The 72,089-nt window shown below is 32.8% G+C and overlaps 1 long non-coding RNA gene across 1 annotated transcript; it reads left to right on the top strand.

Annotated features, from left to right (window-relative positions):
- The first annotated feature begins 15,895 nt into the window (after positions 1–15,895).
- On the top strand, positions 15,896–39,617 carry LOC125616659. The gene is made up of 4 exons (XR_007347454.1): positions 15,896–15,906; positions 17,943–17,948; positions 33,523–33,530; positions 39,500–39,617. It is a non-coding gene; the product is annotated as an uncharacterized LOC125616659 (long non-coding RNA).
- The last annotated feature ends 32,472 nt before the right edge of the window (positions 39,618–72,089 follow it).

Genomic DNA, 72,089 nt, shown 5'->3' with positions numbered 1-72,089 from the left:
ACTTTTTTTTCACATTGTAGTCACGTAGAAGCCTTATGAATTTTTATAGATAATTGTCCTCTAGTATCAGAGCAGCCACTTCAGAGTAGAAAAATGAAATTAGATAAAATTGTAAGTGTTTTACATGTGCCAATATACAAAAGTGGTTCACTATTAGTACTGTGATTTCTTTGGAGTTCACAACTATATATCTCAAAACCTATATTGGTTAATTTTATGTGCAAACTCAAATGATCTAAGTGATGTCCTGATCCCTGCAAAGCATGAGTAAGCATGTGATGATTGGTGTCTTAAATGTCCCCTAAATCTCATGTGTTGAAATCTTCCTGGGTCCAGCAGTGTTCAGAAATGGGGACTTTGGAGGTGCATGGATCACAAGGGCTGTAACCTCGTCAATGGATAAATGCATTGATGGATTCATAGCTTAAAGAACTATTGGGAGATAGTGGAAACTAGTAGGAGGGAGTATATCACTGACTTCAAAGGGTTTATTTTGTTCCTGCCCATTTCCTTTCTCTCTCTTTCTGCTTCCCAGTCTCCATGAGGTAAGCAGATTTGATCCACTGTATGCTTCCCACCACTACATTCTATCTCACCACAGTCAGCTCAGAAACAATGGGGCCAAGTGACTATGGACTGAAATCATGAGCCAAAATAAACCTTTCCTCCCTTCAGTGGATTTTCTCAGATATTTTGCCACAGCAGTGGAAAGGTTATTAACACATGGAGTTTTTCCAGAATAAATTAGTATTTGAGTCAGTGGATCAAATAAAGAAAATGACTCTTACCAAAGAGGGTGGGCATCAAACCATTTTTATTTATTTATTTGAACCCAAATAGAACAAAACACCTCAGAAAGGGTAAATTGGCTTTCTCTGCTTGAGCTAGGCTATTCATCTTTTCCTCCTCTGAGACCTCACTCCTTCTAGTTCTTGAGCCTTTAGACTTAGGCTGAAACAACTTTCCTGGCAGCCAGAAAACAGCATGTTCTCTGACTTCTCAGCTCCATAAAAATGTTAAACAATCTCCCATGTTAATTCTCCTTCATATGTCTCTGATATGCCCCATGGGTTCTGTTATTCTGGGAAACTCTTACTAATGCATAACAAACAGGAAATTTGGTCCAAAAGAAGGCTTTTTTTTTACTCAATTATTTTACCAGCAATGATTGGCACACCTTACAACAAGAAAAATAATGACATGAACTTATCATGTATAGTTGCTTTAGTAAGCAGTTACTTCTTTAAATACATTGTGTATTAATTCTTAACTTAAATATATATTCTTTCTACTTTTCCATTTTCTTTACTTTGTATAAAACATCCCCTTACTTTTCCCAGCTCACATCACTCCAACACACACACACACACACACACACACACTTCACTGAAAAGGAAGGCAATAAATGTCTTCCTCTAAAATTTTAACTAAGCCCTAGAAAGTGACAATCAAATGTGTGTACATAAGAGGTAGGTAGCAAGTAAGAGGTACATGACTCAAAATACACTGAGTGATTTTTAGTTTGCTGTACATTTCCAGTAAAATCTAATACCACTATACCACTATATGTTACGATATCACAATAGGAAACAAAAACCAAGATCATAAAAAGATAATGACCCAGATTTCAGTATCACTACTGTTTTTCACTGAAGTCCTGAAGATGGTAAAGTCTCACCAAGGTGGGGTTATAACTCACCACCAATCCTTCATAAATGTGAGTAGGATGGAGAGGAACATCCTTTATGTTAGGTAGGAAAATCACACAATTTGAAGGGGAGAGCTTCAGGTGAAAAGTGAAAAACAAACAAAAACTAAAAAACTCACTGCAAGATACTCCCCACACCAATTGGAGGAGGGGGAGAGCAGAGCCGCCGCCCGCGCCTGCAAGGTAGGCAGACCGCCGCCCGACCCTGCAAGGGAGACTTTGCAACTATACAANAAACAAAAAAAAAAAAAAAAGAGAATGTACTGTGTCATCCAGGCTCAGAAATGATGGAATCAGATAACCAAGGAATGAGTCTTAATAAATATTTCTTCCTTTAAGTTGTTTTTCTTAGGGATTTTGTCCTAAATGGAAAGCTGACTAACAGTCTTCCAACTACAGCTATTTTGAGTACTCATATCTCAGGATTTGGAAAATGTTGGTGAATCAAATTTTAAAAACCTATCAATGCCTATACAAAGCCTATACAGAAAGAATTAAACAAAAGAAACAAGAAAAATCTATTGATCACTGTGTAAAATTTCTTTGAACCTGAAGCAGAATCATGTCATCAGAAGTCAACAATTCCCTAGGCCCTCTGAAATGAAATAATGACTTTTAAAAAGAGTGAAAACATTATTTCCAGAGAAGAGCCTTCCCTGGGAAACATGAACCAAAGGGAAAGGGTCTCATGGATAGTGTTGTCACTGTTCCCTATTTCCACAATAGTCCTGGCTGTTACCAGTTTTCCAATTCCAATAGCAGCAGTGCCATATATATTCTCACTAGTCTTGGTTCCCATGAAAAAATATATGGACACTCTAATATAACTCTGTAACTGCTATGTCAGCTAAAACATCTCAATATCCAGGACAATATTTAGGTTCAATGACTTGACTGGGGATTTGGCCACAGCTTCAAATAAAGGTGGGGCCTCCTTTGGCTGAAAAGACAACCAAATTCTAATAAAGTCAGCAGTCTGTTTCTTCCAACATGTGCATCTGCCTGAAGCCCAGCACTGGTGCTTGACTTTGCCCTGTAGAACAGGAAAACTGTTTTCCTCAAGATACATATGAGCTTTGATAGGCATAAAAGTTCTGGATTAGAATGTTATTTTGGCAGTAATGAGTAGGTCACAATGACTCAATCATAAGAAGAAGGAGATCTTAAATTTAAAATAGTTTCTGATGGTCAGGTTCTGCAAAATAGAACATTCTCATTTGAGAATAATAGGGCCCAAGTTAAAGTTGGAACCGTACTTATTCTTTTACTTATTTAATTTTTCATGGAACAGATTTAGGTGAAGCATTAGCTCATACGGGGCTATACTTGCCCTCAGATATGTAGCAGAGCAAGCAAAAAGCTTATGACCTTATCATGATTCTGATTCCAGTCTGGGAAATTGTAAGATTTTTGTTGTGGACCAGGAGTTCAAAGAGTTATGCAGTTTGCAATTTAAACAATAAATATTATGGTCTGGTTTCTCAAATTTTTGAGGTCTGGGTTATACAAAGTCTATATATTCAGATAGAGTAGGACTAAGGTGGGGGAAGCATTAGATGGATTTTGCTTAAGTGTTTCTGGTGAAATTGCAAAGCAGGTAAGATATATTTTGTTACCATATCAAGTACTGATTTCTTGAAAATTCAAAATGTAAAGGGTCACCAGACTTCTGCTTCTTATTATTCATCTTGTAAATATTACTTCAATTTCGTTACTGATGAAACAGAATCGACCTTTATACTGGAGAACATTTTATTAGAAAATGCTTTGAATGTGCACTTGGTGAATGGTTTATACAAAGACAATAAACAAAACCTGGCATTCACAGAAGCAGGTGGGATTCTGAAAACCTCTCTTCTGAGCATATCTTCCTAATAGTGCCCATTATCTACAGGATGTTTGACTTCACACCCATCAGCATGTTCACTTACAGCCCCCTTTGTAAACACACAAGCTCCACTCTGCAAACTTTCAACTCACATATTTATTTGTGCATCAAAAACATCAGAGAACAAAAGTTCTGTGGGAAAATTATGTAGCACCTTTCAACTCCTTTTGTCAGAGCAAAGAGCCTGAAGAAATCTCCTCAGTCTTTTATCCAAACTTTGCTGCTAAAATGGGAACAATTCCACCTGGTCCTCATTTTCTGTTATTGCTTAATTTGTGGTTCGTATCATGATTTGCTCTTTTCTAAATTCTAGAACATAAGGAAATTGCAAAAAGAAATGGATATCTGTTAAAAATTGAGAAAATACTATCATGACACAACATACATAATAAAAAAAGTAATAATGAAAAATATTTTTATTGCTGCTTTCTGATTTATATGGTTCACCAGTCAACACAACTAAAACCTCCTAAAGTGCAGTCAATCTATTCACACATGAAATAAGGACCAAATTTGGCTAGAAAATAAAGTAATATGAAAAAAAAAATATAAGCTTAAAGCAATCAGTACTGATGGAGAGGACTAATGGGAAAATTGATCTGTTTTCATGGTAGAGAAAGTGAAAATAATTTCTTTCACATTACACAAATCAAGCCTTCATAATTAGATTTGACACAAATATAGGTATAACATCATTGCATGGGACATTAGGTTGTACTACAAAGTAATTTAAGTTGAAAATGTAAGTTCAGTTAAGAAATAAATTCATTAACCTAATAAGACTGGGAACGTTTTCATGATAAAAAAGAGAAAATCAATACCACACTTTCTAATTTAAATATACAGTGAATCCTGGGTGAACAAAATGGAGAAAATAACCCCAAAATTTAATTGTATTGCTCAAATTGTGTGAAATGTGAATAGTAAACAAGAAAAATACAGAATAAAAATTAAGTAATATTTTAAAACATATTCTTCAAATCAGTTGTGTTATTATGTACTTACCAAATATTACTTTACTCTAGACAATGTAAAGTGTGAATACCAATATTAGAAATGCAACTACTTGTGTATCTATTACCTTGCAGTTTTATTTGCCATTTTAAAAATGAGTAATTCAAAGCCATACTTGGAAAAAGTTAATTTAAAAGGTGTTCAGTGAGGTCTTAACCTGGACCTAAGAGAAATTGCAATTCATTCTATTTTGTATTTATTTGGAAGGAATAGACATTTCATGGTATGATTTAGTTTGATTTACATCATGGCAATTAAAAAGGCCAAAAGAGGAGTTTATTTAGAGGTCCCATAGATTTTTTTCCTATCTGTTCCAGCCAGTTATCAATTCATTGCTTTTCAGAATCCAATTGCTTTACAGAATCTCAATTCAGTATTTGAATTGAGATCATCAGTTGGATTCTTGAAGCATTTTCTCATATGATTTTAAACTTTGTCAGTAGAGGGTGCTGGAGAGGCACTGCAGGACTTTGGGGAGTTCATTTTCCTGCATACAAAGTGCTACTTTTGTTCTGCTTTATTTCTGCTGCACAGAATGTCAGTAATTTGTGTGGTGGGGTCATTTTTCTCAACTGCTGGTCCAAGATGGCAGCCCCTCAGTGACCTTGTATTCATAGCTCTGTCCTTGATACCACCTTGCCAAAGACTTCCTATGGTGAACACTTCTGGGTCCTGGACTCTTGTCTGCACCACACAGACTCCATCTGTCTGGCCACACGCCAGCCACCTTTTAACTAAAAGCCTCAGAGGGTTTATTTCCTTCTGTTTTCCCAATGCAGAAGGAGAGCTCCAAACTTCCTATGAGTAGGGGCTCACTTAGTCTTTAAGTGTGTCTGCTGTCAACTTTGTCTTGTCTGTGCCCTGGAAGATTGTTTCCTGCTTCTTCAGTGACTTTGTAACAGATTTAGTTTGTACTACCTAGAAAATACTCCTAGCCACCACTGTATCTTCTTCAAGTGAGGTTGGGATTGACCATGATGATGGGGCCTTCTGTCCATGTTTGTTCTTTCTGAGATACTTTCTCTCCAAACCAGAGTATTCTCAGAGTTCTCTACATTTTTATGGTAGTCTAGTATGTCAGGGGTCTCCAAGATCATCCCCAGTTTTCTTGATTCATTAGAAGTCCTCACAGGACTCAGCATATGGTCATACTTATGAGTATATTTTGTTATAAGAAAAGGATACAAACAAAAAAAGAGCAAAAGAAAAGGTGGAATGAACTAGCTTCAAAGCAACAAGAGTCCTCTCTGAGTTCTACAGAACTCAGGCTTTCAGCATCAAATAACAACAACATGTGTGAAGAATATTGGGGAAGGCATTTGAAACCCAGTGGTTAGGGCTTTTATTAGAGTTTGGTCACAGAGGCACCCTCTGCCTGTCATGTATCAAAATTCCAGACTCCCAGAAGAAAGGCAGGTGTTCTGCATTAAGCATATTATTTGCATAAACAGTTTAGTCACAGTGAGCCATTCTTATCAGGGAATGATGAAAAAAACTTCTGAAATCTAAATTCCCAGAAGCCAGCCAAGTACCAGCCTTGAAAACAGACCTTTCCAAGGAAAGCAGTCTCAAGGCTGCCATGTGAAATCCTGTGCATACCTAGCATAGTTTAATAATTCTTTATATTAAACTTTCTGTGTTAAAATCATTGTGTTCTTTCTCTCCCTTAATTGTACTTAGACCAGTATGATATGTTAATTACTATTTGGGACATATTAGACATTTTCAATGGTACACTAACTTCTCATCTCTTGAGAAAATATATAGAAAACTATTGCTGTAAAATATTAAATATTAACAGAAGTTAGCCTCATGACACCAAATAACAATTCAATTTAGACAATTTAGGAAAAGAAATCTGGACAGCTGGTAGTTAGGTTTATGTCTATCCCAAAAGTCATTTTAGACTAGAGCAAGTAAAAAAAGGAACAAGTGTGAAGTCTGCAAAACATGTTCTTGTTTTTTATGTGAAAAACTTTTCTTTTAACTATTTTGCTATATTTTGAATATTCAAATTATTTTAAAATATTCATTAAGGAAAAGGATTGGCTACTTTAAAATTCTATGAGCTTAAAAATGGGAAATGGGAAAATGCTAAAACTGGAGATAGCAGAAGCAAAATATATTTTACACATGTCCTAAGAAGCAGGTGGGGAATTGAAAACTCAAAGCGATCATGCACGAAACTCATTCTGGGTGCTTTCTGATAAGGCAAAACTGCCATCAGCCAGGGGAGGACTCAGGCTGCTGTGCTAGCCTTTGAGTTTCATTTATTTGGCTCCAGCAAATGCTAAAAGCAAAACTGAGTTGAAAAGGGCCATTTTTGTCTGCGGATTTCAGATTCCTTGAATTCTTGGAAAGCAAAACAGAAGAATCCCTGACTAAAGGCTTTCTGGTGAGTACCTCTGAAAAGCTATGATTCCCATACATAACAGGATGGAGAGGGACTAGCATAAGCTTCTCTGGTGTTGCAGAGCAGATAAAAGGTGGAGGCCATCTGTTCATCAAAACTCCCCTGAGAAAGTGGGTTCTGTTTTGACTTTGCAGGTGAGGAATCAAATAATTTCAAAGGGTAAGTACATTAAAAAGCCATCCAGCCTACACCTATAATTTTACAGATAGGAAATTAAAGACAAGAGAAATTAAGTTAAAACCCCAGGAAGCACAGCTAGTGAGAGATATTTGTTAGAAGTAGGCTGTAGAAACAGAGTTACTAGCTATAGTACACATGTGTTCCATGCTGTATTCACAGGCCACTTGATCACACCAGAGAGAACACACATTGGAGATGCATGACTTATAGTGTATAAAAGCTGAATTAAAAATAAAATGCGTAGGCACCATGACAGGCTGTGTGAAAACCACAGACTACCTGGAGTATCAAGGAAGGTTCGTTTGGATGTTAGACCTTAAACCCTTTCTTTACCTGCTATGTATTTTATATAAGTTTTTAGAGATCATTTAAATTATTATTCTTCATGGCGATTCACAGATTCTACCTTTTGTGAGAAAACAATACCAAAGGCTGAAGAGGTTTTTTTTCTTGACTATTTAAACTTGCTCCATAACTTGTAATGTACTAAAAGCTAAGCATCAGGGCTTCAGACCAAAGTTCCACAAGAGTTGGCAATCTTTATTTACTCTACTTCATTTTACACTCTCTACAATCTCTATTAGCCTTGTTACTTTATACCTAAAGGCTTAAAGGTTTAATTTGTCTGCCAAAATAATGACTTAATTTATATGATCTTGAGGTATTAGGGTTTTATCTTTCTGGGTTGCTTTTGTACCTTTATTTAGTAATTAGTGACACATTTCATCCAAGGAAGGGTGTCTTCTCCAACATCCTTGCTTACCTGAACATCATCATAAATGGGAATTGACATGTGTTTCTTATTGTTAGCCTATTCTGTATGTGAGAGTGCTTACTCTTATCATTAGACACCTATATTTTCATGCAACTGTCTCACATTTTGTGTAGCATTTACACATGGATTCAGAACAAAACAACCAACAAGGAAATGCTTTAAAATGATCCTAAAAATATATTATTGTATTGACAGGTAATATGATGATTATAAAGCTTATCTTCACTGGACAAAATTTTCTCATTTCATGAACCTTTCTTGCTATAGAATGATTTGCACAATGTCCTCCTTCTGGAATTTCTGTTTAGAGTAGTCTCATACATTTTCAGTATTTACCCAATATGAAAACCCAAAATCTAAGCTCACTGCATCTTATCAATATAGAATACAGCAGTTTGTTCCTTACTCTCTGAATATAGTACTATTAATGAAATAATAAATTACTTTAGTGTTTTAATCAGTTTTCACAATTATTGAAACTCCTGTAGAATATTTCACACAAATAGCTATAGGAGGAGAACTCTCTCTTACTATTCTTGTGCAGTTAGTATTTTTAGCATTTATGCATGTCTTAATTTTCTTTCAATACATTGTATAAGTGTTGATGCATTTAAAATTTCAAGTTTTATACATTAACTCTTTTGATCTATTTTTTTATATTTATATATTTAATAACAAAACTCTCTGTGTTCAAAAATATTAAAGGTTAAAGAGTCCATGCCCTTTGAAATGAAAGGACACCACTCACCTTTTGGATAACATATCCATTTTTGTGATAAATAGGCAGTTAGGGAATGAGCCTAAAAAATAGACTGCCATTACACACACACATACAAATAATTCCACCAATTTTCTGAATTGGCTTGTTTGTTTAACGAACTACAAACTCTTCATTAAATTTAGCATGCATTTGGGTTTTATACAGAAACATTTTGGAAAACTTTGAAAGACCCTAGATAAAGAAACTAAAACTCTAGGTGTGGTTTACATAGTTGTTATTTTACATAAATCTCTTAAAAAAAGGAAACGAAGTTAGTTCAGAATATTTTTATAAAGATCCAGTATAGGTCTTATATAACCTTCCCAAGGAATGCATCAGACAAATTAGAACACCTAGTGTATCTCATTGGAATTCCACATTAGAAATACTAGGGGGATATCACATGGGGATGATGGGATTTATTTGAATTTTATAGCTGATGTACATTACTGAAAATAAAAGTACAGCTTCAAACAATTCAGAATTATTCAATCGGGGATGAGATTTGGATATTATTCTAAGAAATCCTGAGACAAGGAGATAGTTTATTCACAAAACCCCAGCAACTAGGATGAAATATTTCCTATGGTGGCAGAGAAGCACGTTTTATTTTCCGTAACAGCAAAAAGCAATGACAACATAGTTAATTAGGAGTGGCAGAGTAAGAGTGGACTGTGGATCCTATTGTTGAGCTAGGAGGCCTCAGTCCTAGTGGAGGACTCTGGACTTTGGGCCCCAGAATCTCTGCTCTTACTCATTTTGCCTCACTGCTGTCCTGTAGCTGGTATTTCCATGTGAAAACAGGAGGTGGTGATCTGTTTGGAAGACAGATGTGTGAGGAAATCAGGGATTAGGGATAGTAAAAGTACATTTAAATAATGGTTTATGTCATTACATAATTAAGACTCATTATCAATCATTATCATGTAATTATTATTAAATATTTATTATTACTACCAAGACTAGTAAAAATAGATTCTACCAACTATTTCTGAAAAGGCAACAAGGGAACCCAATAACTGGTGAGAAAAAGTCATCATTGATGCTGTATATACCATATAAATTTTCATATATGTGGCTCTATTTTGTATATTATGAATGCATTGAGAACTGAGATTATGCCTATTAAGGATTTATATTCCTAGGAGTCTTTTTTTGACAACTTGATTGGATAATGCAAAAACCAATAGCAGAGAATATTAGGTCCTAGATATCTGGGTGTTTCAAATAATTTGGTAGATTTTGACAGTCCTTTTGCATTTAACTATTAAATAAATGTACATATTGTCTTTCTTAGCACTACCTTAGTTGTTCTCAAGTAATCCATTTATTTGTGCAGCAAGCATCAAGCTAATCTATCACAATTCTCTTAAGCATAACCATAAGTGCTAGGAGAAACCATTCAACATGATAACAACCTGGAGAAATATTAATTGGAAAATGATAAAAACTGGATTATTAAAATTGAATAAACACTGGATGCAGTGGCACATGCTTATAATCCCAACAACTTGGGAGGCTGAGGCAAGAAGATCTGGAGTTCCAATTTAGCCTAAGCAAAAGTGAGGTGCTAAGCAACTCAATTAGAACCTGTTTTTAAATAAAATGCCAAATAAGACTGGGGATGTGGCTCAGTGGTCAAGTGTTCCTGACTTCAATCCCTGGTACTCAAAAAAAAAAAAATGAATAAACATTGAAAATGTGTCAGGGCTATACTAAACTCATACATGTGTTGTCTCATTTCATCCTCAGAAACAACTCTGTGAGGTTAGAACAGTTACTACATACACAATTTTAGGAAGAGACACCAAAATACAGATTCATTAAGTAATTTGGTTGGGTTTGTATAGTTAGTATTTAACTAACTTAAACATTCTACTTCATGTTTCTCACTTTCCACCAGTCTGTTATTCCTTCATCTCCCCACTCCTTCATATGCATGCACAAGTTTAAAAATATCATAGAATTTGCCTGCAGCAGGTTTCTTAATACAAGTCAAATAAAGATTTGCAATATGAATGGCAAATGACAATTATATACATTTAAGGTATACAGCATGATATTTTGATGTATATATATATACTGTGAAAGGGTTACCACGGTCAAGCTAATCAATACATTCATCATCTCATAGTTACCATATTTTATGTGTGTGCGTGTGTGTGCCTGTGTGTATGTGTATGTGTGTGTGTGTGTGTGTGTGTGTGGTGAGAACACCAGAAGTCTATTTCCTTAACAAATTTCAAATATTCAATGCATTATTATGAACTGTGGTCACTATGCTTTACGTTAAGTTTCCAGAACTTATCCATCTTACAAATGAGTTTGTAACTCTGACCAATATTTCCCCATTTCCCCTATTTCCAAGCTCCTGGTAACCCCATAATAATACTCACCACAATGGAACAAAAAAATGAGCATATTAGTACTATTCTTTGTTGAGGAAGATGCTAGGCATTGAACATAGCACTTGAGAATGCTCAGCATGCATTCTGCTACTGAGCTATACCCCCAGCTTCTAATATTTCTATTTTTTATGTAGACTAATTTGATCATCTAACCCTGGAATTTAAGATTTATTTTCCCTAATCAAAACTGATATTTTAAAGGAATATATTATGCAGAACTTCAATATATAAATAAGAAAGAGTCAGGCTGACCTAATCATTGTGACAAGGGAAGAGAATTACAGAGTTTAGAGCATAAGTGAAGAACAAATCTGACATCTCCTCTCCCATTTGAACCTACCCCAAGAAAACTCTGAGGAACCCATAAGACACTGAGGACCATCATTTGAAAGAAATTGATAAATAGTATTTCAGTGCTCCTTGCAAACTTCTTGATATTCTAAAGTTTTATAAAATTAATTTGATCATAGATTTATTAAAAATATTAATCAAGAGATTATTATTATGCTGTTTGCAATGGTACTAAGAATAGCAAACATAAATCTTGCTCTCTGGTATGTAACTTATGATTTAGTCAAACAATTAAAAAAATCTAACATTGCCAATTCCATGTGTTGAATGCTATAAATATGTACTGAGTGCAGGGTTGGAGGGGCAAAAGAAGGAGACTGAATGCTTCACAGAAGACAGAATGTACAGGTTGCTTCTTGAAAGAGCAGCATGAATCAGGAGGACATGGTGTAGAGGTGGGGGAGGACATTCTAAAAATACAAGTTCTGGTACCCTTAGGAGTAATTATTTGAAGATATGAAACTATTTACATCCTAGCAGGGCCAGATGAAATTTTGTCTTTTCTTATTCGTTGAACTTAATTCTTTTTCATAATAATTTCTTCACTTTCCAATGAAATGATAAATATGTCTGAAAAAAGAATAAGAAACCAAATAGAATCTGAATGCTTTTGCCTACTCCATTATTTAGATTCTTTAAGATGCATTTTTCAAATTTGAAAAAAAGATCAAGTTTTTGTCCCTGATTCTCAATAGATGGAGCCATTCAGAAGACAGAGACATATTACACTGTGAATATCATGAAATTTTATGTGACATTAAATATCTTTGACTATTGGGGGCTAAAAATACCCCATAATCATAAGAATAATTGATATGTATGGGAATTTATAGTTTTTTAATGAATTTCACATTTTTATATAATCATTCTGAAGTTACAATGGGCCAGCTGGGTGTGATGGGACATGTCCCTTATCTTAGTGACCCAGGAGGCTGAGGCAGGATTATCACAAGTTTAAGATCATCCTCAGCAATTTAGCTATAGCCTAAGTAACTTGGCAAGACCCTGTATAAATATAAAAAAGAACTGGGGATATAGCTTAGTGGCAAAATCCCCTTCAATTTTATAACTACTACTAAAAAGAAGTTATAATGGGCCAATATTTATTAATGGCCAAATAATTATTGCCTGTATTCTAGGAAATCTTCTGAAAAAACATGCAAGCCTAATTATTAAAGAAATCTTAGAGTTTTAGAGATTTTTTATTGCCAATTACAAGAAGCAGACAATCTCAGAAAGAATAAAGACAAAGAAAAATAAAAGAGATAATCTTATCAAACAAAGACTAATTTCTAAGTTATTTATTGTTTTATTTCTTAAATATTTGAACTTGATGAAAGAGTGATGAATCATAAGAAAGGAGGATTGAAAAAACACATAAAGAGCAAATGAGCATTAAGACAGTGAATAGTTTTTAAATAAGAAAATATCAAGAACCAAGTATAGCTAGTTCAAAAACCAAAAGGATTCACATTAATGCAATGAAAGACTTTTTGTAACAATGTTTAGATTCACATTCTAAAAAAAAAAAAACCTTTAAAACAAATGTCATAAGAAAAAAATATATGTACATTTATAAATAGAGAAGTTGAGAATTGCATACTCAGAGAAAAGAGTATATAAACATTGATAAGTATTTTGGTAGTAAATTATCTCTTTTAAAAATCAACATCTGCTGAAATTCCCATATGATAACCATAGTTATCGTAGTCTTTTCTCAAATACTGTTGTACTAATGTTGACTTATTGTCTATAAATTTTCCTCCAAGTTGACACAAATATATGGATTATAGGCTGTAGGGAACTCAGGGAGTGTTATTTCTTGATGTTCATTGGTGTCTAGCTGATTTATTTTTGAACACACTGCTCTGTCTACCCTGATGGCATGTGCTGTAATGATCAATGTGAATGAGATGTATTTCCTGACCAAGCCAATATAAAAAGCATGAAAGTGAAACATTGCAGAAGGGTAAAGTCATTTTTACTTCTGTTTGGAAAAAAACAGAGTTTTCTGCCTTTGACCTTTTAGTGTTTTCTTGTGGTTAGCCATCACATCATCCAATTCTATAAAAAACAATCACTTCCAAAGTGGCATAAAATAAACCAAGATATCGAGTACAGGATGAAAGTATTCAGCAACACCCAGTGTATACCAGAAAGGGAAAAATTGAAGACCATTGACGACAATATATTTTTGGTTAAAGTTTTCATTATGTCAAGATTTCAAGATTTTAAATAGGGTTTAAAGTGCTTTCCTATAATTCTTATCCTAATGTCTAATGTTCTATTATTGTCATGTATCCTTTTAAATTTTCTTTCAGGACCAAATATCTAGCTAAATAAAAGTAATGAAATACAGCATGAGTTCACTTTAATTTAGACAATTATGAAATTGTGGAATTTAAAACACACCAATGTTCATTTGGTTCCTAATTATTTTTCATGGTTTTAGCTGTGTTATCGGATGTAGGTCTCACATGACACTGTTTCACAAAGGGGGAGATCATGATGTTTGCTCAAGGTCAAACACTAATAATGAATGGCTTACTAAGGTCGTTCTGTTTTCTGAATTAGTCACTGTCTTGAAGCTCTGTGATCTTAAGTGATACATTACTCCATCCTGCTGCATCTCTTCTTTGGGGAATAACATTTTAGGTAGAAGAAATCTTGATATTATGCTTATTCCCATATTAAAGAAACAACTTGGGGGTAGTTAAATGACTTTTTCTAGTCACAAAACTAGTAAGTGACAGACCTGATATCCCACTCCAGATTCACATTTTTTTTTTTGTTTTTGTTTTCCTCAAGCTACATTATCTCTCAGTCATAGCAATTTGGCTTTTCTCTAATTAGGATAATAAATGTCAGAAGTGTATTATTCAAAATTCTCTAAGTGGCAGAAACAATGTTGGTTTTATATCACAAAAAGAGTTGATTGAAATGCTTATAGAATTGTTAGGCAGCTCAAGGCTCAAATTCCAGGGACAGGGGCCCCAATTACTCTAGGAACTTGCCTGTGGAAAGGCCAGCTAGTGTTGCTGTTGCCTCTATTTAGCTGCCAAGAACTCTGTTTGAATGCAGCCCAAACTGCCAGTGCTGCCATCAGTTCTAAGACCAGAAGTCACTGCAATCACTTCCACTCCAGGAAACCAAGTGTGAATTTGATCACCTTGTCATTGCAATGAAGCTTACACAGTGCCCTCACCTGAATAGATTGCTGATAAAAAAAAAAAAAAAAAAAAAAAAAAAAACCTTCACTGGGGCAAGTGCAATTGTGGAAACCCTGAAACCTGGTACTGTGACACAGCTGTAAAACTGAGTGAAAACAGCCTTTCTGGCTTCTTCAGAGGTTCAGAGGCCAGGATTGTTCCTAAAGCAAGCAATTGTCAGAATATGGCAAGTTTATGCCAAAGGTTCTGGGAAGCCAGAAAAAAAGCAGAATCAGAAAGTGATTAGGCACAGATGACTTTCATACAGAGAGACATTGGAAATCCAAGCTCTTGGATTGTTCATTGGATCCAGGATACACAATTAGAAGGATTCCTCAAAGATAAAATTTAACTGTACAATCAAAAAAAAAAAGTTGAAGTTTTATTTTCCAATTGTGTGCCTTGCACTAAAATACTCGATAGGTATTTACGGTACAATGTAAAAATTGTAGAATCTTAAAGAAAGATCTGGATTTCAAAACTACTTCCATTTACTACTAGCAAATTAGTCTTAGGTAGGCTATTGTTTCTGAGATGGGGTAATGTTATGTTGCCTATGCTGGCCTCAAACTCACTATCCTCCTGCTTTTTCTTCTCAAATAGCTGTGACTACAAATGCATACAAATGCCAACTTTTGTTACCATTTTCCAAACCTTGATTTTATCAGGAAAGTTGAAATAACACTTGCTTCATAAGGTTTTATGAGGATTAAATCAGATAGTACAAGTAAAATGCCTGACACCAAAATATTATTCTACTTTCTCTAAGCCTCTTGGTGAATTTTGCACAATATGAAACATTTTAAAACTAGTACTATCAATAAACAAGTATATAGAATTGACACAATTTATTACCTTCCAAGGTGATTTGACTACTAACCCCTTAAGACCTACAATGCTAAAGAAAAGACCATTCTCTATAACTCCTGTAGCTTTCATTGCCTTTCTTTTTTATTCTTCTGTTAATCTTTTTTTCAATATCAGAATATCCTTGCAGGCAGTGAGAGATTAAGACCAAGAAGGCTGCCTGCCTACAATCATAAAACAAGCATTTTTTTTCTTCCCTATTTGTTAATAGAACCCTTATTTTATTCATTGAGACAATGAACTCCACCTGAAATCTATAAAGTGCATACTCTTTAATAGCTAGTATGACCATGTGATTAAGTTCTGAAAAGTGTTATATGGCATTTTGAAAACGTGTATTAAAAGGATAGGGTGCCTTCTAAGTTTTCTTTCTACCTCTGTTATCTTGCTCTGTGAAGCTCCATCACCTTGTTCATATTAATCCATGAAATGAGAAGAAAAACTACATGGGACAAAGAAGACAAAAAGTAATATCCAGGATATAAGATGACTATGTGTAGTTGCAGGGTTTGCACTAGAATATAATATGTTCTTTGCACATCGTATATATGAAAGCATAGACACTTGTGCATGTTAAATACTATGTCTCATACCTATATTAATAGCCATACTAAATATATAACTGTTCCATATTGTCTGTTATTTATTTTGTGTTTTCAGTACCCGTCATAGTCCTGATTGTAGTAAATATTTGTAAAGGTTGAATTAACTAATTCACTCATGTGTGCTTTAAGATAATGTAAGTGACTTTTGATTTCTCTACTATTTTGTACTTTTGAAAAAACTCTCTCCAGGTGTGGTGGCATACAACTGTTATCCCAGAGGCTTATAAGGCAGGAGGATCATGAGTTCAGAGCCAATCTCAGCAACTTAGCAAGGCCCTAAGCAATTCGGTGAGACCCTATCTGTAAATTATTTTATTAAAAAAGTGCTGGAAATGTGGCACAGTGACTAAACACCCCTGAGTTCAATCCCTTGCACAAAAAAAGAAAGAAGGAAAGAAAGAGAGGAAAAGAAAAGAAAAAAGAAACTATCTTGCATCATTCAATTGTTTTTTAGAATCTTGTTTTATAGCAGGTTGTATTATAGAGAATTCCTAAGGTTAGGAATTAGATGTATAAAAATTTGAGGGATTCTTTGAATAGTTGCAATAATAGAACTTTTCCTATTAAAAGAAAGAAAAATAGAAAAGTTACCTGAAGATGAGACAACTATGAGGGTTTTTTTAACATTTTCTAAACAGAATATTATTCAAAAGTTAAGGTAAATGAATTAAAACAGATTTGTTTATATCTGCTTACTTTTGTAGAGCTCTTCTTGAAAGCACATGCAATGCTATTTTAAGATAACTCTTCTGCTAATGGGCAATAGACTAGAAACAATTTCAGAAAAGAAACTCAATATCATACATTCACCCTTTTGGATGGAGAATTTTGTTTCAATTGAGCATTGTTTTAGAAAAAAGTAACTAAAAGGAATATGAACAATGATTATAGAATATGAATACATGCACTCTAATTATCTTTCCCATTCTTTAAAACAAAGGAAACCTGACTTTGTCTTTTAAAGAATTCCCTTATGTTATTGAAAAAAAGTGTGGGAAGGAAATAGCATACAATGTGAAGTTGTTGAATTGGGTATAGATAAAATATGAGGCAAAGGAGGGCAGAGTTTGACTCTCAGTGGAGAAGGGTAAGAGACTTCTGATCTGTCATCTGTTTTCCATGAGAACATAGGTATCACCCTACCAATGTGTGGTTTTGCATTTTTCAAATCTTAAATCTTTCTTGAAACTTTTCTTCACCTTCTGTATTACTGATAGAAGTTTACTAAAATCTTCTATGGTGCATTTATAAATTTTCTTCATAGCCTGTCAATCCTTGAGTTATATATTTTGAAGCTATTTTCTAGACAATAGATCAATTTTAGCACTATGAATTAGATAGTTAATCATGTATTTTATACAGCCAACTCATTTTTAGATACAAATTATTTTTGTGTTTCTTACACTTTCACCATGAGACCATTTCCTTATAATGGACATAATCTACTTGCTTTCTCATATTTGCTTGGTTTACTTGTTTAGGGAGCTTTTTTTTTTTTTTTTTGCTTTTTGTTAAATTGAAAGAACACACACCCACTCCCATCTCTTCAGAATTCCATTGCAATCTTCTTGTGCTGTTGCTCCAGCAGCAGTACAGTTGCTTGATCAACACAATTCGGCAAGCCAGGAACAGTGGTGCACGCCTGTAATCCCAGTGGCTCAGGAGGCTGAGGCAGGAAGATTGCAAGTTCAAAGCTAGCCTTAGCAATTTAGCAAGGCCCTGAGAAACTCAGTGAGACCCTGTCTCTAGATAAAATACAAAAAGGACTCAGTGGTTAAGCACCCCTGCATTCAATTCCTGATATGTAAAGAAAAAAAAAAAAACGCTTCAGTGGGACATGTGAGTCCAGGTTTGACTTGACATGACCCACAGAGGCTGACTAGTTCCTCCTTTCTGTCATAACTTGTGCTGTTTTTATGCTTGGCTTACAAAACTTTTTAAATTTTTTTCTGTATGTATCTCTCTATTTTTCTCTTTTTTGCTCTCTCTCTATATATATGTATAATATACATATTTATGTGTATGTATATACATGTACATACATATTTTATTACTGCATATTTATATAAACATACATATTCATCTATATCTCAATGTATTTTTATATTAGCAAATGTGGATGATATGGCTTTCAAGACAAATTATCTTATGCTATTTTATTTTCATATTTGTACTTTGAGTATAGATTACTCAGTAATTAAAACTAACAAAAACATTTCCCAAGTGATAATTAAAATAAGGGATTATATAATCATATTCAAATTATCACCTTATCCCTTATATACTTTGAATTTTAAAAATTCATATTTGGTTCTAGATAATAATGTTATTTCGTACAGTAAAAAACAAAGGTTTTTGGTGTTGAAACATTGAACTGTGAACCCTTTGTGTATGTTATATTTTATCTTTAAAATAACTAATTTGAAAATAAAATGTTTTTGAAATCAAATGTATAGTTAACTAGACCTTTTTTAAATATTGTTATGTCCTTTAATTTTATTGTTTCTTTACATATAAGTACATTGTAAGTTATCCATATTTCATGTTTTAATAAACTAATTTGAGAACATTCTAATAATTATTCAAATAAGTAATAAATATGATTTAGTATAGGCAAATGAGGTCAGAGATTATGAAGATAAATTAATAACTTATATGCAGATGATACTTCATAATATAACTTATCTGGGGAATGTTTTAGATTAGAAGTTTTCATTGCTCTGGAGGTCTGAAACAGCATTAAAATACATTTCTTGATTATAAAGTAATTACATTTTTTCAGCACCATGGAAACACTTTCCTGAAAATGTAGAAATGAGAGGGAATTGAAATGCTTGTAACACGTGCCCAAGCACTTCTGAATTATCTAAAGGCAATCACTGATTCCAAATAATCAACTGAAAAAAAGTATGAATAATAAAATAAGCAAATATAATTATTGAGATGATGGCTTTTATAAAAATAATTGTGTGAGAATACATATTTTATAAAAAGGTAATATGAATTAAAATATTTCAAAGGCATATTTCACTAATAAATTGAAGAGGTCTAGAGAGGAAACCGGGTGTCCATATGCCCAAAGCACTTGATGATTACAGGTGACGCAGAGATGAGATTCACAAGTGTAAAGTCGTAGATGGCTTTGAGTTTAGCTTTCATATTTTTATCAATGGGTTTCCATAGACAGGTTTAAAACACAAAACGGATGCCTGCTTTAAAATGACCAAAGGTTGAATATTTTCCCTGATGAGCAGATGCTAACACAAAACAAGGGGAGGGGAGGGAAGGGGGAAACTAGAAGTTCATTGGATTAGACAAAGGGTTGAATTAAGGTACGGGAGAGGAAATGGGAATAGGAAAGACAGTAGAATGAATCAGAAATAACTTTTCTATGTTCATATATGAATACATCACCAGTGAAACTCCACATCATGTATAATAACAAAAATTGTACCCTAATTAGAATAAGGTATACTTCATGTATGTACGTGTCAAAATACACTCTACTGTCAGGTATAACTAAAAAGAACAAATAAAAAAATAAAAAGAATATGACCTTTTTTTTCTATAGCATAGAAGCAAGGATACAGAATACATGGAGAAGAGTGGGTATAGGAATGAAAACTAAAAAGATATTGCTGTAAGTTCTGAAGAGTTAGTTAATGTATAGCATGATGACTCTGGTTATAAATACTGTATTATATTCAAATTTTGCAAAATGATTAATCTTATGTGTTAATTTGCTTGATAATGGTGATCATTTCAGAGTTATGTATGTGTGTTGTGTGCGTGTGTGTAAATGTCAAAAACTTAGATTAATATATATGTATGTCATATCATCATGCTGTATACCATAAGTATGCACAGCTTTTTGGTCAGTCATACTACAATAAAACTAGTGAGTGGGAACCTACTGCAAACTTCACCATTAAAGAATGCCAAGTAGTTTTTGTGGATTTTCTGGCCTCAAAGAAGTAGAGCATAACTCCCCATCCTTTAAATTTGATCTGTGCAGGGAGGGAGTTGTGGCCCAGTGGTAGAACGCTTGCCTCACAAGTGTGAGGCACTGTGTTTGATTCTCAGACCACATATAAATAAATGAATAAAATAAAGATCCATCAACAATTAAAAAAAAACATTCAAAAAAGAATTTTGAGCTGCACAAAGTCAACCTTTGAAGTAGTATATGAAAAGAGAAGGAAAATTAATAAATTTGTAGTGAAGAATCTAGATAAGCATTACCTAAGTCAGATGACCTAGGTTAACATCAGTACAACATTTTGATTCAGTGCTCCCTGGCATGTGTGATGAAAACAGCATGTAACTTCCATCATCTTCCTCTCAGAAAGTTGAGTCATTAGAAACACATCACATGAATCCAAACGTGCACAATACCTAACCTGTAATCCTTAAAACTGTCAAACTTGTTAAAAACAAGAAAATGTCTGAAAGAACCTCAGAGTCAATGATTACAATGAGTAATAGAGGTTTTGAAGAGTTGAGAAAGGAGTGGAGAGAGAAATGCTATGGGAGGCAAAGGAAAGTCTGGGTATTAGATGGAAACCATCAATCTCAGTTAAAGCCCACTTGTACTATGTCTAATTTTATCAGAATTTTTAATCATGTGAGAAGCCAGAAACAGTTCTGTATATTCAGATTAAAGAAATGGGACAATTCATTTAAAAATAAATAACCATTTACCAAGTGTTCATAATAAATGCATAAATTGACAATGTAAATGTGGGATGAACATTAAGGTGAAGAGTGGGAGTATGAAGGAGTCAATTAATGGATCAAGCCAGATAATAAACCAGGATTAAAAATATATAAAGAATTTGTCATGGTAAGACAGACTGGGAAAGGGGAAAGATCACCAAAATGGTGAAAGTAGTTAAAATTACATAGAAATTGATAAAGAGAGAAGGCTTGACTGAAACAATTTTATGTTCTAACAAGCAAGTACTCTGGTAAATAATAACAACAAATTGATAGTGATTCCCCCTTTTAGGGAAAGAAATTTAGATTTAGTGATATAACTAGGATGTAATATGCCTGTCTCTGGATAAACAGTGTCTGATTTAGGACTTGGGATCGGCCTATCCCCAAATCCAGCACCTCATTTAGAAACCTAATCTTGGGGCTGGGTACTTAGCTCAGTTGGTAGAGTGTTTGCCTTGCATGCACTAGGCCCTGGGTTGAATCCCTAGCACTACCCACCCCCCTCCACACACACACAAATCTAATCTCAAGGATATCTTATATCCTAGTGATATTCATCTGAACTCTCCAATCTATCCTGAGATCTCTGGTTTGAATCCCTTTTCTCCAGAGAAGAATTTTTCTTGGAATCCTGATCTTGTTTACGTCTTGGACTTTTTCTTCTAATGTTTTATCAACAGAATTCTGGTTATATCTAATTACCTTCAATGACGTTTTCTTAACTGAATGTACAATTTCTCTCTTCTCTTTGGTTGTACTCTTAACCTTTTGTTATGGCTGCAAAGATGCCTGGTATCTGAGTACGTGGGTAGAGCAATTCTGTTTCTTTCTAGGAAAGGGTGGTTCTGTGTTTCATTCAAACTAAAGCAACTCTTAACATTGCCACACATTCGTTCAAGTACAGTCATTGATTCTGAACCATAGACAAACATTAAAGAAGACCTGGGAAACTTTCCAAAATTCATGAAGATAACCAGGCAGTATCTCCTCTCCATGGATTCTAATTTGATTTGTGGTAGGGACAGACATTGTTTTTTGTTGTTGTTTTCGTTTTTGTATTTTTTTAATTTAAAGATCACCCAAGAGTTTATAATATACAGCTAAATTATAAAACATGGGTTTATAGTTTGTAGTGGAGAAATAGAAGCATTAAGCCTCTGAAGTATTGTTTAATCTCCATCGTTTCTCTCCCTTTATGTCTTTCTTTAACCCAGCTGCTTCCAGCCCTGAACTGCATTAACATTGCAGCAGCATTTCTACTTAAGATTCAAGAGTTCATATTCTATAGTAGGTCTGTACTCTCATACTTCCCTTTATACTGAGAGAAAATAGGATAAATCTGGTGTTTACTGGATTCAATGTGGTCTTTTTAGGACCAGGACAACACTGGGAAGCTTGACAAATATGTTGAAGATATCAAAATGTTTTCCACATCTCTCTCTTTCCTTATGGAGGAAAGATCACACTGCTTTGTGAATTTATACAACAATTTCAGGATGGTGTTTCTTAATTTTTTTTTCAGTCTATTGAACTTACCTAATTTGGTATACACAAAAATCCCCATTATAAACATGCCAGTTAGAATAGTGAATCTGCTGAGTTTGATCTCAAGAGCCATTGACATAATTTACCACTGACTTTTAAGTTGTATTCTAAGGATATTGAAGGCTCCTGTCAGGCCATTCTCCGATTGGTAGCATCATAAGTCTAACAAGTTAGCTATCATGGTAACTTGTGTTGCTGTCTTGACTAGAAGATAATTTAATCAGATGGGCCTCTTGGATATTGCTTCTGAGATTCAAAATGCCTCACAATAGATACCCAAATATAACAGGAATATTACTGGGTCTTTCTGGGTCAGTTGTGCTTTTACCCAGTCCTTGCCTAGAGAATAGTTTCTATCATGACATGAAGAAGAAGAAAACACAAATGAGACTAAATGTAAAAAAAAAAAAAAAAATTGAGAAACAATGTGGAAAACATCTAGGTTCTTCTTTTTAATTTATTATTTGTTCTTTTAGATACATATGAAAATAGAGTCTATTTTTACATATCATACAGTCATGGAGTATAACTTGTTATAATTAGGAGCTCATTCTCATGGTTGTACATGACGTGTAGTTTCACTGGTAGTGTATTCATATATGAATATAGGAAAGTTATGTCCAATTTATTCTACGGTCTTTCCTAATTAAACAGGAATGAGGGACCTTGAGTGTGAGAAGTGACATTCCATTATGTATCTCATATTTGAACTTCCCATATTGACCTGTAAAAATCCTGCAGTGATATTTTTCCTAGAGATATCCCAAGTCACAGGAAAATGTCCAACTGGTTATTGTCATTGTCACCTTCCTAGAATGTAACAGTCACACCCATCAGTTTCCCAGTTTTCCACCATTTGGTTAGCATTCTTTGGGAAGTGAATTGTTCACAGGTGCTGGTAGAGTGAGGGGAGAAGACAGAGGGATTTCAAAGTTCTGGATACCCAGGAGGATATCTCATGGGGTATTTTCTGCTTCTCCAATTGACTAAAATTGATAAAAGTGATCAGTTCATGGGGAAAATTAGAAGATTTTCCTCAGGATAGACCTTTCTCCAAAGGATGAAGATAAATAATTGTTAAGTATTTTTAGCATAATATTTGTCCCCATCATCATTAGCCATGCTATTCAAAACTTTTAAGGTTTATTAAATTGACAAATGACATGCTGAAAATGATGTTTGAGGAAGACAGTATCTTCACAGCAAACATTTATGTCATTGATTGATTGCATCTCCAAGGAGGACACACTGCAGTTTAAGTACAAGAAGTTTAAATGAAATTATTATGCTAGGGTTTGAGTATATGTGAGAAAGAACTTGACTTTGAGAACTAGTTCATAGTGAGAAATTCATTAAAAACACAAATAAAAGAGATTCCAGATTTAAAATGATATCTGTATGGAGACAAAAGAGAAAGTAATCAAAATAAATGTAATGTTTCTTGCCTATGTGAGTGATTGGTGGTGAATTTAATTAGCTCAAGCAGTCCTTCTCGATTTCTTTGAGTAGCTTTGAGAACTGTCTCTAGGTGGGTGCTGAGCTTCAGGGACAATATCACCTACCCTCTCCATGTAAATATTCCATGTGGTACTCCAAAACCACATGTCACATAAACCTATATACTTCAAATGAATGAAACATCTAACCAAGAATGTGGTAAGATTTTTTTATTTTTTTTCCTTACTTTTAAGCTTAATTAAGAAGGGACTTATTTTTGTACTCTCTTCTCAATCATAGCCTTTTATCTTCCCAAGTTCATTATTGTATTTTTCCCCTTCATACAAAGGTGGTGGTACAGAATACTGATGAGAATAATGCTTATTTTAAAATTGCTTATTTTTCTGAGCATAGAAAACCTGATGTGCATTTTTATAGAAGTTCCATTTGTTTGACATCCACCATGCAAGGTTTATATGTAACACTACAGCAAAAGGTAAAACAGATATTTCATACTCCAGGTTCTTCCAGATAGTTAGAGGAAGAGTTTGAAAACAGATTACCGTACACTAAAAATCAATTGCTAGAGGCTATTAGATATTTTTTTCCCAATTGAGTTTTTCTATAGAATATTAGATTCAATTTTTAAGACAATTGTTCAATTAATACCTTTTTGAGGAGTACAAAGGGGATTTTGCTTTTTAGTAACGTACAGATGACAAGTAGGATAGTACCAGTGTAAAAATGCCAGTGACTTTACCTGGTATGAGAAACTCTGTAGCTTTTTCAAAATTGAAATTTTAAGCACCATTGAAATTCTTTCTTTAATGGACCTCTATTATTTTTCAGAATCAGAATCAAAGGAGAGTTTTCAGAATCAGAAGCATAAAGACAGTTTTATAACACTTTCCATCAGAAACTCCAAAATGTGTATAGATCATTTCACTGGTTTGATATGATTTAAAAATACCTACCTCTTTTGTTTTAGTTAAAATAAATTTACAGTTGAAAAGAGAAAAGATAATTCTTAAAAGGAATTGGCATTTACCTAGCCATTACAATTCAGATATTTGGATAGTAATGACCACTTAACTATCTGAAATCTTTCTATTGTTGCAAGAACTACAGAAAAAGCATAACTTGTAAGATTGTGTTGATTCTTCTCTGAGGAATACAGTAATTGAAATGCATGAAGTAAGGCAGTTTTCTTTAATGAAGGAGAAACTAGATAATAAATTTAGGTCCGGGTACAGGTAAAAGCTGACTAGACAAAAACAGATGGGGAGCGAATTAGTATCAGTGACTAATGTATCCCTGTGTTTACTGTTGTAGAGACTCTCCTATTAAAATATAAGATATAGAACTAAGAGACAGTGAGTTGCTACATTTTGAAATCATTTTGATAGTTAATACAGTATTCTGTACGTATAATGCTCAGATATAAGTAATTCATGAATAACATGTACCAATATATTCCTGGTAAGATATATTAGATACATGCACATCCACCTATCATTCTCACCATGCAAACACACACATTTGGGTAAAGGTAAAACTGAATGAGGGAAGAGACATGACAGAGCATACAGGTCTTGGTATCTGGGAATGCAGCCAAAGGATTCAGGACCAAAGAAGCTCCAGTGATACTAATTGCAGATTTGTCCTACTTTAAAACTGTTCCAAGTAATTTCTTCTTTTTAAATTTATATATGGAATATCATAATAATAGAATTTGCCTATATTTTTCCATGTGATAGTGAGAAGAAATACAACACACTCACAAACACACACACACGCACATACAATTTGTGTAAACTTTCTAAGTACCCAGTTTTTCAACAGGTCTTATATTCATGTTATCTATGAGGCACTGAAGAAACAAATGAATAAGATGTCTTCCCTCATGTCAAACTGTTTTAATTCTGCAGAAGAAGTAAACAGGAATTTGCAATGCAGACTTAAACCAGTCTTGAAGGATTAATTTATTTTCAAATGTGTCTACATATAGTCTTATAATTTTTTCTAATGTGCTTCTAATCACTTTTAATTGAGCATTGAGCTTGCAGGTGTCAATTTAAATGATAAGTATTGCTATAGTGAAGAGTACCTGTAAAGGGGGAAATAACCCTGAAAGGTTCTGTCATGTTTTTATGAACATTTTATGGTAACTCTGGTGTCCCATGTTCCCTGATAATAATTCATCAACATAATACAACAATAAGCCTTCATACCAAAAAGGATATTAAGAAATTAATTAATATAATGTATTATCTCACAGAAGAGGAAATTTAGATTCAAAGCATAATACTTGCTGGCCAAGATCACAGAATCTGTTACTACCATAGTTAAAATGTATTACCATTTTTTACCCACAAAGAAATAGATATAAATAGATAGCTATACCCAGATTAAACTGAGATAAAAATGAACAAATTTACACAACTGAGTAAAAATCATCACATCATTGTCCTCTTACAAAAGGAGATTACACTTATATTGAATATCTATGCATCAATACTGTTCTTTTCTTGAGTCTGTATACTAATCAAACCAGAAACACTTAACTGAACTTAAAATATTTTATGAAAGATTAATTATGTGCATGTTGATTTGTTATTTTTTTCTTATAAAATTCCATTTCCACTTCTGGCAATATGAGTTTGGAATGGAACAAAGACATAAAGATCACTAATGGAAATTCAATGACCCATAGGTAAATTAACACATAATATAGATAATACATTACTTGGAGAAATTGCTTGAAAATTAATATGAATCTATTTTATTTACTTAGCAATATGTAGTATTTATAATGTGTTAGACACTAAGAGCAATTTAAAATATACTATCACATTAAAAACACAAAAAATTGAATCCCCAATTAGATATTAAAAATCGAGATTTTTACAAATAATTGATTTGTATCATAAAAGAACAATATTACTCTGACTAAAAACATAAGTGAGAAGAAAAAGGATAGATGTGGGGAAAATAAAGCTATTAAAGTTAAAAAAAAAAAGTTGTCCTCTCTTTTTTCCATGCACTAACATAATATTTTGATGTTCATACAAAAGTACTGAGACTTACTGAATACAAAAGCAGGTCATGGAACAGCAGAAGTGTTTTTGTCTGGTGCATGAGTATGATTCTACAGGTTGGATAGATAAGTAGATTTTATAGCTAGATGATAGATAAAAAAGAAAGGAATGAACACACTTATACAGTGCATTGTAATTCAGCTACTGAATGCCTTTAATGCATTAAGACTGTGATGATTTGGATAAAAGATACACCCCAAATCTCCAAATAATTCAGGTATATTTATTGGTAAAACAATTAGATTGTGACAACTATAACCTAATCAGTCCAATCTAGCTGAATAAATTAAGTAGATGGCAACTTGAAGATGGGAGCATAGCTGTAGGAGTTAGATCACTAAGGACATGACATGGAAGGCTTAATCTTCCCTGTGGTCCCTTTTTACTTCCCTCTTTCTCTGCTTCCTTTATGCCATCAAGGGAGCAGCTTTCCTAACCCATCCTCTTCTCCTATACTGTTCTGCCTCATTTTGGGACCAAGACAATGGAATCAACCATCCATGGACTAAGACTTCTGAAATAATGAGCACCAAAGAAACTCTTCCTCTCCTAAGTTGTTCTAGTCAGATATTTTGACCAAAGTGACACAAAAACTGATTAAAATAAAAATTTGTATCAGATGTGGTATGGGAGTGGTTGCTGTACCCAACTGACCATGTAGTTCAGGAGCCTTTCTGGAGGAATTTTGAAAAATTTAGAGATACAAAATGAAATAAAACTTTGGAAAGCAGACTATGCTCATGATCTTTCAGAGGAAAATAAGGATGGTATTGTATTGAGACTTTATATTAAACTGAATTTGAATGTGATAGAATCATCAGTCTGGTAGAGAAAATTTCAAATGAAGTACATCTTTCAGTCAAGGGAATGAATAATGGTGGTAGATTTTAGCCAGTAAATCTGACTATAAGATTTGGAGCAAAAAAATAGTACTAAATAATTTTTTAAAACTTGAAGTTTGACTAGAAACGTGCATCTAAATTGGGGTTTGAAGAAGTTCTACTTATTGAAGAGAACATAGCCCCTAAGGAGGTGCTAAGGACTTTACAAGGAAACAATAGGAAATGCCTCAAGGGCATTTCATGAATTTGCAAGATCACATCCACTAACAATTCTAGAGTACAGAAGAGAAATTACTTTGAGAAGAGATCAAGGGAAAGCCATGCTTACAGGGAGTCTAAAGAATTGTTCCATCATGCTTAGCTGCACAAGTATACAGAGGCCAAAGCAGTCATGATTCTAGTGGACCCAAGCATTATGTGAACTTGTAACAGACTTTTGCACTACTCATGTAGTACTGGCTCTGCAGAAATGAAGAATGTTAAAGCTAACGTGTTATGGAATCTTCCACCAAGATTTCAAAGGAAGACCAGGGGAGATAGGCTAAGTGGAATAGGGTGGGAGACCCTAATTGCTTCCCCTGAACAGGCAGTATGTGAAGTTTGAAGATGAAGATGAAACTGAAACCCTGGAAATTAAGAGATGCCAGTAACATGGACTGTCTTCTAAGAAAATATGCTGGCTATAAAGAGAGACAAGCTAAAAGAGAATTCAGATGGGCTGTAACTGGCAAGGCCTTTGTAAATAATATCTCAGAGCCAAGTGTCCTAGATGAATTACATGCAGAATTATAAAACTCGCTTTGCCTGATTGTGTTTGGGTATTGATTTGGTCTCATCCTTTCTCTCTATGCCTCTATTTCTCCCTTTTAGAATGAGAATGTTTAATATGTCCACTGTATTGAACATATGTAGCTTGGTTTTTATAGGGCTTACAACCAGGAGTTTCACTGAGTGTCAAAGTAGACTTTAGATTTGGATTTATAGCAATCTGATACTTTTAAGACTACGGGAATCTTGTAGAGGAACTAAATGCATTTTGCATTATGAGATGGACATTAGCTTTTGTGGGCCAGGAGTGAAATGTTATGGCTTGGAAAATCTCATTAATGCAAAGATATTCAGAAGTAAAACAATTAGATATTGAGAGCTCTAACCTAATCATTCCACCCTAATTTTAATGGACTAACTGGTTGGTAACTGTAGTCAAGTGGGTGGAAGACTGAAGAAAATGTATCATCAGGAGCGTGCCCTGGAAGAGTGCCTCTTCCCTCTGGCCCTTGCTCACTTGTCTCTTTCTTTCTCTGCTTTTTTTGTTACCAGAGGGGAGCAGCTTCATTTCACCCCACCATTCTCTTATGATATGCTTATTCACCGTGAGACTAAAGAAATGGAGTATATCATCCATGGACCTAAACCTCTGAAACTATGAGCCCCAAATAAACTTTCTTTCTTCTAATTTTTTTTTGCCAGTATTTTGTTCATAGTGACACAAAATTTGACTGAAAGAAAGATGGTTAAATTAATTTTCCTAAGTTCTGAATCTGAACTCACAAAGCAAGTACCTCAGAGAGAATGATATGTCCAAAATATTCTTAAAGAATTTATATATAAAATTCTATGCAAATAAATAAGTTGATAATTTACTTATATAGTAATAATTTTATTCTATCATTCTTTGATTTATTAAAAAAAGTATTTTTGACTATAGACTCTCTAGGGACTCGGTCTGATATCAGTGACAGAGAAATGAATATCTATGGCCTCTGAAAAACAAAGCAGACTTGCATGTTAGGAAAGGCAAGCGTGATGTCAAACAACAAACAAACAAAAAAATTAACAAAAGTTGATTATTACAAGGGAATTCTATACACAGTGCAGCCTGACACACAGGAAGAACTCCAAAATCAGATAATCATTTGCAGGCAAACTAGTATTTCAGTTGAGCCTGGAAGGATTTAACATAGTTTGTCAGCACACTAAGGAGAGGGTATTCCAGTTAGAGAAGAATTTGTGTGAAGGAATGAATGCCTGAGTTAGCACAAACTACAAATATTTAAGTTTTTCCAGAGGATCACTTATGATTTGATAAGCATGTTAGGTCCTGAGTTATGTATTTTATTTGTCCATAGGAACCAAATCACTTTTCTGGACCTAAAAGCAATAATTCAGCTCCTAAACCATCATGGCCACCAACAGAACTATATTCTGTGAGACTTTGATTTGGCATCAGCTGGTGCCTGTAGATAAATCTAGGCTAGGTTTCTTGCCAGCTGCTGCAAATATCCACGTGTTTAAATTGCTTATATAGAAATAGGAAAGAAATAGGTACATGTTCATAAAAGAATTACACTCTTCTGTATTAATACACTGACCAAAATAATCAAGGCTATTTTTTTTTATCTTTGAATATTTTAGTCAAGGAAGATAGTGATGATATACTAGATTTTTGTTCAGACTATTTAAGTGTGCTGGCTCTCACCCCCCCCCCTCATACACACACACACACACACACACACACACACTTTACAGGTTATTCATTAACTTCCAGGGCATATCAAGGTAACTGTGTTGCTTATTTATTAAAAACAAAACAGAAGTGACTAGGCAATACTATGTGGTAGTGGTAGTGAAGGAGGCAGCACAAAAATAAATGCTGGCTGAATTTTAAGATATTTGATTGGAATAAATGTATTTGTTGTTTCATTTTCTACTCCAGTGAAGCTCACATGAGGCCAGGTAGTAGACTCTATGAATCATGTTTAGACACTCCTTTTTTTCCTAATTTTCTTTTCCTTTTATTATTTTTTTTTGCAATAACCCATGAAGTACTGTTGTAATAATTTAAAAATACAAACCTAAAGCAAACTTTGCTGGCAGACAATAAATACCACAATAACAATTTAATGCAAATTAAATCATTATATGAGTAGAAAGAAAATGACTTTCAAACTTGACATGATCAGCTATTTCCATTTCCTGCATGCTCATTCATTTTGTCATCTGCTCTTACTTTTTAGCAGGTGCCAAAGATTTAAGAAAAGATACTGTGATACAAACTTACAATGGAGAAAACTCTGCTCATTCTTTTTAACCAAACACCAGTGTTTTAGCTTCCAAAATTTAGGACTTTGTCACTTTATAAATATATTATACTAAAAATGCATTTTAATATTTCAATTAAAATTTTGAATAATATTAATCACAATTCCTGGTATATTTTATTCACCCAGAATCTTCAGTGAATATTCAGTGAATAATATTCAAGAATTCTTATATTTTTACTTCTGGAGTAGGTTGAAGACATTATTCTCTGGCTCCTTAGTGTACCTGAAACCATGAAATACTATTCTGTCATTCTGCTATGGGTAATACTTACCTAGCAAAGTTCTTTCATATAATTCAGAAAACAATTTTTTAATCACCAATCAGGCTCCACCCAAACTTATATGCACATATACACTCACACATATATATAATATGTAATATAAAGTAATATTAATGTATATGTGTGTAGATGTGTGATTGATTTTAACATGGTCATGGAAAATATAAATGGCCTCCCACATATACAGATGAAATAAAATTTTATTATCTGATAAAAATTTCTTGTTATTCCTCTCAAAGGAAACAATTTGAAATGGAGAATGGAGAATTCTTTCCAAATGAACAAGATTAAAATATTCTTTTGAGTTCACCACATTATTAATTCCTTCATCCACAATTTATTAGTTTCAGGAATCTACCAGGAGAGACAGAATATTTGCTTTCAGCAGACTTAAAAACTGGGAGATAAAATGGACCTTACATAACTAAGAGTAAAGAAAAGAATACACAGAGAGATTAAAACAATTCAAAAATGGGTTTAGGGATTATACTCAAAGGAATCGTAATGAGAGTTACCAGGAAAATAAGAAATATATTCCATACATTTATGCATGCCTTTCTTTTGTACATCTTAACTAAGTATCCCTTTGTGTTTGGCAAAATAAGAATTAACCAATTTCATATTCATTGGAAGAATTGAGAAGCAGGGGAGTTCATATATATTGCTGACCAAAGATCAACTGGATCATCTATTAACACATATGTTATTATTATACAGCAAGTCTTCAAATTTCCAAGAGGATTGGCTATGAGAAATTGGTTTAAATCAGTTTGTTTTATGGGAATTTCTTCCTGATAAAAATTGTACTTTAAATGATTTTCCCCTAGATCCACCTTTAAAAAAAAGACTAGTGAAAGCCTAATGTGTTTGAATAATAATAATAGCAATATAATTGCTAATAGTATTGATCAATTTTATTGCTATGGTAGATGTTTTTAAACATTATTATTTTCTATTGACTACTCTATGGAGGACATTATTATTGTTCCTATTTTGCACACATAAAAAAATGCAATTTGGATCATTTCAATGATTGACTAAGTCATGCAATCAGAAAGATTCAGAAGTGGCAACTCATGCCTATCATTTAAATTCTAGTTAACATTCTTAAAAATTTTAGTAAGATATACTGTACCACACATTGTATCAAAAGTATCAAAAAAAGTTATATATACTTAATTCAACAACAGGAAAGCCAGTGCTACTGATAAAAGGGTAGGGACATAATTTGCATTAAGTTATGCAAGTTATGTTTCATAAAAGGCACTAAAAAGCAGGAATGAGGGAATGAGATATATGAGATATTCTTGATGAGAACACTGAGAAAAGAACAAAGAAAACTAATTATTTAAGATTGACAAAGTACAATACCTCAATTAAGTAGAACAGAGGTTTGAAGAGAGGTTCCCTGTTGGGGAGGGGCAACCATAAAAAGTGTGTTTTCACAGTGTTGGTTTTAGAAGAGAAAATTCATAAATTCACAGGAATGTTGTGTCAATGAAATGAGAACAGCAACTGGCATAGACAATGTGGAGTTTGGGAGTTTTCTTGTTTGTTTTTTTAGCTCTTCTTTTGCTTTTAGTCTTCTAGAAATATGTGTAGACTCATAAACATATTCAATGGATGGAGGACGTGGAGGGAAAAATAGGTCACGAAAAGTGTTCAGAAAGTCTATCATTTTTTAAAAAGTACATGCTCATCTCTCCAGATATCCACAGTACTACTTTAGAAAATTAATATAATTTATTATTCTTTTCTTTTTAATATTTTTGTTTTAATTAGTTGTACATGACAGTATGATACATTTATGCACTTTGATATATCATACATAGATGGGATATAATTTCTCAGTTTTCTGAGTGTACATGTTGCAGAATCCTATTGGTCATGTAGTAACATATATACATACAGTATTAATGTCTGTTTCATTCTACTATCTTTCCTATCCCCACATCCCCTCCCATTCCCTACCATCACTTTCCTCTATCTAATCTAAGGTTACACTATTCTTCCCTAGTGCCCCCTGCTTTACTGGGAATTAGCATCTGCATATTAGAGAAAACATTCATTCTTTGATTTTGTGGGATTGGTTTATTTAACTTAGCATGATATTCTCCAACTCCAACCACTTACTGGCAAATGCCATAATTTCACTCTTCTTTAAAGCTGAGAAATATTCCATTGAGTATATATAAAATATTTTCTTTATCCATTCATCTATTCAGGGACACCTAGGTTGTTTCCATAGTCTAGTTATTGGGAATTGAGCTGCTGTAAACATTGATGTAGCTGTGTGTTTATAGTATGCTTATTTTAAGTCGTTTGGGTATAAACCAAGAAGTGGGATAACTGGGACAAATGGTGGTCCCATTCCAAGTTTTCTGAGGAATCTCCATACAGCTTTCCACAGTGGTTGCACCAATTTACAGTCCCACCAGCCATGTATGAGTGTTCCTTTTTCACCACATCCTCACCAACATTTATTGTTGTCTGTATTCTTGATGATTACAATTCTGACAGGAGTGAGATGAAATCTCAGTGTAGTTTTGACTTGCATTTCTCTAATTGCTAGAGATATAAAATACTTTTTCATATATTTGTGGATCAATTGTATTGCTTATTCTGTGAAGTGTCTTTTTAGTTCCTCAGCCCATTTATTGTTTGGGTTATTTGATTTTTTGTTTGTTTGCTTGTTTGTTTTGGTGTTAAGTTTTTTGAGTTCTTTTTATATTCTAGAGATTAATGCTTTATTGGAGGTACATCTGATAAAGATTTTCCCCCAATATGTAGGCTCTCTATTCTTGAGCTAAATGAAATGCTAGATTTCATTGCTATACTTCTGAATTTCATTAAATACTTTGGTCATTTCAGGCGAGCGCGCTACCGCTTGAGCCACATCCGCAGCCCCTTGGTCATTTCATAGGATGAATTTAAAGGAATATTGCCTGATCTTTATGTTATGAACATGAAACATGACATGGCAATCTAGATCTAGGTTACATATTGTATTATCCATAAGTTCAGAATATTTTCCTTTTTCTCATTTTTCTATCATAGGTGAGAGAAAAATTAAACAAGTTTAAATTTGCCTAAGACTGGGGTGGAAAATGGATAAATGGATATTGATAACTGTAAAAAACGTTTTCTGTTTGAGTTGATGGAGACCTTAAATGTAGCTGATTGTACAGTTTAAAAGATAATACCTATAACAATCTGCAGGAGAAAATCAGGTATGAAATAATGTCCATAAGAGGAACTCATATTATCCTGAAGAAGGGAACTTCTGTGAGACTTTTCACATACCAGATTCTGAAATCCAGGGAGAAAAAGATATTTATTCCTAACTCTGAAACCTGCAAGAATTTATGGTTAAGAATCCAATGAGAACCATGGCCAAGGTGACCTAATTATCAAGGCAGTGGGGACTTGATAGTCTGATGTCATCCAGCTGTCAGTTTAAAGTTAAGTGGTAGGCCTTGGTGGAACTCTGGAAACTTCTCTGGGATACCCAACAAAAGTGGAGTGCAAGAAAAGCACACTGTCTCTCTCCTCTCTGAGAACCCATTATCTTCTATGAGAGTGTCCCCTTTCCCTGTTTATTCTTTTTTTATTTTATTCCAGACCACTCACATATAATTGATCAAGCCTTTATTGAAGCACACCAGTGGCGAATGACCAGTACATAAAGCTTTTCCCCTGATCAGCTCCGAAAAATTGCAAGGGTGCTCCTTATAAGCCTGAAAACCGCAAAAGGGATGTTCGGGGTCTAGCCAATGCAAACAAGCCAGTTTACAAAAGTGGGAGAGTGCAGTCAAGAGGTGGGAAGAAAAAAAAAAAGATAATACCATTGTGTTAGGTAGCTTTGTGTCACTGTGTTCAAAATACTTGATAGAAATAATTTAAAGAAGGAAAGATTTGTTTTATTTCATGGTTTCAGAGGATTCAGTACATGTTTGTCTGTCTCCACTGCTATGGGCATGATGGGAGGCAGAAAACAAGCAGAGAGTGAGAAACAGACCAGGGAAAATCTATAGTCCCTAAAGGCACACTCCCTCCCAGTGATCAAATTCCTTCAACTATGCCCTACCTCTCTAAAGTTTCTCTCTTCTCAGTAGTCCATTCAAATTATCAATCCATCACATGGATTAATCTACTGATGTGATTAGAGTTCTCATGATCCAATCATCTCCCCAAAACGCCATCTCAGGATACAGTGGATTGGGAACCAATTCTTAAACATATGATTTTTGCGGGTAACATTCCAGATACAAACTATAACAATCATTAAATTATAAATGTTAACTGGGTAAACTTCCTGGCATAAGAAATGTATCTCAGTAAAGCTATAACAAAAGAACAGAAAAAGAAACAACTCTAAAGATTTTAAGTCAAATGGTATTGGATTGAAACCTTAAAACAATCACCTGCTGGTGAGTGAATTTGCCTTTTTCACAAAGCTGCCTAAACTCATGACTCCAGGGAGAACATAATTAATATTAATGGAGAAGCCTTCTAGAAAATGCAATTGTAATTTTCCAAAAAGCTCTTCACTACTTCTTCTTTGCTATCAAATGGTTTTGAAATAATTGTCTCAAAGCATAACTATAATCTACCCTCATGTAATTTTCTTATAGCATAATAGAAAACTGAAGACTAAATTCTCATAAGGAAACTTTCCAGTATAATTACAGTTACTATGGATTTGGGTTTTCTGATTGACTTTTCACCTCCAGTTAATTGTTTTCATAAATTTTCCATCAGGGAATTTTATTTCTTCATTCAACATATGCCAGGCTGTCTACCCTATATATAAAGAGGCCTAATCCCTTTCATCATGGAGTTTATAAAATAGCAAAAGGAGGTAAAAAGTAAATATTTAAGAAAATAGAGGAGTCAACATAGTATTTGGTATCTAAATCTGATCCTAAAACACATGCAATTTTACCTCATTGTTCACCCATTTATTCTAAATATTAACTTTTAACACACATACACACATGTAATTTACAAATATTTATGGATAGAACTAGTAACATGTATCTTAATTTTAAACTGTTTTATATGTTTTTGTAGAGTTAAACTCAACTGAGTTAATTCATTCATTCTACTTGAAGGGAGCGAAAACCATGCTACCTGTCAATCCTCCTTATAATAAATAATAGTTGGTTTTATTTGTAAGAGAACAGAGAATATATCTGATAGGAAAATAAAGATTTTTTTTTCTGACAATGTTAAGCTTGTCTGTGTTTAAGCAAGAATTCACAACACTCAGACTTTGGAGAAATAAATTTTTGACTTAAATTCAAGCATTCCACATCTTTGATGCATAGACACAGCTATTACCTGGTCTCAGTTTCTTAATGTGCGCAATGTGAATAATAATTTTCCAAAAATTTTTATTGAGATGAGTAAAGGAAATATTATATGTATCCTATTATAGTACATAAACTCTTTTCTATTACCTATATATAAATATATAATTTATTTATAAATTAAATTTATCAAGGTGTGTTTATGACATTAAAAAATATGATTAAGACAAACTGTTTCAGAAAATCCAGAAATAAGCTCTTGTTCTTTTTTTTTTTCAGATATTCCATGGGATAAAATTTCCCTCTCAGAACAATACTATTAAGGCAGAGTTCAATGCAAAATAAACTGATTTTATGTGAAATAACCCTTTATATTACTCCCTAAAGTATTCTAGTACTTAAAGTCTTGCATTTGCAAAAAAAAAAAAAAAAAAAAGTCTTGCATTTGCTTGATGGGTTTCATACCAACTAGCTGAATAAAGATAACCAAAACAGACCCCTAAGAAGTGGAGTCTTATTCTTCATCCAAACTAATCTGGACTTATTTTGTAACTTCTGAGACAAATATGGTCAAAGTAATTTGTACCAGTTTGGGGCCTAAACATTCAGAAAACTGGCAGTTCCTACATCCTGTAGGAATTCAGTAATTTAGGTGCCATTCTGTGAGGAACCCAAACAGTCAAACAGAAAGGCCCATGTGGCACCCTCAAGTCCCCAAATGACCATCCTACCTAAACTGTTTTCCAAAGGCATAATTTGTGTGAAAAAACCATGAATAAGCCATCTTCAAATCAATCCTTGAGCTCCAGTTTCAAAGGATACCTGTGGAACAAGGAATAGGTGTTACTTTAAGTGCTGGTAAAAGTGCAAAATCCTGAACAAAGAAAATGACTGTTATTTTAAGTTGGTTCATATGGGGTAGTTTATTGTGTAGCAATAGATAACCAGAACTTAAATCAACAAAATAATACCTTCAGGGTTTAAACACATGATAGAGAAACTCTCCTTCATACTCCATTAAGAACCTATAAATACTTTTGTCAAAACATTTGCTAAGTTTTATCATAGCTACTCGCCTATATCTCTTCTTTCCTTAATTAACCTAAGTCCTTCTTAAGATCTTCTAAAAAGGCTATTTTCCCCCAGATCCTAAAATATGTCTGATACATAGTAAATATATAATGAAAACACATTGAATTAATTAATAAGTGTTTCATAAGTATTATTGTCTTCCCTATTACTTTAAAAAAGAAAAAAAAAACTGTTAACCCTGTTTCCTGCAGCTTAAAAATGTAAACCAATAAATGAAAATAAGCGCATTCACTAAGAAAATAAAATGATCATATGATGAGAGTAGGGAATAAGGACCTTAATTTCTGTGGTGCAGATGTTAGAAGAAACCAACTAAACATAAAGGAACAATAGATCTCTGAGAAAAATAGAAGCTAACTATAGCTCTCTATTCCTAGTGACATCCTACAAAATATTTATATTAAGAGATAAGCATAAAATTCTTTAGGATTCCCATGAAGTTAAACAATAACAACAACTAGCATCTTATAATTAGCATCAAGGAGTCTGTGAACTGAGTTATTATAATGTACAGTCATTCCATTAGGTGCGTACAACCGTGTGGTGTGAGGCGGGGATAATTAGACACCAGATGGTGATATCAACTCCAATAGAGAATGCCTATGCATTATGCATGAAAAGTGACTTTATTGTTGTTTTTATCCATTTGGTACCATTATGCTGCTCTTGGACCTCAATTCATGTCTCAAAGACAAAAATAATTCTTTGGATCTGACGTTTTTCTGTTCTGAACAATTTGTAACATCACTTTGTCATATTCTGATCAGTTATCTCTGTACTCAACTTGCAGAATTTCTAAGAACACATTATTTTCTGGCAGCACCATAGAACTAAGCTTTCCCATTATCCAGAGCATCTGAGCTTCCTGGATATAATTTTATGTTTCTTCCAATAGCATAAAAGTTTAAGATTAGTATCTTTTAAAATTGAATCTGATTTTTAATGATTGTAGTGTCACATTTCTGGGCCAAGGTACTTTTAAAATGTCATTAGTGGACATGTGATTAATCATTTTATGTCTTTTGGCCACTAAAAATATCTTTTATTTTCATTATAGATGTAATGAATTTGAAAGTAGAAAAGAGTTAGAATATGTAGTGATTTCATAGTAGATTTCTTTAACATTATTATTTCTTTAATGGTGAGCTCAGAACAATGGTTGTTTATTTTGATCTGTTTGTAAAATGGCAGCTTTTAAGGGGATCTCAGATGCTATATCAGAATTCAAGGACATGTTTCCTTCCATCCCTCAGTATTTTCGTGATTGATCTGTTACCTTTAACCCTTGAAATAAGGCAGTTATCACTCAATCTAGCTTTTTGTTTGTTTATTTATTTAATAAGTGGCTTTACTAGATTACATAGTTGTAGTGGCAAGATTTTATCACTGAAACACAATAATAAAAGGAGATACAATACATGGGATTTATTTATAGAGATTTTCCCATAATAGTTTGGGAACTAAATACCACATACTACTGCCTGTGGTAGAGGACTTGAGGTCAGTAGGAGACAGTGTGTAGGCAAAAGGACGTGAGGTCAGGAGAGTAAGGGATAATTGGAATCCCTGAAAAGCGGTTGGGTTATGGATTGGTTGATCACCACCTCTACAACTCCAGCTTCAGTAATGCCAGTGACTTGCAGCAGATGATGCCCTTCATCATGGAGCTGAGTACATATGTGGCTCAGGAACTGATAAAATGAAGGAAGTTTGGCAGAATTTTCTGCAGGGTGTGCATGTTTCCACACAGACAAGATGAGCTAACAGATCAATGATGCAGTGTGTGGCTAAAACAGTGCCTGCTGCTCTGTGTCCACTGTCAAGAACTTAAAAACAATACACTTTAAAACTGTAGAATGTTATTTATATTGAAAGAAATATGAATTATGAGGGCTGGTGTTGTCGCTCAGGGGTAGAGCAATCACCTTGCATGTGCAAGACCTTGGGTTCAATCCTTAGCACCACATAAAAATAAACAAGTGAAATAAAGGTATTGTGTCCAACTACAAATAAAAAATAAATATTAAAAAAAGAAATATAAATTATGAGTTCCTAGAGAACATACATCCAGTTTCCCCTATGGTTAACATTACACATTACTATGGTACATTTGTCACAATTTGTGAACTAACATTAAATACGCATTTTTTTTTTTACTAAAGGCTGTATTACATATTTTCTTACTTGTCTAATGTCTTCTTTGTTTCAAGAAACCACATTACATTTAGTCATCATGTCTAAACCTAAGCCTTTTGTAAACACTTTTATAGACTTGTCTTGTTTTTGATGACCTTGACAGTATTAGAAAGTATTGGCCAGATATTTTGTAAAATGTCACTTGCCTGGGATTTTTCATAGTTAGATTAGAATAGGCTACACATCTTAAAAATCACCCCTAATCCCACTGAGACTTTGTCCTTGTTAATATTTAGCAGAGTTCTTTTCTTAAATATCGATACGTTTTTAAAAATCAACACAATGTATATTATTTCTACAACTTAGCTTTATTAATTTCTTATGTGACATTAGAAGATTTTTAGTTGCTGTATAATATTCTGTTATACAAGATTTCAGGTACTCAGGATGTAGTTTTAGCTATTCTAACTAAAGAAGTCAAATAAAACTAATTCAAATAGGATATACCTTTATTTATCTTTAAAAAAAAAACCATGCAGGTGGGGCAGGGTTCAGTAAGTGCTCCAGATTACTCTGCATCACAATTATAATATTCATTATAATTGCATGTGGTACTTTATTTATAGTATTATTAATAAAATCAAAAAGTGAAAGCTGTATATTAGTACAGAAATAAGTGAATATTAGAATTATATATAGTATTAATAAAAACAAACTGATGAGAAGTTTTATGTTAGTAGTACAAAATGGGTACATTTTATAATTTTAAAATTAGAATTGGTCCTATAGCCATGAAAAAAAATGTTTCAAAAGAAAATAGAAGAAATTCAAAAATCACTCTATTTTGTATATAAAGTCAGGTGGTATTTAAAGCACCTTTTGTACTTTTTAAATCATGGAATTTAGTGATGTTAATGTTGAATAATTAAAATAATCTTATTAATAACATTAATTTATATCTCTGAATTTCTTTTTAAGTGATATAAATGTCAAATCTAGAAAAAAAATAGAAAGGTTAAGTGTGTGATGACAAAGAGACTATGAATTCATATTCTTCAAAAACATTTTCCACAGACAAATTTACTGCCCCCTAAATATGCAGACTAAACAAATCCTTAATGATTTAATATTTTATATTCATTATTTATTTGATTTCAATTCTTTTCCAAATTTTGTAATCATTTGCCTAGATTAAAATTATTGCAAAATGTGTGTGTGTGTGTGTGTGTGTACAGGTGTGTGAATCAGATATATGAACATAAGGAAAAATATTTTTCTTAGTGATAAGACAGTCAACTGCCCCTATGAAACATTAAATTGCTTTACACAATCTATGAGCCATATCTAGAAACATAAATCATGTTATTGAACATAAACATTTAAAAGAAGTAAATTACCATCTCTAGATCACCTTACATAATTTCAGAGTCCATTATGATTACCAAACTGAAATAATGCTAAACTGAAATGGAAGTTATTAACACTAGATATAATTATAAAATATTTTAAATTATAGTACTCCATTTTACACTTCACACTTTAGTCTATTAAAACTCAACCTGAATTCAGTATGATTTTTATTTGGAAAGAGAGAAAAAAAGAGAGGAAGGGAGGGAAGGAGGAGGAGAGGAAACTGCCTTCATAGTTGAACACAGAATGCAGATTTTAAATTAAAATAATTAATCAGATTTTTTTTCAGAATATTCACTTGTCAAATTAAAGAACTTTTACAGTAGTAATTTCAGGGAGGAAAAAATATCCCCAGAAAATAAAACCACAAAGTGTATTCATAGGTAGAAGATCATCCATTGTCCATTTATTCATGCACTTGTGAGCTTATATTTTTCATGGAGAAATATTTTTCAGTATAATTGTTATTTACTTAAAAACGAGATAGTGGCTATATAACATCCTGGACCACGAAATATCCTCAGCAACATGATTTAGAATTATAGCACCTTTGACAAGTTTTCTGAACAGCTCTTTGATTTATCTATCACTTATCACAACATATTTTTTTTCTGTCTAGTATTTAACCTTTTTCATCTTTATCCTCCTACCTTTATAATTCAATGCCCTGTAGACACACACACAGACACATGCACACACACACACACACACACAAGATTTGGTTATGTTTCTCCTATGCCAACTTAATGCAAACCTGAAAATTTTTATAGTTTCAAATAAATACCACCTGCATTTTTATTATTACTTGAAATGTTTTAAAAATTTGTATTTATTCAGAAAATTTCTACACAATCTAAAAAAATGACCAAATAAGTTTCCTCAACTAGTATTTTAAATGAAATGAGATTTTTATTATTATAGTGATCTGATTGCATCTGAACCCCACTTATTGTGCCAGCTTCTTGTACTCTGAATGTGCTTTGACCATTTGTCTTCCTCTTCAAATTAAAATTTAAAAATGGTGATAAGACCTAACACAATTGAAAGTAACATAAATTTTCAAGTGGCTCCTTTAATCTTGTAGGCTATTAAAAGAGAACACAAAACGAAGATTACTTTTTTCTGAGAGGTCCTACATCTCTTAGACCCTTATCACTCTGCAAAATGATATACAGTAAGAATGGTGGTTGTAAATCCATAGTAGTAAACGGAAACTGTGTAGTGATTCATGGGGTCCACTTGACTTTCAAGAATCCCAAGGATATTCCTTTAACTGGATTTTGAAATTAAGAGCTTTAAATACAATAGTAACCAGAAGAAATTACAATCTAGTCATTCTTAAGATTTTCCCTGTTATACATGTTGAATGGATTTCATTGAGAATAAATGGTGAGGCAATAGTAAAGACTTGATTTTGAATAGTTAAAACAAGTTACTTTGGATGTCTTTCTTTTGATTGTTATAGAGTTGAGTGCCTGTTTGAATTTTAATTCTATTTCTTCCTAATAATTTTTCTTTGCCTGGTACATGAAGCTTAACTTTCCTCATGCCAGAGAGCTACAGAGTTTTATAAAATGCATCACAATCATAGGAACTTTGGTTCATAGAGAGTTAACATATTTTGTGTGAACACTTCTAACAAGTGAATATTTACTAACCTCGATTGAGCCCCATTATTCTTTAAATTCCTATGATTTAAGTTATTAAAATTTAAATGATGTGTAAATAATTGGACTGATGATCAGACAAAACCAAGGCTTGCTGAACAAACATATATTCTGGAGTATGGAAATAGAGGTGGATTAAAACAGAAAGAGCGCATAACAAATTGACATTATTCATCCTAGTCAGTTGATTTGAAAAGGATTTGATGGATAATGTATTTCAAGTCAAAGAGTTGTATAAGGCAATCTAAATCAGAGTTTCAGGGTATGAGTGAATGCAGACCTAAATAAGAGCAATTTATTTTGCTGAAACACACACACAGTAAACTGTATTCTTAAAGATCCATGTTACTTTAGAAATATGCACTTTAATATATGATGAAGTCACACAAATTTTGTTTTATTCTACCACTGATAGACATATATTTTTTAAGGATGATTTTTTTTACCCTTTATCTGGACCTTAATTTTTTTTTTACACAACTCAAGATCTTTGCCTTTAAAAAAAAAGTTTCTCCCACCCTCTATAATTTTTGAGACAATGATTGCAAACTCAAGAATTACTACTACCTGATGCAAATTATTAAAAAATCTGAACAGGACACTTATCCAATTTAATGATGATTTTTGATACGTCACACTGTAGATATATAAAATTGATTTTACTTGGAGATAGAAAGATTGTTGAAAAATTCTGCAACAAATAAATGAAGTATCTACATATTTGATTCCTGGGTAGTATGAATTCATATGAATATTGATAAATATTTTATGTATCATTCTGAGTAGACACTATTCTTTTTTTTTTTTTTTTTGCTTGCTTACTTGCATTTGTTGTCCATATAGTACTTTCCAATATGCTGAAACATATTATTTTTGGTCTCTTTCTCTTGATTATTACCGTATTCAACCTTAGGACAAACAAGTTTGTATTAAATAACTGAATTGTGATGCATTTGTAATACCAAATAATGATGCTTAGCATTTTTATATTAATTAAAACTTTCTGTACATATTGCATAATTTTTCACAAAACTAAAGAAAAGTAGAGAATATCCTTCCTAGATATTGTTATTATCCAAAATGATATGCCAAAATTGGTTTACTGATAATGGCCTTAATAAAAATGGTAGGAGATTACACAATTTACAGCAGTTTATCACATAGTCTAAAGGTGTCCTCATTTTGTAGTGAGTTTCAGAGGGTTTGATTGCTGAGGAATGAGACTTCTCTGTATAAATTTGATATCACTATTGCCGCAGGATATTCTCAGAAATTCAAGAGATTCAACTCTTTCTTGTCTATATGAGGAAAGGGGCAATGTGATAATACATTTTAAATAATAGAATGCACTGAAAATTTACACAAAATTTAAAACTGAAAGTTTTTTTTTTCTTTTTTAAACAATTATAGCCCAGAACCTTGGCCCACACCTATAATCCCTGCAACTTAGGAGGCTGAGGTAGGAAGATTGTGAATTCAAAGCCATTCTCAGCAAATACAAGGCACTAAGCAATTCATTGAGATCCTGTCTCTAAATAACATATAAAATAGGGCTGAGGATGTGGCTCAGTGGTTGAGTGCCCCTGAGTTCAATTTTTGGTATTCTTCTTCCTCTGAAAAAAAAAAAAAAAAAGCACATGAAACCAGAACATTATCATGAGTCCAAATAAGATTTCAAAGGAAAAGTATTTGCTTGCTATGGATGTAAGTTCATATATTGAAGGCCAAATGGTCTTCGGAGAAAGGGTTTTGAAAAGGTAGTCAATGTTAATTGACATTATCAGGTCAGATCCAATGCCAATAGGAGTTTTGGTTTTATAAGAAGGGGAAGACAGAGGGTTCTTCCACACTCTCACCCTCCACCTGCATGCATCAAGGAAAGGCCATTAAAATTCAGCAAGACAGCCATCACCAACAAGTCTCTTCCTGATATTTCGTCTTGTACTTCCAGTCTTAAGATCTGTGATAAAAGCATTTCTCTTTTTTAAGCTACCCGATATGTGGAATTTTGTTATGGCAACTCAAGTTGACTAAAACATTGATTGTTAGGAAATAAAAATATTTTTAAAAATGACATTTCAAAAACATCTTTGCAATCATGGGGAATGAAGTAGAAATCAAAGGAATCACTTTCTACATAGTTGTTCTATTTATTTAATTACATCATGCCAAATATAAATTTTATCTTTTCTCAAAATTATTACTTAGTAACTAAAATTTTTAGAAGTTAATTTTGCTATTCTTGGATTCTTCAAATCTTTTGCCTTAAATCATTATTAAAAATTGACTTTATTTGCACAGTTGAAACATTAATAAGTTCCTTACTTATATATAGGATAAAATTCAGGTTATTTGATGATTCAAACTTTACCAAAGACCCTTTCTGCTAACCTCTCTAATCTTCTTTTACACTGTGCCAAATTAATCCTCAGCAGAATTCAACAACTTTTATAATTTACAAATAAAGAAGACAGCATCTAGAGAGTGAGTTGTGAAATGAAACACTTAATTAATAGAAAAGTCCAAAGTAGAACTTAAATATTTTGGAGAAAGTTCTAACCCTATAGCAATACCATATCCTGACTAATCTAAGTAACAAAGAAATAGTGATGAGACCATGAAACTCTAAATCTTAAATATCAGAAAATTTTAATTGAACTAATCTAATGCATTCTGATTGACCATTGTCTTTCCAAAGGTGATAATGTCTATGAAGTGTGACTTTTTTATGATTATAATCTACACTCTAGTGGAAACATGGTTTACATAATGAAAGTTCATCAATATAATAAACGCCTATCTGTGAATCATGTTCCTATAACTATCATTAATACAGTTTATTCCAATTATTTTATTCTTACATTTTTTTCTGGTTTACTATAAATTAGTCCTTTCTGACTAACTGCCCTTTCCCTCTAAAAATGATCAAACTAGGGAAAATATCAATGGATTCCAGACTTGCTACAACTTTGCAATGTGTTAGGTCTATAAACATCTACTTTGAACTGTTTTTATAAACAATTTGCTGAAAAAACAGCTTTTATTTTATTTTGTTCTGAGAGCTTGTTGCTGCATCATCATCATCATCATCATTATCATCATCAGCATTTGCATTTTTAACTTCTTGGTAATTTTTTTGCCAAGACTGAATAATAAATTGATGAAATACAATTATAAGTTTACCATGTTAGGAAGCAAAACGAACTATGTTGATTGATGTCATTTAGCATTAAATGACAATAAATTCCAGTATGATGTTCACAGAGAGCTGAATATGACAATTCTGCTTGTTATACAGATTCTAAACTCCATCGTGTGCATTATAATTTTGAAGATACCATCTGACTTACACAGAATGCCTACTGTTTGAGATATGATGCAAGGGATAGAAAGCTAAAATTGGTTTCTTATTCCTGTTCTTTGATGCTTAACATCCTTGACTCCTAAATTCACTCATGGCAAAACTTTCTTAGCAATTTAGACATTAGAACTCCACTTGAGTAGAAAAAATTCTAAGTGTTTCTACAAGTAACTTGAATATTTTAAGATGTTTAGCAATCTTTCATTGGCAAACAGTATTTTGGTTTGTAGCCCAACTTCACTTGACTACACCACCAAGGAATATGTAGTATTTTTTTTTTTTTTTACACACACACTGTAGTGTACTTCACACACATGGATCACATCCTAACTCCACATGGGTCTTAGAAACACTGTACCATGGTGTAAATTCCCAAACAATGTGAGAAAGAACATCTGTTGAGGGGTTATGTAATTTTCCAGTCAATTTATCCTGTCAAGAAGATTAAGCATTTCCTCTCTTTGAAAAAAAGAGTAGCATTGGGTGGAGTGAGGGTGGAGCTTAAATTATTATTTTATATTATACAATATAGTATCTCTATATTTAAAAGAATTTGTCTATCACATTAAGGAACAATGCTACTTTTTATGATTATTATAAAATTTTCTTTTTTCATCTTTTGAGAATTTTGATGAAAAAATATTATATATAATTTCCAATAATACCTACCATTTTAGGACACTTATAAATTGTTTTGTTGTAAAATTGTCAGCTGAGTTAATGCAAAGACATTAAAGTAGATGATATCTATCTTGTTCATCAGACCTACAACATAATTTTCCATTTTTGAGTATGCCTAGAAATATTTATTTCAGTTTGAATATTTTTTTCTTTACTAAAACAAGTACTATTAAGATAACTATTAAATTAAGAGGAAAAAATATATGGAGTTTTATTTTAATATTTTTGTCATCAAAATCAACATAAGGATATTTTATAATTATTATTAAGAGTATTAAGAAATGGAACCTTATAAACTATAATATTTCTTCTCTGCTGTTTTTAACATATAAGTCACTCCTATGTGGAAGAGAACAGCAAAATACAGAATGACCACTATAAGAATATATTTTTCTTTTTATTGACATAAAGACTTTATGTAAAAATTTAAAAGAACAATGTTTGTTTGTGGGAAAACTTTACTGCAACCAAAACTTTACATAATAAATTTTATTAAGGAAATGTAGAAGAATATGGCATGATTTATTTTATTGTAACCATCATAGACATACAATTTATGAGATAGTTTTTATGTTTTTAAAAAATTCATCTTTATTCTGAGAACTTATGAAACATAGTTTAGAGTTATCTTGAAATTCTAATGGATGCCTTTTAAACAGATATCCCTATTACATAAAAACAAATGAAATTTAAAGTTGCAATAAACACCAGGATCATTAGAGACATTTAATGGTATATGCAAACCCATCCCAGAAAAATGAACATTTCTCATTTTCAAACATGCCACATTACTATTAGTTACTTTCAATCTTCAAGACTTTAAGACATACATAAAAGAGTTCCCTATTCCAAATAACGTATTTTTAGTATTGTCAAGTATAATAAAGCTATTGTTTAATACCTGATTTGATACATTTATTTATTATTTTTGGTACCAGGGATTGAACTCAGGGGCACTCAACCATTGAGCCATATCCCAAGCTCTATTTTGTGTTTTATTTAGAGATAGGGTCTCACGGAGTTGCTTAGCACCTTGCTTTTGCTGAGACTGGCTTTGAACTCAGGATCCTCCTGCCTCAGCCTCCTGAGCTTCTGGGATTACAGGCATGCTACTGCCCCTGGCTTAATACCTCAATTGGATTCTTTGATATGGAAGATGTCTAATTTTGCCTATGTGAGTTTAGCACTATCATGACAGATATTTTGTTTGTGAAGAGATGAAACTTTTGTGACAACTAGAAATTGAGGCTGGAACATAGGTCCATTATGGCATGGGACTGCTGTCATTAGTGCGTGATCACAGACGTGCCATGGGCATGTGAGCCCTCTTCATTGACTGACACAAACAGTAGTGTAAACCACTGGCACTCTTGGAGATCATCTGGAGTAGATCACCCATCAAAAACTGGCCTTCGTAGCAACACATTCACAATACCACAATTACATGTTCAATGCAAGAACTGATAGTTTCAGTAAATTATGAAAGAAAGGTTGTTGTAAATAGAACAATGCTATTTCACACCTCTATATATTATTCAGGGCAGAATTTCATTCATGCCTTTCCTGTTCTCCATCCTCTACAAATTCAACATCTAAATGCAATGCCTTCCAACCTTTAGAAATATATGTTCTATGTCACATCTAAGCATTACATATAGTTGTAAAGCAAGTAATGTTTTTATAATATATATTTTTATTTTATTTTTAGTGGTGCTGAGGATCAAACACAGTGCCTCACATGTGCGAGGCAGGCATTTTACCACTGAGTTACATATAGCCCCAGCCCACAAGTAATGTTTTTATTTAAATAAATGATGGACTAAATCTTATGCTCTTATTGTAGATAATCTTTATCCTATTTAATTCATGATTTTTTTTCTATCATAGATAAGCCGTCACTGAAATATCATTGAGTAAGTGGGACTTCAGAAATACACAATTTGAGCAGAGCTCACTGTGTTTTGCCCATACTATATTTCCATCAGGTTCCATGAGCAAGATCAGATCCCTGGAGAATGTAGAAAAGAAGTAGAAAAGACACATATTGGATAAAGAATTTAAACATAGCTCAGAAAAAAGTAACATCATGGTATCTGCCTTTACTTGTTTTCTAATGACATTTGTCATTATGAAGTAATTCATTTTATAAAGCATAAAAATAGAAATAAGCAATCATCATAACAGTCCTTGCTAACAATTATTAAACTTCATTCTATTTATTATATTCAACACTTTACAAAATTCAATTTCAGAAAAGGTCCATGTATTAGGTCCAAAAATTAAATCAATTTGACAAATGAAGAAACTAAAGCACAGAGCCATATTATATCCAAAGTTAAAATATGAAATGAGTCCTCAACTTTAACTATCAATAATACATAATTCATAAATAAGAAATGAGCACTGCCAATACCCAAATTTTAGACCTTTTGTTTTTAGTATATATATATATATATATATATATATATATATATATATATATATATATATCACATAAAATTCAGATCATATTACAAATTATTTTACAAATTATTTTAAATATTTAACTAGTTTAATCATAAACATTGTCACAATTGATTATTTATTTATTTTATGAACCAATAGTTTTCCCTAAGTACTTATAACTTAAAAGAGTCTTTATGGGGCTTTTAAAGTTTCAGGGGTTTGGGGGGTTTTTGTTTGTTTGTTTGTTTTTTACAACACAGGCTTGTTTCTTAAGAAAGTGAAATAAACATCCCATTAAGAATTTAGGGTGTAATGACTGAACAATAAAAGACATAAATAGAATATTTATAAATTTATAGATAAATTTCACTTCTAAATACACACAATTACTTACAATGGAATTTCTGCATCTGTTAGGCACTGCCTATTCTCAAACCTTGGAATCATAGTGGGTACCATGCATTAATTTTCTGTTCCATATAGATTTTAGTACTGCACTTGATTTTATTCTTGGAATTACCCACAAAACAGTTTTTTTGATTATATGATATCACTGAAAATATTATATACCATTCTAGTTTTGAAATTGACCATGAAACCAGTGCATGATACAATGACAAGTGTTAGTATTTGTGATTCTTTTTAAAACTTAAAAATTTCCATTAAATTTTTGAGTTTCATAATACCATCTCAGGGTATCTTACTACACACTTTGAAAAGCACACGTTTATATTAAAGCAACCATCACTTATTTGCTCATGGATTTGAGTTTGTGATTTAGACAGCATTAAATGGCTCATCCTTGCTCTATGTGACCTATGTTAAGATGACTTAACTGAAACTAAAGGATAAACTTGAAGATGGCTCATTCTTATGTCTAGAAAGGTCATTCTGGCTTTAGCTGGGGACTTAGGAGGAGTGCTTAGGAGGGAACATCAATTGACTGTCTATCTTCATGTGTTTGCCTGACAGCATGACAACGGTATTCCTAAGGAATGGAAGGAGAAACTGCTTAGGGAGCAAGCATGGAACTGGGACCTTATTGCTTCCATCTTTACTATCATTAATAGCAGAAACAGATGAAATCCAGATTCAAAGTGAAGGAGAACTAGACTGTACTGCTCAGGAAAGAGTGAAAAATTTACATCATATTTTAATAAACTACAGTTGGGATAAAATTTGTCAAGCAAATAATCCTGGAAATAATTTATAGAGTAATATAAAAGTTTACTTCATTTAAAATCCACTATGTTATAAGCAAAAGTGCAAATGAATAATATGATTCTGAGGAGAAAATACTATAATTTATGGAGTGTCTAAAAGGCAGTGTTTAATTCTGGATTTCCTGAATTTGTGCTAAATAATATAAAATTTTAACATTATACCTATTTTTGAACAGTTGCCTAAATGACAGATAGATAGATGGACACAGAGAGATTTATTATAAGGAAATGACTTACATGATTTATGGAGACTAGAAGTTTCAAGATCTGCAGTTAACAAGCCAGAAACTCTGAAAAACTAATATAGTTTCAGAAGAATCTGAAGACCTGAGAACAAGAAGGACCAATGAATTCAATTCCAATTCAGTCAGAGTTCAAGGCCAAAGATGGAATATAATGTCCTAGTCCGGGGAGTCCAAGTAGAGGGTGGGGAATAACTCTCCTATATTCAGCCATTTCATTCTTTTCAGACCTGCAACAGATTAGAAGAGGCCATCTACATTGGAGAGGACAGTCTGCACACCCTGGAAAATATTTAACCAAATATCTGGGGATCTTATCACCCAGTCAAGTTGACATACAAAATTAACCATCACATTTATTTGTTTCATAATTGAAAATTACATAATATATAAATATATGTTCCTGTTCCTGGCTTCATTATTTCTTTTTTTCTTTTTGGTGGTGCTGGGATTGAACCTAGGGCCTTGTGCATGTGAGGCAAGTACTCTACCAAATAAGTTATATCCCTAGCCCATGGTTTCATTATTTCTTAGTATCAATTCCAGAATTAAAATTGCTTTACCAAAGATATGAGAATCTAATTTTTTTTTCACATATATATTGTCAAATTCTGCACGTGACTCTTTTCCTTTTACTTTCTAATCTCCATTCCTCTTGTCCAATAGTCTATAAGCAATGATACTTGAGATGAAAAACTTGAAATATTTAAGAAAAAATAGACTTTCTAGAAAGGAAATAAACTAGGCTCTACAGTGAGAGGTACACATATAGAGTACCTTTGCATATTTATAGCAAGAAACACAGATATTATCAATTTTCAGTTGCTAAACTAATATCTTTGCGGTCTAATTTGCTTACTGCCTAAATTTTGTATTGTCCTCTAGTGTTTGGTTTACAAAATTCCTTGCTGCAGTATTCCAGTGCTTTATCCTGTGATATTGGCTGTTTTGTCCCAGAGCTTCTACTCATATATTCTTAGTTTAGGAGTTAAGTTTGGGTGAGACTGCTAACACCTTCTTCTACAAAAGCTGGAATTGTTTGGGCTCTGCGAAGATTTTTCTGGTTTGTTTAGCTTTGCAAATAACATCTCTCCTTTCTAACTGAATGTTCCTCAGGAATCCTTGTTCTGTTTTACAATCTACATTATCTCTTATAAGGCTGTGGCAGATTGTCTGATCCCTTTGTTGGGAAAAGCAATTGATCATCCCATGTTCAAGAAAAAACTGTCCCTCCACTGGGAAGTAACTTAGCACTTCTGCTAAAACACAGAGTTGAAATTCAATTATTTCCAGATTTCACTTATCCTGATTGGTACTATTAGACACTTTATATACATATTAATAAACATAATATCAAATCCATTTAAGAATTACAAGTTATACCACTATTTCAACAACTAATATCTAACTTGGTTCTCTTTGACTTAAATTTTTCCTGTGGTCTGTGGGTTTTGAGAAGAGTAAACCTTACTTAACCCAGGTTATGAATTTGTAAAACAATGCTTTAAATCTTTTTTACAAAAATATATATAATAAGTGCCTTCATTTGGCATAAAAAGAAACAAATGTTCTCTTAGGAAATGCAGGTGCTTCCTAGTTCAACAAAAGTCTTAATTATAAAACAAGGAAGATGACAAGACATATTGTCTTCAATGCCACTCATATCTTCAGCTTCTTATAATTGCCTAACATGATGCTTAGATTCTTTATATTTTCATTTTTTGGTCTTTTACAGATGGGTAAAATTATTCTAATAGACTTGTACATAGAGGAAAACATTATTTTTTGTAGATATGGCATTTTCTTTTATTTTTGGTTGGTAATTCTCCTACCTGAAAACCTTTAAATCTGTTAAGCTAAAATAAGCAAATAAGCAAACAAGTTAATCAAATTCGATACGTACCAAAGAAGATGGAAATCTAATAAAGAGGCACCATTTCTAGGTATATATTCCAAAATGGTCATTCAATAAATCTCCATTCATTCCCAGGTCAAATTAAGATAAGAAATACAGATAATATTTGAATTTTGTGTTCTATAAAGAGATGCTTTAAGGTTTTTTTTTTTATTGGTTGTTCAAAACATTACAAAGCTCTTCGTCCTAATATAAATGCATCATGTGCAAGTAATTACTTTTGGTATTTTTATTTATGCAAAAAATTAAGCAAATTCTTTACAAAATAAAAAAAAATAAAACATTTTGAATGAATATGCCCAATTTTCATGTGTATGTAACTTCTACCCAAGGAATTGAATAGGAAAGAAAAGACTGAATAACTATCATTCTTAAAAAATATGCATGTTTTTAATGGTTAGTAAATGGATACTTTACACTCAATTCATCCTCCTCTGTTCAGCTTAATAACCATATCAAATTAACTTTATTTGCTATTCTCAAAAGGTCACATCACTTTGTAATCAAATATCCTATTCATTCAAAACCATTGTATCTGTTCCTGGAAATGTAACTAAGTTTCTTTTTTTTTTTCTGGAATTTAAAATGTACTATATTGGAAAACTTCCCTAAGAAACAAGAAATGAAGTTCTAGAAAAATATTAACAAATGATTAAAAATGTTTAACTATGAGGAAAAATTTGTTGCATGAGAATTCATTGCAATTATTTATTTAAAACTGAGAACATTGCATTGTTCATTTTTAATCACTGAAAGGAGTTGCAAATAAATATAAAGAATAAAAACATAAAGTGACTACTATTTAAATAAAAATTTTAAATAATATTTTTTAAATTTAACAGCAAAACTTAGGGAAATTATTACATTTTTACTATGAACTTAAATTTGTTGAATTGTCTTTTATGCATGCTGGTATCCATGCATTAGTACAGGTGTTGATTTTTCAAAAAAAGTTATTGAAGCTCTACCAAAGCAGTGTGTCACACATATACTAGGACATATGTTTGAAAACAGTTAAAATAAAGTCAGAATCACAGAATGAAAATTACATGAACATTATAACAGAGACTTTGTCTTCACATCTATCTTCATTGTTAATTAGTTCTCTGGCCTTTGTCTTTCATGTAACCTTCCTGAAACTATGCTTGTTCACTAGTAAAATGAATATCATAGATGTAATATTGAAGCATTCATCAGAGTATAAACACATGGAAAGCACAAAAATGCTTACCACCATGCTTAGCTCACATTTGTGTATGTGATACAAATAATAGTTATTATTAATACTCATGGATAAAAGTTATATGTGTATATGTACATATATGTATATGTGTATATATGTATATGTGTATATATGTATATGTGTATGTGTGTGTATAACCAAAAAATAAAGATTGAGAAGGCAGATATTTACCATCATTAGGTCTACTCTTAATCAAATAGTTTTAAAGAAAAATGAAAAGTGAATCACAATGAAAACAGGAATAAAGGATAAGAGTTAATCACATCACTAGAATTCATATTACTGTCTCCTACCTGAAGAAATAGACAAACATCAGTTATATAAAGTTTATAAAAATATCATCCAAAATGATAGTGGAAGATGAAGAGCACAGTCAATTCTACCTTCAGTGCCAGAATTGGGTTGGATTAGGTAGATACAGTGCCATTGAGAATGGACGCAATTGGCCACAGAAAACCTTGACTCCAAGGTAAACAATCTTGAGATCCTTTCCTGTTGTCCTCCTTAGTACTTATCCAGGAATATCAGTGGAAAACTGTACAGATTATGTATTTAATCTTATCTTGAAGGAGAGGATACGGATACGGACTGTCCAACACTCAAGCTAAGAGAACAAAAATCTCTTATAAACTTAAGATTATATTGTTCCTATAATTTTCCCAATAAGTCATGAGGGAAGTACTCTCCCAGAGCTGCTGAGGAGTGGTAGTTTTGTGGAAGTATTATAATGCTGTAGACCTGCTTATTTGGATTTCAAATATATCATCAGCTCCAAGTAAATCCTTTAGCAAAAATTCTAAATTGAGGTTCAATAAATAGTAAACAGAGGTTCTTATGATAAGAGTGACTAAAGGAGCTGAGCATGGAAACAAGAATTTTCTTATAAAGATTAAATTATGTCCATTGCATTTTGCAGTACAGATAGTTGGTAACGTTGGAGTTATTCAGTTTGAGGAAATGAAATCACACAGGACAGACAGTACTGAAATAGAGAAAGGCTGATCGGGAAGTTAAGAGTCCAACTAATAGTTGGCGAATGGTGGGGTGTGGAATAATGAGATACTTCTGAAAAAAATTTTTAAAAGGAAAAATCCCACTTAACAGTAAATGAAAATTATCTATTTGAAAAGAAGTTTTAAAACACTCCAGAAGGAAAAGGTTCTATTTAGGGGAAGAGAGAAGTTCTCTATTTTGTCATGAAAGAGAAACAGAATGTACTCAGATAATGGTAAGTTCACAGGTTGGTGGATCTGACGGCTTCTATTCTTATTGTATTATTAAAGGCAAGATAATAGGAAAGTCAGGGAGGATTCAGATGTTTCATTCAATTAGAAATAGTTTGAAATGGTTAGTGTTTGTGGTAAAGATATAAATTATGATGAGAATTACAGAGAGATTACAAGGTTTGGATTGAGGTTAATATTTGAGACTTGGTAGGGTTACAGTATCTTCTTTTTATGTAGCCTTTTGTAGTGGTTTTTGCCTCTGATGCAGGCGAAAATAAAAACAAAAACTAAAAGGAAATTGCATTCATACAGGGTTAGACTTTTGACTGTTGAGGCAACAAAAGCAGAGGGATATTGATGTTTGTGTATTTCAAGAAAGTTGCAATAATTGATCTAGGAATTTAAGATTTAGGAGGGAATGACAAAACAACAACAAGTTGGTAAATAGAGGAGACTTATTTAAAAAAATAAACAAAGGGCGACTCTGGATCCTAATACAGCTGGATGACAATTGCACTAGTAATATCCCAAAAGCCAACGTAAATGAAAGAATATGGACAAATACTGCACTGCAAATTTAAAAGACATAAAACCATTCTATGAAGTCTGTCCATGGAATGGGCTTGGGGAAAATTGAAAGCCTACTCTAACCCTCACCTTATATTTCACAACCTGCAAATTCTACTTCATTCAACAAGTTGAATATTAAGAGGAAATGAAGAGTATATGATTATAGTTGAGCATAAACATGACTAGAAATTGTGGGGATGGGAGTTTTCATCTTTTTAATGAATTAAGGGGAAAAGAGTGGAGAGATTCTAGTCTAATTTGGCTTAAATCCAAAGAATAAAATGTGAAACAAGTAAGCATAAAATAAAATTTAAAATGAGATACACTAATTATATTTCAGTAAACATTATTCTAGTTATGGCAATAAAGAGACAAATTAGATAAAATATCCTAGAATAAATTAAAAATGGGAAAGTGAAAATGCTTAAAAATCATATTCAAAAATAGTTCAGTTTTACAGATATTCAAATTAAATCAATAAAATGTAATTTTATGATCCTTGAGTTGTTAAAAGAATGAAACATAATACTCAGTGTTGACAGACAAGGGCTTTAGTTGAACACTATCATATTTCCAGTAGAAGCAACTTGACATGTTTTAAAAGAACAATTTTTAATATGTATAAGAAGTTGTACATAAACAATCTTTGACCTAATCAATGAATACCAAAAAGTATAAGATAAGAATATTTACAAGACTTTATTAGTAAAGATAGAAAACAAATTTTACTTTTCAAATTCAAATTTGCCCACTTGTTATAGAATGCTATTTTATAAAGTGTGAAATTATTAAGAATGTATTGCCACAAGTTGTGTAGAAAACACTAACAATGGTCATTATTATCTTATATAAACATGGACATATAATTTTACCTTCCGCATTTCAATATTTTTCAATATATTTTATAGTTGGATATAACAGTTTCATAATGAGAAATCAGTACCTTAACCTGAAATCCATTTCTCCAGAAAACAAGAAATAAAACAAAATTCTCGAGGACAGTATTTATTTGGGAATGTGAGTTCATTGAACAACTGTGAGGGACTGAAAGAAAGAGGGGAGATAATGCTCAGATGGGTTACTGAGTTTCATTCTCTACTTGAAGAGTTAATCCATCCTGCCAGAATCTTCTGAAGAGCTTTATGAAATGTACCTCAAAAGTCTTCACTTTGAAGATAAAAGAGAAAAACCATTTATATCCATAGTGTCCCCACACACTCATTTAGTGTTGGCTCCAGAGATTTTATACCCCGTTTTTCCAAAACATACATGTGAGTACATTGTGGGTGCCACAGATGTCTCAAACAGGGGATGAGACATGCAGCATTTTCAAGTAAGGTATTATGATGGCAAAACCAGTTCAAGTCCACAAGGAACTGTATTATACCTGGAACTAAGTTATAGAGAACATGAGCCAGAGCAGAGGTCTGATTAAATAACACAGTAGATTAAGTTCAGATTTGTATATCTAAGACTTAATGGTTGTGTACAATTGACATGCTATTAATATGTGTGCTATGTTTGAATACTTAAACACATATTTTGACATTTCTACTTATCTGGGACAGTTTAAAATTAAAAAAAAAAACTGATGGTGTCTAAAGATAAGGAAACTAGTGATATTGGATTCCTCCTTAAAATATACAATCCACACTCAAAAGTCACACACACATGTGTACAAGAAAAAAACATGCTCAATCACCCACACAATTTCAATTGCAGTGCCCAAATGTGAGCTGGATCCACAATTTATCATTTTGTCTTCTTCTGATCTTTTCCTCTTACCTAAGGGATTTATCTCAGATTAATGATCCAAAGACTCATTTGGGTTATGTACTTCCCCTCATCTTTTCTTGTAGTATATCAATTAACATGTCTTTCAAAGGATTGACTCTTTTTATCACATGAAGAGACAACTGGCAAAATATGCACACTCTATATGTGAAGTTCCCACTTCCCTGAGACTTCTCAGTGCAGCTGGTTACCAGTATTTAAAAACAAAACAAAACAAAAAAAAACAAATAAAACATGATTATGAGTGTGGAGAAGAGGGTGGTCAACCAAGCAGGCGACTGAGCAAGTGGAAAGTTTTCTTTTTCTGCAATTATCTTAGGGGTCTTCCTAGCTAACCCAAGTAGATCTCCATGAAGATATCAAGAAATTACCCTTGTCAAAACACTTCATGTAGCCTCTAGGAAAACCTTCCATTCCAATTCATTTTTGTACCCTCAGGAGAGATTACTCTAATGTACTGACCTGCTCCACTTCCATATATCAAAGGACCCTGTGCTCCCTGTTCCACAGCATCCCCTCTTCCACATAGATCAAATATTGAAAGGTGAGGACTTCTAATTCATTAGCTTTGGCTAACAGAGAAAGAAATTCCTATTAAACAAACCATATTCCAGTCCTCTAATGACTAAGAGATACGTATATTATAATGTAAGTGGATCTTGAAAGAATACATAAAAGCTCTCAGAACACAAAACCAAAGTTTTCAGACCACTTAATGAAGCTCAGCAACTTGAAGATAGAAACAAAACAGAGAAAATGAAAAGGGGCCTTGTGTAGAAGCAAATTTAGTGTGAGAAACAGAAGCACATTTAAATGTATTTAAGAAAAATGTAAATATATTTAAGAAATTTAAGAAAATATTACAAAGAAATAGAAAAATGATTTTGGAAGTTAAGAAATCATAACTCTTGGGCTGGGGTGGTGGCTCAGTGGCAGAGCACTTGCCTAGCATGTGTGAGGCACTGAGTTCTATCCTCAGCACCACATATCAATATATAAAATAAAGGCCCATTGGCAAATAAAAAAAATTAAAAAAAGAAATCATAACTCTTGAATAAATATGACAATTCAAATAGCACAATGTAATGGTCCATTTGAATTGTCAACTTGATTGGATAAAGAGAAAGATTAAGAGGTTTCTGAGTTTTTCAATGAGGGTGTGTCTAGAAATGATTGGCATGTGGGATACTGAACTGAAGTGGAGACCCTCCCTACAAGTGGACCCAACTGTCCAATAGTTGGAGGCTTAGATGAAATATAATTGGAAGAACAAGGAAGCAGCAGCAGATGCAAGCTGGATTCTAGAACAACTTCTTGATTGCTGCTGTGATTGCCTAAGGACATCAGACTCAAGTGGACTCTGCCAATGATCCTCCAAGGAGTTCCCAGTAGTCTTCAGTCTCTGACTGAGGTAGCATCATTGATCCCTTTTGTTCTAAGGCTTCAGCATCTTGGACTCTACAGCTCTCCTGCCTGCAGATGATTATTGTGGACTATCCAGCTTAGCTTCTGATGGTGTAAGCCAATTAAATAAATCCCTTTTTTTTTTACCTTTTTATTTTATTTTATTTTATTTTTTTTTATTGGTTGTTCAAAACATTATAAAGCTCTTGACATATCATATTTCATACATTAGATTCAAGTTGGTTATGAACTCCCGATTTTACCCCAAATACAGATTGCAGAATCACATCGGTTACACATCCACATTTTTACATAATGCCCTATTAGTAACTGTTGTATTCTGCTACCTTTCCTATCCTCTACCATCCCCCCTCCCTCCCCTCCCATCTTCTCTCTCTACCCCATCCACTGTAATTCATATTTCTCCTTGTTTATTTTCCCATTCCCCTCACAACCTCTTATATGTAAGACCCTCATTGTTATAAATCCCCTTTTTATAATCTTACTTCCTGTTGGTTCTTTTCCTATAGAGAACTTTGACTAATACAACAACCAAAATAATTTTAGCAATAGAGCAGAATAGAGAAAATATGTCATAATATAGATTATTAATGAGAGAAAAAATATTGAAAAAAATATAACAGAGATAGGAATCAGATCGATAATACCTAATTTTTAGATTATAGTAGTTAAAATAGGATAATGCAGATGAATGAAAATCAATAAAATAAGAGTAGAATGGTTTGACTAATCATATCAAAATTATTCATTAAGTGCTAAGACACAGATTTTTAAAATCCTAAAGGAATCTTCTTGTCATATGTGTTACTCTTGTCATGGTGCCATAACAAAATATGATAGACTGGGTGACTTAAACGATAGAATTTGCTTCTCATAGTTTTGAAGGCTAAAAAATACAAAGTAAAGATACTGGCAAGCTAGCACACATTGCAAGACATCTTCTTTTGGTGTATCTGTAGCTGCCATCTTTATTAAGTTTAAATGGCTTCCTAATACAGGCATAGTGTGTGTGTGTGTGCAGTCAGGTCAGGTGAAGAGACCTCTTCACTGCTTCTTTTTATAAGGGCATGGATTGTGCTGGATCAAAGCACCATTTTTACAAGCTCATTGAAATTTTCTTTATTTGTTTTAATTAGTTATACATGAACCTCATTTAAATTTAATTATTTCTTTAAAAGTCCAAATTATTAATGTTGATTCACTAAGGGTTATATCCTCAACCCAAAGAGTTTCTGAAGAAATAAACATCCAGGATATGAAACCACAGTAAAGAATCTTATAAATTCCACATAAGACATTATATTATGTATAAAAAGAAGACTAAGACCTATATTTCTATCTGCAACACTGGAAGATTTAAGATTCTGGAATATTTTATAATAGTAATCACAAGTTAACTTTTTCTTACTTCACCAGTTTATTTTTTAAATGATTAACAAATATTACTTCATTTAATTCCTGCACTTTACAGAAAAGTAAATTGGGACACTGATCCATTATACAGCTGAGAAAAGGTGCTGCTGGGTTTAAAGTGAGGTATGTTAGCCCTTGAATGTAATTACACATTATCCATTGAATGGCTCCGAAAACATATAGCCCATCCATTCTTCCAAAGAAAATGTTTCAACCAAATTAAAATTTAATAGAAATCATATCTAAATGTAGCAAAGCAAACTACAAAAATTGTGAATAGCAAAATTAGTGAATTACATAGTTAATTAAAAGTGAATAGTGATAGCATTATAAGAAATAATATATTCATCATTACAATTGAAAAACTAAAAAATTTAACGGCATGAAACTAAATATAAAATTTACGTTAACAACCTAATGGAGTTGGCTGAGAATAGGAAAAGAGAAGTGAAATTAAAGTGATCTAGACTCATGAGGAAGAGCTCAATAAATATTTGTTTAATATGTATAGAAAATTTTAAAAAATATGCCTACCTATTACACGATAAAGAAAAAGCATAGTTAAAATTTTTGAAAAAGAACAAACAACTTTCACATAATTTGAAAGATGAAATAGACCAAACTGAAGTGAATAAACAGTATTATCTTTGGTTCGTTGAATTAACTATTTATGTAACTAAATATATAAAATATATTTATTATTATCTAAAATTATTTAATAAATTAATAGTAGGCACTGTGTATATCTGTTATGCGTTAGTACTATTCTACATAAGATACATACATAAACTCACTTAATTTTCTTCTCCCCAATGGTAATATAGACTTATACCCCTATAAATTCATATTACATAGGTTTATTTATATACTGAATATTACAAGTATTTTTCCCAAAGATAGTATATAAGGGCCACTTTAACTATCTAAGCAGTATGTGTGGAGCGGGAACAAAACTGAGAAGTATGTCTATTTATAAGAACAACTTTCCACTTTTTAATCCTTTGATGATAAACTCAATTTTCATACTTAACAGCATATAAATTGATATGATCTCACTTTTACAGAAGAAAATAATGTTTAAGTATATATTTGCTCAAAATCTGCTCTAGTTGTTATATTGTTTGATTGTTATCCATGTATGCATGTGTTGGGATCTTGGTGTCTAATGTGGGTGTGTGGTGGATCATTAAGAAGTAGACCTTAGGGCTGGAGTTGTGGCTCAGAGGTAGAGTGTTTGCCTAGCATGCATGAGGTACTGGGTTCAATCCTCAGTACCATGTAAAAATAAAATAAAGGTATTGTGTCCATCCACAACTACAAAATAAATGTTTTAAAAAATAATAAGAAGTAGAGCTTAACAGGATATCCCTAGGTTTGGGGGATGTGTCTTTGGTGTAGATTATGGAACCTAACATTTCTGTTTTCCTGTTGTGAGATGTCATTCTTCCTTGACATACCTACAACCATTATAATGTGATGCACTCAAAAGGACCATCAGTCCATTTGATGCCCTTGAACCTCTAGAACTGTAAGCTAAATAATCCTCTTACATTTATAAAGTTATTCTGACTCATAAAATCCTCCAATGCAAAAAAAAAATGGATCAAAGGAGTAGTTTTTATAACTACACCTGAAAATGTGAAAAATGTCTTTGTAACTGGTTAACTGGAAAAATATAGAAGATTTTGAGAAGAGGAGACAATTGGAATATTTTAAGCATAGCAATATGAATAATTCTGGTGAGGTCTCAAAAATCAAGGAGAGACTATGGAAGACTTAGAACATCTTAGAGATCACTTAAATGATCATGGTCATAATCTGAATGCTGATAGAAAATGTGGGCAATGTCTCAGATAGAAAAGAGGATCCCATTGGAAACTGGACTGAAGTTCATCCTTACACCAAAACAAAAACTTCACTACATTTTGCTCTGTTTTACAATGTTGTGGAAGTTTGAATTTGAGAATGGTGGACCCACTGGGCATAATGCTCAATGTCTGTAATCCCAGTTCCAGGAGCTAAAGCAGGAGGACCTTAAAGTCTATAAAGTATAGGGTAGCCTGCACATTTTGACAAGAACCTATCTTTTTTTTTTTTTTTTTTGTACCAGGGATTGAACTCAGGAGCACTCGACCACTGAGCCACATCCCCAACTCTATTTAGTATTTTATTTAGAGATGGGGTTTCACTGAGTTGCTTAGCTCCTCGCTTTTGCTGAGGCTGGCTATGAACTCACTATCTGCCTCCCTCACACTCCTGAGCTGCTGGGATTACGGGCATGCACCACCATGCAGGGCTGGCAAGAAACTGTCTTGGACTGCAAACTGGTTCAGCCAATTTGGAAAGCAGTATGGAGATTCCTTGGAAAGCTGGGAATGGAACCACCATTTTACCCAGCTATCCCCCTTCTTGGACTATACCCAAAAGACCTAAAAAAAGCATACTACAGGGACACAGCTACATCAATGTTCACAGCAGCACATTTCACAGTAGCTAGACTGTGGAACCAACCTAGATGCCCTTCAATAGAAGAATGGATAAAAAAATGTGGCATTTACACACAAAGGAATATTACTCAGCACTAAAAAATAACAAAATCATGGCATTTGCAGGAAAATGGATGGCATTAAAGCAGATTATGCTAAGTGAAGTTAGCAAATCCCTAAAACACAAATGCCAAATGTCTTCTTTGATATAAGGGGGGGTGACTCAAAACAGAATAGGGAGGAAGAGCATGAGAAGAAGATTACCACTAAACAGGGAGGAGAGGTGGGAGGGAATGGGAGGGAGAAGGGGAATTGCACAAAAGAGGGAAGGAGGCCCTCATTGTTATACAAAATTACATATATGATGGTGTGAGGGGGAAGAGATAAAAAAAAAGAAACTACAAAAGGGTTGGGGATGTAGCTCAGTGAAAGAGTGCCCCTGAGGTCAATCCCCAGTACTACAATAAAAAATTTAAAAAAAATTACTTGTTTATTTGGTGAAGGAAATTTTGAAACAGGAAAGATTTGAGTCTGCAGCAGGAGTATTATTTGCCACTTTTAATCAGATTTAAAGTGAAACTGAGGAGCAAACGATAACAGGGAAGATTTGGAAAATTCACAGTTTGCACAAAACCATATTTAATTTTGGAAAGTGTGGTTTAGTGAACACTTATTAAAGAGGTTAGGGTGAATAAAAACTATCCAAATGCTTTGCATGAGAGCATTTGGAAAAAGGCCTCAGAAGTTTCTCAGATATATATTTTCCTTTGTTCAAATATCAGTGAATTCTTTTTGAAAAAGAAAATTTAATGACCAAGTTTTCTGAGTATGATTGTTGAAAAAAATCCATCTTTTTCCAATTAGTTCTTATTACCTCTGTCATAGATCAGTTTCCACATGTGAGGGATCCATTTCTAACTCTTTACATTGTCCAGTTTTTCTGTTTTTCTTAATCATGCTTTCTGAAAATAATAATTGGTTTGCTTTTTACTTCCTATACTTATCATTCAATCCTATTAAATCTTGAGTATTTAACATTACAGAGTATAAATGTAGATACATTTGAATGGATATTCATGTATAGTACCTAGCACTTTGTAATCTGATTAACAAATTATTTTTTTTTCTTTTGCTAACAGAGATTGAACCTAGGGTGCTTATCCACCAAACCACATTCCCCGATCTTATTTAAGGGTTTTTATTTGAGACTGGGTCTTGCCAAGTTGCTTAGGGCCTCACTAAGCTGATGCTGCTTTGGATTTGTCATCCTCCTGTTTTAGCCTCCCAAGACACTGGGTCAAATTAATATGTGGAATGAGTGATTTACTTAATATTTATACTTAATATTTTTACGAATTTAGAGACCTTAAATCTGTAGGTAGGTATTCACAGGAAGTTTTTATTTTAGATATAAAAGAAGATAAAACACAGCATAGCATAATGAAAGATCATTTTGCCCACAGCAGATAGCAAGGGCAGTTTTCTATCTGAAAGTCACCTAAAAAAAATTTGGGCATTTAAATGTGCAATACTGCCCATGGTTATAAATTATTTCTACTTTAAATGAATTCTAAAATTAGGAGAGAAGGCAGTATCCAATGGGAATGTGGTATCTGTGATGGTAATCTTCTGAAATCAATATATGAGAAAGGTTTTCACACCAGTCAGTAAATGCATTATTGATAATAAAATGCCTTAAATGGTTTTCTGAGTTGATCAACTGGTAACATATACATATAATATACAGACAAGGACCACTGTTATCAGGTTCATGCCTTTATAATTTACAGAGAAATCAGGATCAATGTTTTTGCACAATATTTGTTTATAAACATGCAGTGTATCAAACTCCATCTTGTTAACCATATAGCCACTCATGACTTAAAGAAATTAAAGCACCTAGGTGATGCCAGAAAATGTGTTGGAATTCAAGGACCTAGTGGGAAAGAGAGTCAGAGGTTGAGTGGTTCAGGGGCATACAGTTTAAATGGAAATCTAGAAAATGAAGGGGTATTTAAAGAGAGGGATTTTAGAGTCACAGAATATGATCATGGAGGCAAAGATTAGATTAATGTAGCTACAAACTAAGTTCCAAGGATTTCTGGCAACCACTGGAAGTCAGGGGAGAGGCATGGAACACTCCATCCCTCAAAGCACTGAGAGGGAACACATCATGCTGTCAACAGTTTGTTTTCCCTTTCACACTCTTGAATGTTAGAGAATTAATGTTTGTGGCTCCATGCCATCTAGTTTGTAGTCCTATGCTAAGAGAGCTAATATAGGCAGGTACTTCTATTCTTCCATTTAAAGATGAAGAAAATCAAGTGCAAGGTAGCTAAATGACTATCAAATTACAAAACTAGAAAGTGGTGATGTTGGACATTTAATTTAAAGCAGTTTGGCTCAAGAACACGGACTTGGCCACTATGTATTCTTCATATCCTGATACACACAGTTCTAATTTCTAGTTTGAGGTCAGAATTAACTGAAATGCCACTACATGCCCAGTGCCATTCAAATCACTGGAAATACAACAGGAAACAAAACTAAGAAAAAAACCTTTACAGGTTAGTCTAATGAGGAGACATAAAATAATTAATAAAAAAATGATGTATTGTTTTAGATATTAAAATTAAAGAGAAAATAAAATGGGTAAGGAAATAAGAAATTCTAGGTAAAGATCAGGGAACATGGAATTTTAAATTTGGGTGTTCAGGGGAGATCTCATGCTAAGCATGATACTGGACTCAGTATGGTAAGGGAAACAGGAACTAGCAAGTTTACATCCGGGGTCAAAACCCCAGTTAGAGATGAAAACAAGTACTTAAAGTCCAAGTATGTCAGGGTATATGAAAAACTGTAAAAAATATTTTGTGAGTGGAGTGGGATATAAAGATTAGTAGGAGTTGGGGTTATGGAGGATTTAAAGATAAAGGTTTAACCTGGATATGTGTATGTACACACACACACACACACACACACAAGATAAATCTTTATGTAAGTCTATGAAGATTGACAAAATACAGAAGAAATCCACATGCTAAATTCTGAACTCTTCAAACTTTTAAAAATCCAAGCGATGAGGAAGAATTAACAAGTGTGTCTCAAAAGCAGCTGTCATTCAGTAGTTAGAATATATAAGGGTATATTTATCTAGAAAAAACACTTTATTTTTCAACAGTAGAGTCTTATATTTTAAGGGAAATGACAACTCAAGAGATGTATTTAGATTTTTAGTTAGACTTTGTATTTATATTCTATACATATAAAATTTATTCAGAATTTGCAAGGAAGAAAAGGCTGGTTCTCGTAAGAATTTTCAAAAATGCATGGGTTATAAAATTTTTGTAGCATCATAAAGAATTAAAGACAAAACTATAACAAACCTTTCTAAAGATCATTTTCTATGGATAATGGGAATCATAAGTCTGCTGATATGAATGAATGGTTGTACCACCTTTTTCTTTTAACTATTCACCCCATGATTCTTATTTCAGTTCTCTTACTTAATTTGGGTGGCCGTAATTAGCCTGAATTCATGGCCTTGGTTGTCTACATTTTGCCTTTATATTTAGACAGTATCAAGATACTGGTAGGTGTATCAACTTCCTATAATAAGCTATATCCTTTAAATAACACTATGATGTTTAATGTTCTTTGACATGCAATTTATTTTTCAAACATTGAACTTCTGAGCAAAGGTCAGAAATATGGCCTGTGATTATGGAGTATAGAGAAGCCAATGGGTTGATGTAAGAGTAGAGTTATAACCTTGGCATTCTTCACCTAATTGCCTACTGCACAGACATGTTTTCAATTAACATTGTCCTGTTAATAACTACCGTGAAGAAGTAGTAAGAACTCTTTCATAGGCTCTAAATTGAGTACAGTCTAATACATTTTTTCAGTGACCTAGAAGAATAAATGTATGGGTTGGCTAGCCCTTTAGAGGAGAAGATTATGATTCAAATTGACCTTGACAAGTTGGAAGAGTAGACGGAAATAATGAAAATCCTGAGGTCAGGTATAAAGCAGCAACTAGTGTGAGGAAAAACATGATACATACAAGACAGAGAATGACTAATTAGGCATGAATATGGCAGGAAAGAACCTAGAGATCACAGGGGACATGAATTGAACATAACTCAGCTCAGCAGCAGCGTTTTAGAGTTTGAACACATAATGCTGAAATACACTAAAAAAATCAGAGCAATTCTGAATGAAACTTTTAAGAATACTTAGCTGTATTTTACATTTGACAGTTTAATTCTAAGATAATATGTCAAACTTTGGACAACTGGTGTTTGGGGATTATATAGAAACCACACAAAAAAGAAAATATTCAGTAGTTAGAAAATTGGAATTTTGAAGAAGCAGCAACATAACTTCAATTGTTTGATTGCAAAGAAGAGATGTGAGAAGTTGTTTAACAACTACCTTCAAGTATACAAATGGGAAAATTATTAATTATTAGCCCAATGATCTAACTTTCACTGAAGTCAGAATTCTTGTCAGCATTTCAGCAAGAAAGATATAAATTGGTGGTGAAAAAAGTCACATCTTGAAGAAGAATATAATGTGGCATGGACTATCAAGTTTTACTTTTAATATTTCATTTTCCGAGAATCATATGTTGTGAATTCAGACTTACAGATCATCATCTCTTAGCAGTACCTACTACCAATCCCATGTCTTTCCTCAAATCAACCCTGTTCATATGTAATTTAGAATCCTTTATAACAGTATATATTTTATTAGGGACCAAATCATTTTTATGTTTTTTTAAATTATAATTTTACAATAGTTGTTGTTATGAATAAACCACATATTTAGGACATTCATATGAATTTAAAAACTACATAAAAATAAGTTGAAGTTGGTCTTACAAATGCAATCATTTTTTGGTAAGAAATATCTAATTAATATTTTTCATGTTCACCCCCACTGCTTAATTTGACTTCATAAGAACTGATTTTGTGAGGAATCAAAATAAATCATGCCACTGATATAAGTAATATAAAAACATGCTTAAAATAAGTCCTCTATATTTTTCTGCAGATATGCCCTTATGTTGAATTTCCTCATCATTAAAACCATACCTCCAAATACTTACTGAGGTGAAAAGTGTTATGTATTTTGCTAGCCATGAATTTGTATACAGAATTCTTTTCCTGATTAATTTGATACATTCAATTTTTTTCCACAGAAACCACCAGTCACAGAATTTTAAAAGCATGGCTTGGTAGAGAGATGATATCTATTAGATAAGAGACACAATAATTATGTCTGCCTATAGAACATTGGATCAAGTACAATTAAGGGCATGGAGTCCAGGAAGCCTAGGGACATAGCAAGGCAATAGGTGTGAAGCTGCCCAAGGAGCAATAAAAAGCCTTTCAAACGTGAATGACAGGAGTCTTGTGCTGTTACCCATTTCAATATTTTTTAGCAGTTAGCCATACTTAGAGCATGCCATAGACATGATAGTAGTTATAAATGCAATATTTTATTTTCTTAAAAGATGCTAATATTACATTTTTAAGTATTTTGGTGAATTAATGCTTGTGATTACCTGGTGAGGTCTATGGGAAGAGTGGAAAACAAGATGAAAAGAATGTTCTTGAATATGCTACCATTTTAAAAACTAGACTGGTAGAAACATATAGATGGCTTCCTTAGTACATATATCAGTGTTATATCAGTGTTGATAACTAAATATTTTCTGGTCTTCTACTTTACCCCAAAGCAATTATATTCCCTTGCTTGAAAATAGTTTTAAAGGTGATTCAATAAAAAGTAATGAAAATTTTGTCAGAATTATATAAAGTATTTCCTAATAATTTTAAAGTCTTCTAAGAAATCCTCAGTAACAAAGCATCTTAATCACTGAATAAGTCAAGAAATAAATACCCAATTTCTCTTCACTGATTTTGAACCTTCTTATTACTGGATAATTTACCAATAAATCCTTCATTCTTCAGAACTTCAAAATCCATAAAGAATGAGTTGTGAGGATATCTATTTCAATATGAAGACCAGTGGAATTCAATATATGTATGTATATATACGTGTATGTGTATGTATACACATCTATAATTTATAGTCCACATTTTTCCTGCCTTCAGGCTATTTTATGTTTGTGGGAAAAGCAGATCCATGGAACAAAATATATTCTAGAGGATAGGAGAAGATGTTTTTGTTTTTGCTACACAAGAATAATGACATGAGATCAGACCAAGTAATCATGGGAAACTTCACAGAGGGATTGTTTTACATGATAGCAACTATGAAGCAGCACACACCTTCACATTTGTTCCTCTTGTGCCTTTATTCCTGCTGTCCCCTTTTGTCTGGAAAGGTTTCTTTTCTTTTTATTATTGGTTGCTCAAAACATTACAATGCTCTTGACATATCATATTTCATACATTTGGTTCAAGTGGGTTATGAACTCCTATTTTTACCACATGTACAGATTGCAGGATCACATTGGTTACACATCCACCATCCACGTTTATACCTACTGCCACACTAGTGTCTGTTGTATTCTGCTGTCTTTCTTTTCTTTACATTGTTGCCCAAATAACTTTCCCATTTCCACTTAGACTGAGATTAAATGACTCTTCTATCATGTTTCAAGACCTTAAATATGTGCAATTCTTCATTGCAAATCTACATTAGTTTTTTTAATATTTTTTACTTGTAGTTGGACACAATACCTTTAATTAATTAAATAATTAATTTATTGATTTATATATACTGCTGAGGATCGAACCCATTGCCTTGCACATGGTAGGCAAGAGCTCTACCTCTGAGCCACAACCCGGGCCCCTCTACATTAGTTTTTAATTACCTGTTTATATTTCTGCCTCCCAGACTAGACCTTTTCATAAGGTCAGATCTGTTTTGTTCATTTTTTATGTTCATACAGAAAATTATAAATAGCCTTCAACTAAGAAAGGAATGAATATGAGAATATTTGAAATGATGAGAATTGCAGAAAACCCAATTCAAGCAATTTGCTTGAAAAAAAAAAAACATTGAGAATTCAATGGTTTTTGAAACTGATGAAGACACTCTGATTTCTTTTTTAATTCAGAAGTACAATGTCACCCATATCCACTCATTCTTTATGTTTTATCTCTATCTTTGTGCATGTTAACTTCATTCTCACACAAATCTTTCTTTTATATCTCCATCTCTTTAAAAATTCTATGTGTTTCAGAGCTTCTGGATGGATTATTATGATTCCAAATAGTGGTAGGGTGAAAAGTGTTCTAATATAAATTCTGTCACATTCCCTTAGAACTACAGACTTTGTTAGCTCCATCCAAGAGTGGAAAACTGCAAAACTTTGGAAACTTTTTTTCCAGAAGTAAACAGTGATTCTGTAATGCTGCTGTCACCACAATTAGTTTAACATACTCTGGTTGCCAGAAAGTAATTGTTGAAAAAATTACATTCCTCTCTTCTTTTCCATTTCATGTTCCATTCCATTTATTACACCACAAAACAAGTAATTATAGCTATTGAGACCAATCACCATGTTCTGAGGCAAACAAACAAATAAATATTAATCTTGAAGCAAAATTGAGCATTTTTTTTAAAAAAAGAACATTTTTTTAAAAATAATTTGAAACAAACGTTCTTTTGTTAACAAAAGCCCAAGAGACTTCCTGATGTTCTTTCATCAAATTATCATTCACCCTCTTGTGTCCCACTTCCCTGAGGTGACCTCTTTAAGGAATCTAATATTTTTTTTCTTCTAGTGAGTACCTCCATGTTTCAAATGTGATTATTTCTCTGTGTTTTATTTTCCTACTCAAGAAAACAGCTACTGATTTCCTAATATGAAAGAAGGTTTTTTTTTTTATTTTTTATTGTTGGTTGTTCAAAACATTACAATTTTCTTGATATATCATATTTCACACTTTGATTCAAGTGGGTTATGAACTCCCATTTTTACCCCATATACAGATTGCAGAATTACATCAGTTACACATCCATTGAAAGAAGGTTTTTATGTGGGTGGGTGATACTGAAGATTGAATCCAGGCACACATTACCACTAAGCCTCACATCCCCAGTTCACATCCCAACCTGAGCCATTGAACAAATTGTAGTATATGTGTAGGAATAGAATAAAAGAAATAAAAATTTTAAAAGCACCAGAATGATATACATTGAGATAATATGAAAATGATATGATTTATGAGATTTTTATCATCTTCTATTTATTTTATATAATGCAACATGTCTAAAATAATTAGAAATGTCTTTAATTGATAAAAATGTTATTATTGCAAGTTAATTATGTCTAATCTCAAATGTGATAAAGGACTTGCTTCCTTATATTATCCAGTTGTCCCACAATTATTTGTATACAAGGTTTCCTTAATATGAGGCACTAGATGATTAGATCTCATGATATTATGACTACATTTTGAGTAACTTAATCATATATATTATTGTCCAATCCAAGACAGTCTAACCAGAAAAAGAAGTTTTGTTAAGAACTACAAATGAACAAATATCCTAAACTGAGAGTTATGAAATAGACAACCATATTCCTAATAGTTTTCATCTTGTTTCTTTGTGTGTATGTAAGATGGGAAATGACATATATTTGATCTTAATAGATTGCCAATTAGGTCCAATAAATTTATTTCTAATACTCTTTATTTTTGAAAAAAGAAACAAAACTTTTTATTATACTTCTTTAAATGTAAAATGTGTAGATTATTATAAGTAATATAATCAGGTAGTTTGAACTAGGAAACAGATAGGAGTTCAAATATTCAACCTTACATTTTATACTTGGAGAACCTGAGGCCAGGAATTGAATAAGGACAGAAAGCATGTTTGTAATCCCATATTAATCAAAGCTCAGTTTGTAATCTCACATATTTCTTCACTTCTTACCGTTTCCAATTCTCCTCACTAAAAATAGTGTTTGTCTGAATAAAGTATAGACATTATATACAATAAAGTATAGACATTAATCAATAATATTGCTAAAAATTGCTAACTTGATTGTAACAAAAAGCACCATACTAATGTAATATAAGATATATGAGAAACTAATTGTGTGGTATATGATAACTCTCCATACTATCCATGAAAATCTTTGTAAATCTTGAACTGTTTCCAGAAAAAATGATTTTTAAATGGCCATTTTTATTCACATTAATATTGATGAAACAGATCACTAACAAGGTCCATGAATACTGTCCTCATCAAAGAGAAG

Source organism: Marmota marmota, unplaced genomic scaffold (assembly GCF_001458135.2).
Source record: "Marmota marmota marmota unplaced genomic scaffold, marMar, whole genome shotgun sequence".
Lineage (NCBI taxonomy): Eukaryota > Metazoa > Chordata > Mammalia > Rodentia > Sciuridae > Marmota > Marmota marmota.
The sequence above is the reverse complement of the archived record's forward strand: the minus strand, read 5'-3'. Positions and strand labels throughout refer to the sequence as shown.